Source organism: Dermacentor variabilis, chromosome 6 (genome assembly GCF_050947875.1).
Source record: "Dermacentor variabilis isolate Ectoservices chromosome 6, ASM5094787v1, whole genome shotgun sequence".
Classification (NCBI taxonomy): Eukaryota; Metazoa; Arthropoda; class Arachnida; order Ixodida; family Ixodidae; genus Dermacentor; species Dermacentor variabilis.
In genome coordinates this window covers 35,530,879-35,602,967 of record NC_134573.1, presented here as the reverse complement: position 1 = coordinate 35,602,967, position 72,089 = coordinate 35,530,879, and the positions used below count along the sequence as shown (strand labels likewise).

Below are 72,089 nucleotides of genomic sequence, written 5' to 3'. Positions count from 1 at the left end.
AGCTACACTATCGAAATTTGCGTATCTATGTGCCGCCAACTCTGGTGAGGATGGCACAGGACAGAAGTGTGATGAAAATCACACAGACACTGCTGTTCCATCACTGGTCACAGTGAGCAGTGACTTGTAGGGCAAGAGAGTCAACTGAAACGGAACATTATGGCATAGTGTCATGCTCCCATGTGACCACGTTCCATGTTATTTTGCATGATACAGCTCAACCTCCAGAAACGAGACTGCAACTTGTCTGTAAAAAGCTTTAAAAAAAATTATTCATAACACTATTAACACAGCAGTATCTTCTTTTTTTGTGGGTTCGAGGTTCCCGGGTGTCCATTAATGCAAAAATTGCGGAAAAAAAGAACATGTGTCGTACTTACACCTTTTTAACACGTACGAGGGGGACAGAACTTTTCTAGTCATGCATCTTCGTCATACTATCAAGTTTTTAAATGTCTTTTATAATTATTATTACCAGTTATATCTGAGTGCATTGTATGCATTTAGCAGGTGTAAAATCAGGTCAGTTGGATCAGATGCCTTATCTGCAAGAGAGCCCTATATTCAAGAAATTTGAATTAAAATAGATACATTAGAGACGCAGTCTTTCAGCACTTTATTGCGTGTGGTTTAAGCATTGCTCAATACTTTTGTGGATGGCAGTTTCAACTGGCACAGCACTGCGCTTTGTCACGGTCACGTGTCTTCAAAGCGGTGTTTAACATTTGTGTTGATCTGTTTGTGTATTCATAGAGCAAGTTTTTAATTTATTTTTTCCGCATTCTTGTGCTTGCACTAAGCTTGTATAAGGCAGTTACAAAATGGGCGTCACTATAACGAACTGTTCTGTTGAGCTTACACTTGCAAATAATAGTGTTCAGATGGCCGCACTTCTATGTGGTTGCACCGATAGCTTTGTGTATGTTCTCACGTTTGTATAAAGCTTATATAAGCTAGTTACAAAATGTATGCCACTAAGCATTGTGATATTCTTTAAAGAACTGCTTGGTTGGTTTTACACTTGTGAATTAGTATTGAGGCGGTGGTATTTCCATGTAGGCCCACTGCTAGCTTTCTGTGTGCTCACGTGTTTCTATTAAGCTTTTACAAGGGAGTTACAGCATGTACGTCACTAAGCGCTGTGATATTTTTAAAGAACTGCTTTGTTGGTTTTACACCGGTGAGTAATAGTACTCGGGTGGCACTAGTCATGTGTAGGTACACAGGGACCATTTGTATACATTATGCTCATGTAAAGGAGTTACAAAGTGTATGTCACTAATCACTGTGATATTTGTTGAACAATTGCTGTGATGGTTTTACACATGTGAATAATAGTGGTCAGGACACAGTACTTGCGATGTATAGTTGAATTTATACAGTGCCAAGACATGGGTTGTACACGCACCAAAAGAAATGTATGTCATTATATTGTTGTGATTATTACTGTTTGGATTTTATTAAACTCTAACAACATTTTTTTCTTGTATCTATTGAGGTATGGCAATTTGTCATGCAACCAAACTGAGGACCTGAACTTGTGCATACAAATAAACAGCTAATTTAAGAGTATACTGCTCATATTCTGCGAAACCAGTTTAACAAATCTTGTACTACAATGCTGGAAAAATGATAGAGCTAACAGGGATGTACAGAAAGAGTTTGCACTGGCTGAAGGAATGCCCCACACTGGAGTTGGTAATGTTGCGTTTATTGGAGTAGAACAGTAAGTGCACTTCTATTAAAAATGTGACAGTCAATGCAGAAACATAAGGCAGACGAGCAGATGTGGCACATTTTTTTCAGGGCCCTCCATTGCATTTCTAGTCTGCATTTCTAGTCTTCCTGTGCTCTTCGCATAAGCCCCTGTTCAGCCAAGGTTTTTACTCCATGACAGTTCTTCTACTGGGTTCGTAGCAATATTGAAGAAAAAAATGCAATGGTTTTCAAGAATTTTCGAGGCCCCGACACAGTAACTTCAAGGACCTCGTGCAATTTTTAATCGATTGGACAGGCAATAACTTGTTCAACAACATCGTTAACTTTAATGCAAACAAAAGAATACAAAACAAATCGCATTTCACTGATTTCAAACATTTGAAAGACTGCTAATTTGCCTTTCACCGCCCATCACTAAACGCACACGAGGAAGCATTTCAAGAAATCGCTCAAAGTTTTTCTGCAATAGCACAATTAACTACTTGCACCAGCAAAAATTGCAGTTTTTGAATACTGTTTGGTTTGAGAGTGAAGGGATGTCATCTGTTGCCTCAGCTCTTCACCACCAAATAAGCAATAGTCATTTGTAATTTCCTTTTATTGTGTCTGTAGCTCTCAATTTACTCATCACGGCTTTTCTTTGAATGCCTCAACTGTTGAGCTTCCTGCTTCTGCTCCTCCAAGTACATTTTTCGCCGCTTCCATGTGCCTAAAACTGGTATCTGCAGCTCCTTTGTAATTCCAACTTTAAGGATGTCGCTTTCCTTCTATTACCTCCACAGACAATTCTCTGTGACATGCGAAGAGTGTCACAGAAGGGAAAAAAAAACGCTTGGCAATGTCTGCTAAGTCTAGCCAAGTGTACAAATTTAAGGACTTTCCAGTACTTCTAAAAATTCCAGGGTTTTCAATGCCTTGAAAATGGCATTTTAGAAATAAAGGGTTTTCAAGGATCGCTACAAACCCTGGATTCTAGCACCTAAATAATTTTACAAGCTTATTTTGGCATGGAGTTCGGAAATTCATGCTTTTTAGCTAACGCTGCACTATCTCTGTACATAGAAGCCACGAGAGCGCAACCTTTTTGGAGTAAAGAAAAATACTGAAAGCTTTTAATACCACTCTTTTACTATGGAGCTTCGTATTGCCTAGTTAAGTTTACGAATGTGCCTGGTTTTCATGGGCGTTTCTTCGACATTTTCTGTGTGAAAGTAGATGACTAACCCCCGTATTCAGAAATGTATATTAATACAAAGCTTATGCTTGACTTTATATAAACGACGCCTGGTGCGAACGTCCCCCAGACGCTCACTGCCTTTCTTTTGGTGCGTTCACGACTTGCGTCATTTAGATCAAGCCAAGCATAGCTTCAAGTTATGATGCATTTCTGAATATGGGGGTAAGCGTGCGCAATTCCGGGCGACGCATTGTGCCATTGACACTGAGAGGAAACGGTGAAAACAAAGTTAACGCCCTATGCTCCTAAACTTTCGCGTACCTGTGGTGTGCGTGTATCGTGGCAGAACAAACAGCGCAAACACCAGGACGAAAAAAAGCATCAACCACACCAGCGCTTCGTGGTGTGGTCCATGTTATTGCGTCGTCCTTGTGTTGCGCTGTTTCTTCTAAAATGCTCAAGCAACTAGCCGGCAAGTCCATCCTGTGCATATATATTGAACACACGTATGAATGTAGATGGTCTTCGAAGCTTTTAGAACGAGCACTGCCACAGGATACGAGCAGTGCACGCGTCACAAGTGGACACATTAGTTATTTAAACATGCGTGCCAATGCATGTGACGCGGCTATTGGCATAAGCAGTCTCCAAATGCTGGAATGCATGCTCTTCAAAAGGCTAGCGATCCGCTGCTAATGCAGGACAACAGCTCACAGCGGACTGAACCAAACTCTAAACTAATGCACTTGAAAAGAACGCCTACACGGCAGCGTGAGGCACGTCGAAATGCCTGGTACTGGCGTCGCAGTTGACCACATACGAATGGAACTGGCGGAAAAAATAAACAGAAATGCTCACCAGTATACGCGCGACTTAAATTCACATACGTGGATGGTTGGCACGATACTTTGTATCCGCGTATTTTCGGAGAACATATAATGCATGGACTGGAAAAGCACTCGATCGTGAGCTGAACGGCACATTTGTTAGTTTCCTGGGTGAGCACAAGCCGTGAATAGTTCTCACGTCGTCGTCTACGTTGTATTCCTTCGTTAGTCGTAGCAGGGAATGGAAATGATGCAAACGCAAACGTATTCCAGTACACAACAGCACAGCACACTGCAGAGAAACTCCACCCACCGCAGCCGATTCCTCAAATACATTTGTTATGTATATAACCTCTAAAAGAACACGACTGAGCATGGTGGCTGTGTGGTGTAATGGTTAGGATGTGTGCTTTGAATTGTATAGATGCGAGTGTACGCGGGTTCGAATCCACGTGATGTATAGAGCAATGTGGTTCTCCATAAGTATGTGATTCCCTTGACTATTGTGTTCTAATTAGATTATGCGTCTCCTGATTGTGAAATGTGCGAAGATAATTGCGGATTTATTGTTAATTAGCTTTTTTTTTTTCTCCGCAGTGGTGTTTGGGACGCATAGGCCGATTCCGAGCAGTCACGCCTCATGGCAGGCAGCAAATAGCCAGGAAAAATGTCTAAAATCCTGCATAACATTGCTCACGCCTATTCTGAAGGCCGCTTGGAATTGGGCCACTGACTCTGAGGAGCCGCCTAGGGAACGGTGTATCAGCGACCCTAATTTGATCTGATTTCCTGCCTGCATGCGTGGCCAGGACTTCGCTAAGAGGGTATTGGGAAGAGTACTAGCACTCTGTTTGGGGGAGTAGAAGTACTCGGTCTGGTGGAGTGCCATTACCCCTGCGGTGAGAGTATTAGCACTCTGCGGAAGAGCACTAGCACTCCCTGTGGGAAGAGTATTATCACTCTGCAGAAGAGTACTAGCCATCCCTTGCGGTGGAGTAAGAAAACTGTCAACAGGAGTTGACCTACTCTCTCTCAAAGAGGGTCGATCTACTCTCGAAAAGAGAGTGAAATATGGGACAAGCCGCTACTCCCTCAAAGAGAGTGCCCGGAACTCTCTTTGTTTTTAGAGTGTTCGATTTGCAGATGACATTGTCCTGTTCAACAAGCCCGGGGCGAGTTAAAACAAATGATTAAGAGAGGGAGTATAAGAGTGTGGTGAAGAATAATATGCAGAAGACAAAGATAATTATCAAAAGCCCGGCAAGGGACAAGAGTTCGAGATCGCCAGCCAGTTTCTAGTCTGTGAAGGGTTACGTTTACCTCGGTCAATTACTCGCTGAGGACCCTGATGATGAGGAGTAAACTTACAGACGAATATGAATGGGTTAGAGCGCGTGCGGCAGACATTGTCAGATAATGACTGGAAGCTTACCATTATCATTGAAAAGAAGGGTATACAATCAATGCATTCTACCGGTGCTTACATATGGGGCAGTAACTTTGAGACTGACAAAGAACTTTCATTTATCTCCGAATTTTTTTTATGAATATCCGCCATATCACTGGAACTGAAAATCTGGCAGCTGACTCACCGTCGTGGATTCCAAGGTCTAACCTCCGCCTAGCAATACTCTCGCGATATGCACCAATTGCGGGAAAAAGGCTTATCGCTCCAGCTTGCGTAGACGCCTCTTCGCTACGCAACAACACTGGTCACGTGCGACAAATCGCAAGCAGACCCTCGCCCGTTCGTGCCCCTTCAGTTTGGGCGGCCAGTCTTCCATTCACTGCAGAGGCTAAGCCATCCCGACATCAGAGCGACATAGAGGCTTATCACAGTCCGCTTCACTTGGGCAGGGAGGAACAAAGTTGTTAGAAGCTGGGTAAAAATCTGCCAAATCTATCAAGCCTTGAAGGTGATCTGGCACACGCGTTTGGCGGTGCAGCCGTTATGATCACCACAGAACTGTTTCGAATACGTGCACTTAGAGCTGGTGGGGCCTCTTCCGCCCATCAAGGTTTCAGGTACCTCCTCACGTGTGTCGGCCGGTACTCAGCGTGGTCTGAGGCGACGCCTCAGTGGTGGAAGCATTTGTTACTACGTGGGTGTCGCGGTACGGTTGTCATTTGCGAATAAGTACTGACAAAGGCCGACAATACCAAAGCTTATTTTTTTCTGCCCTGTCGAGACTGGTCAGCACGCGCCTACATAACACCACGGCTTACCACACACAGAGGCACGACATGGTCGCGCGTCTCCAACGACAACTGAAGGTGCCATTGACCACCACACTCGACAGACAGCACTGGGGTGGAAATGCTACCCCTAGCACTTCTGGGACTGCGAACAACAATCAAGGATGACCTCGGAGTCGGCGCAGGCATGATGGTCTATGGATCAGCAATCCGCGTTGCAGGCCAGTTTTTCGGCACCCAGCAAGGCACTCCGCCAACGGCCGCGCAGCACTCAGAGAGGCTGCATTCCTGGCTCGGCAAGCTTTGACCTACATCCCCACGTATCGCTCGTGGGCGGCCAGTGTTTACTTTCCCGACAATAGACACTACCACGCATGTCTTTCTGCGGCGCGACTCCATCAAGCCACCGTTGACTCCTTCCTATGAAGGCTCGTTTATGTGCTTTCAGAGAAGGAAGGAAGGAAATCAACTTTATTCAGGTCCTGCAGGCCACGAGAGCTTTGGGCTCTCATGGAGTGGGCGTCTCCCACGACGGAACCGGGAGGTTGAGTTTCCTGGCGGCGTCGTGGACCTGCTGGACGGCCCAGAGTTGGGGAGCGAGTTCTTCGCTTCGGATTGCTTCTTCAAACTTGCGCTTGTCCTGTTCGTAGTTTACGTGAGCTTGCGAGCACGGCCAGAGGAAATAATATACGTTAAGGGATGTGTTGCAATTGGTGCAATGAGACTTGTCGTAGAGCTCAGGCATGTAATGGTGTAATCTGTTTTGAGTGGGGTATGTGTCTGTTTGTAGCATTCTGAGTGTAACCCCTTGAGCTCGAGTGAGCGTGCGGTGTGGCGTGCTATACTGTCTGCGTTGTAGATAGTAGTGTTTAGTGATTTCATTGTATGTAGTGGGCGCGTCCTTATTCTCCGAGTGGTTGGGTGAAGCCGCGCGGTCTGTAAGCGCGCGCGCAGCCTCGTGTGCCGCCTCGTTAAGGTTGGGGACGTCGCCGATCTTTGGTCCTAAGTGTGCCGGCAACCAGTATATGAAGTGGTTCTTAATCTCTTTCTTAGAAACAATTCTGAGAGCCTGTGCGCAGACCGTGCCCTTTTGGAAAGCTCTGATAGCGGCTATGGAGTCGCTGTAGATATGGGAAAGATTGTCGTCGGTGAGCGCAACAGCGATCGCAACCTGTTCGGCCTGTTCAGGCTTCCTTGCAATTACCGTGGCTGCATATCTTGTGGATCCACGGCCGTCCACAACCGCCACTGCGAAAGCTTTGTTTCCCGTGTATGCCGCCGCGTCCACAAAAGCTGAGCGTTCACGGTTCGCCAAGGCTTGGTTAAGAAGGAAGTGTCCTCTCGCTTGTCGTCTGCCCCTGTTGTTTTCGGGGTGTACGTTTCTGGGTATAGGGCGGACCATGATCTTGGCACGGATGTCCCGTGGGAGGTCCGCAAAGTCTTTTTCTATGTTTCCTTGTGCAAAGCCTAGCTTCTCTAGGATCGTGCGCCCCGGAGGCGTCGTCGAAAGCCTAGCAAGCTGGGCGCGCTGCTGGGCTTCGGCAATTTCTTCCAGGGTGTTGTGCATGCCCAGGTGGCCCAGCTTCTCGTTGCTGGTGCTGGTTGGAATGCCGAGGGCATGCTTGGTGACCTTTCTGATTTGGGCATTCAGTCTGTCTTTTTCAGATCGTGTCCAGTTGAGCGTTGCCGCAACGTATGCGAAGTGACAGGTGACGAACGCGTGTATGAGTTTGATGAGATTATGTTCCTTGAGGCCCCTGTGTCTATTGGCAATTCTCCTGATGAGCCCAATAGCGTTGTTGGTTTTGGTGATGAGCTTCTGAACCGTAGAGGCATTGACGTCTTTAGTCTCTAGGATCATACCCAGGACTCTGATTTTGTCGACGCACGGTATGGCGTGTCCCGAAGTGGTTCGTACGGTAATTTCTTTATTATAATCGAAGTCTGACGAGTATGGCCTGCGGCCCTTCTGCGTGGGTCTGCGTACGAGCAGCTCCGACTTGGTAGGCGAGCATCTGAGTTCTGTGGGAATTAGAAATTCTTCTATGTCGTTCACTGCTTCTTGCAAGATGTCCTGCACCATGCCCGGGGTTCCTTTGGACACCCACATGGTGATGTCATCTGCGTATATGGTATGCTCGAGCCCGTGGATCTGCCCTAGTTTCTCAGCAAGTCCCGCCATAGCAAGGTTGAAAAGCATAGGGGAGATGACCGAGCCTTGGGGAGTGCCCCTGCTCCCCAGCGAAAGAGTCTCCGTGTAGAGGTCGGCAAATCGGAGCGTAGCCGTCCTGTTACCGAAGAATGACTTGACGTACGAGTAGAACCTAGCTCCGAGGTTGAGTTTGGACATGGTGTCCACAATGTATTAGTGAGAGAGGTTGTCGAACGCTTTCTCTAGATCCAACCCAACAATGGCCTTGGCGTTTCTAATGGGGTCATCAATGATTTGGTGCTTGATTAAAATCATGGTGTCTTGAGTTGATAGACCGGGTCTAAATCCGATGAGGGTGTGTGGTAACAGTCCCTTGGTTTCGAGGAATCTGGAGATTCTGTTCTGAATGGCGTGTTCCGCCGCCTTACCCACGCACGACGTGAGTGATATGGGTCTGAGGTTCTCGACGCCCGACGGCTTGTTGGGCTTTGGAATGAGAACCGTGGTGGCGTTCTTCCATCCCGGTGGGACCCTGCCGGAAGCCCAAACCTGATTGATTTGATCCGCTAGGAACAGGACGGAGTCTTCCTCCAAGTTACGAAGGGCCTTGTTACTAACACCGTCCGGACCTGGGGCCGATGTGCCATTCAAGTTTTGAAGGACGGTCCTGATTTCTTCCAGGGTGAAGGGCTCATCGAGGTCGGGGTTGTCAGCTCCCGTGTACGGGGAACCGGATGCCTCGGCCTCGTTTTCGTGGCTGCTCGAGAGTGGCATGTATCTTTCGGCAAGTCTTGCCATAAATTCCTGCTCGTTGGAGTTTTTGAACCTTTAATATTGACGTACGCAGCAAAGAAGAGGCATTGCCGCGCGGCCGTGTGGAGGCCGCCTATCTTGAACATTAACGTTTCATTCCTTCCGCCGTTCACACCTAAGCCTCCGGCATTATAGGGGGGAGCCTTTCTAGCAACCGTCGGTCAATACACGCATCCCCCGCTTCTGGAAAATTCAGTTGCCTCGCCTGGCCTCCATGCGGGGGTCATTACCCCCTGATCTTTCTTGGAAGCGTGGTTGATGCCCACTGGGGCTTTACCACAGTCACTAGGCAAACCTATTTTTACCATGGAATAAAAACAGTCAGCTCTCCATTCTCAACGTGTCAAAACAGGTATTACTTGCCTCCGCTAAACCAAGCTCCTAACAAATTAATGGCTGCTGTCTGCATTACAGGTTTACAAAAACGCCAAATAGATAGTTGCCGATAAACCATCATATCTTGTGTGTAAAAAGAAGAAAAGCTGCTCAACGGGCCATAAAAACAAGTTAAGGGCCCATTACAAGAAAAGCATCACTTGTCGAAGCGTCAAAGATAATAAAGCGACATCACTTTACTGCGAAGTTAGTTAAAGGGCCGGCTACGAGCAAGCCTTATAGATTGTCTTGTAGCCATCCGCAGTGAAGCCCAAAACAAAACTTGCATTATTCATTTTGTGTCTGCATTCTTTCGACATTTGTGTCTTTATTGCATTCCTGATTGTTTTCGATTCTTTGGCTGCAGACGGAGAGCATTACATGATTTTAACAGCCGCTTATTGTGAATTATTTGGTTAGTTTTGAAAATACGGAAAGTTAGTTCCTTTTCGAATACGAATAGTCATCGTGTAATTCACTCGTATTCGAAACTTCAGATATTCGTCCATTCCTACATATAGCATTTTTGAGCGTTTCTAGTCCCATAAACAGATTCCGTGTGAAACACCCGTCAAAAGCAGTAAATATACTGTAACAAAAGTACTGGTGATTGTGATTATTTCCTAGACTATAAAGTATTCCTCACAGGAACGCTTTCGTATCATCGAGCTGCTAGATATCACAAGTATGCATTGATCAGAAAGCCTGTCGTATCGCAGCAGAAACTTTATTCGTGTATAAAGAGTGTCAAATGCACTCTTGGTTTCAACGGTATAGGCAGCACGCTTAAGCGTATAAGGATATCCTTTTCAGATTTTACTCACCACAATTCTGGTCGTTAATTTTTTGTTCAGTGTTATGGTCTGTTCGACGTAATTATTATCGGGTGTTATACTTAAAAGGAAGAGGTCTGGACACCGACAAAAAATGGTTTAAAATAGTTATTTACGTTTAGTTTCCCGACAATAGACACTACCACGCATGTGTTTCTGCGGCGCGACTCCATCAAGCCACCGTTGACTCCTTCCTATGAAGGCTCGTTTATGTGCTTTCAGAGAAAGCCTTTACGTAAATAACTATTTTTAACATTTTTGGTCGGTGTCCAGACCTCTTCCTTTTAAGTATGCATCATCCCGACCAGACGGGCTTCCGTCATACTTTCAACTTTATCGGGTGTTATCTGTTCAATTAGTGTTAAATAGGTATAGTACATTGTGTCCTAAATTTTCTAGATGTTCTGACCATCTTTCCCGTTAGAATTCTTCTAACATTCTCGGATCCTGCATCCCGCGTATACCTAGCATCAATTTTCGCAGCGGTTCAGTCAATGTACAAAATCAAAACACCGTTTTACTTTGTGTACACTGCCGTAAAAAATGAACTAGTTTGCAGGAAAAATGATTTCTTGTTTCCTAGATTTTGGCCAAATTTGCTGTAAACAATGTATTGTCACTTTGGCCGTTAAAACGAAATGCCATGTTGTAACATATTTATTGACGTTAGCCCGGCCGGTGGACGACGGGTTTAAATTTAAAAGCAGGACCTGTGGATGTATTTATTAAAGCATTCTCTGAAGGCACCCCTCGAAGAATAGATGAAAGATTAGAATTAATAAAAATATAACATATTACAGAGCATGTCATCCAGCATGCATATTTATTGACCAACTCAAACTACAAATATTTTATCCGCAGGCTATCTATTAACTAGATGCTTTACACGCGTCAGCATGACTACAGCAGATCATAATATTTTATGCCAGCAAGTAGAGAACTATCTTACATCCTTACATGACGCATGTTAATATGCGAAAATGTCGGCACCGAAGAAAGGTTTCTCTGCATGTGACTTCAAAAAAATTCAAGGCATTCCGCCCTGCGAAAGTTGATGGCCAGCAGCGCAGTAAACATCCTGGTACAAGATGTTTTCAATCACCCATAGGTCTTTTTGAAACCACATTCGCTCACACACACGATAACTGAAGCCAAACGGTTTGTACACTAAGTGCTGAAGGAATCGATCATCCGCACCACTGTAAGTATGACCGTGGTCCCTCTGTCGTTGTGCCACATTATCCGCTTCACAATCTGAGGGGCTCCCTGCTCGAGCCCGCAGCTTTCGGCAGTCTCCTCGGCACGCTCCTCGCTGGTTCGTGCCGTCGCCGCTCTAGCTCATGTCTGCGGTCCCAAAGTTAGGCCTAGTTAATTTCCTTTCCCTTTGTCCTCTCGTAACTTCAACGGTAGTCAAGGAGGGAAGGTGTTGAAGGTCCGAAGTCGGCGCCCCTCGATGATTCGAGTGCACGGTGGCAGCGGGAAGGAAGAGCCGTTGTCCGATGAAATGACGTTTTATTCAAACGGCGAAGCGTCTGTCCGGGTCCAAGCCCGAAGCTCCGCTCTCTTTTTCACACAACCAAACATGACTTTTTAAGCCCACAGTTGTACAAAGGATTCACAAACCAGCCAATCACACATGCGAGTCCACATCATTGTAACCAATAGCACAACCACCTTCGTGCCGCACACAGCATTGGTGGAAAGAGTGGCACTCTTTAGAACACGCCAGGGGATAGGATTTCTCAAACGCACGTGCCACCTCCCTCTCCCCTACGTTGGGCTGCGAGTATCGGCCCCTGATGTCTTCCCTCTTTTCACCTGCAAACGGCCGTCATGCAAGCTGCCGAGAATGTTCCGTGAAATCGCGGATTATTAACTGCATATCCGCCGGACAGCGGGCTAGCTTGCCAGTACTAAGAAATCTGTCTCCCGTGCAGCTGTGTGCCGGTTCGCTTGAAATACAAACACTGTAATTGGGACCCGATGGCAATAGCACATAAAAGCATTCCTCGGCCATAAGTGATAAAGCTACCGCCATTTTCACGGGAATCCTTAGCAGGCTCACAGGGATGGCAAACATCAAAGCGGCTGGGCAGCGTCACGTCGCCCAAATTCCGTGACGGGACATTCGGGGAGCGCGTGGGCATTAGCGGTGGCGGTGACCTCAAGCACCGTCCTTCTTTCATCTTCACGCTCGTCTCCCCGAACGCTCCCCTTCAGTTCGGCCCTTGTGCCCTTTTGCTCCGAGCGGGGGTGCCGTTCTAGTGCCTTTTCTACGGTGCAGCCACTAATCCGCTTTCTCTTCACGCGTGAGTGTTGCCCGCGTTCCCTCTTCACGGAACCCATATGCGTGCCTCATTTCCGGTTATTGGCAGATACAGCAGGTGTGGGCTCGTCCTACGCTTCGCTATAGTCGCCTAAACTGGGCCACAAAATAACAGCGAGGTCAAGTCCCTAATCTCAAACTGACTCCTCCCCCCTCAAGAGTGTTACTGGACACTCGAAGTCCACGTAACATGATAAAACATATAAAAAAACTTCCACAAAAATTAAATCAACGCTTCCGCATACACGACCAATCTCCATTTCATCAACAAAAGGATAACCTCGTGTAGTAATGGCGAAGAGGAACACATGACAATGCTTCCAATACAGTAGACCTCACACTCGCATCAGTAAACGAAAATTTCGCTATTCTACCTACGCAAAAACAATTATGACACACTCCGCGCTGCAATCAACATCAATAAGTTCGCGTAGGTTTGACTCCTCTAACACAAGGCACATGAACAGTACGGAGTCCCAATCGTCCTGTTGTATAGTGTCTCTCGCGGTCACCAGTCCGCACTGTGATTGTCCCAACACATGAGACCCACTCTGTGCACCCCGAGGTCCCCCAGAGCACACTCAATGGGAGCGACGGGATCGGTGTAAGCTATACCCTCAGCTAAATCGGTCGCACCAGCAAATGAGTGATTATTTGACACGCCACCAAAGACATTTCGACATTATAAACAAAAATATTCAGCTTTTAGAGTTATCTTAAAACTACACTTAACACTTGTCTTCGAACATGCGAAACCAAATCCTACACGGTGATTCGATATACACACTAATTCATGGCTAAAGATCAACTACTATACGCGCCTGAGTCAAACATAACAGCCTATTGACTCAACAAAAATATAACACATCCCGAATGTTCATCCGAGACGCGAAAGTGCATCAGCAGCCTTGTTCAGCCCTTTGATGTGAACAATTTCTATGTCGTACGTTTGGATCGCCAATGCCCAACGCTTCAGCCTAACACTGGAGGGAGCCGCGCAAGTCAGAGAAATCAGCGGATCATGGTCAGTCATTATTTCAATCTTTGTGTCAAATAACCATGTACCCAAAGAGTCTAGCGCCCACACAATTGCAAACGCCTCCCGTTCAATCGTGGACGACTTTTGTTGCGACGGGCTCAACTTCTTACTAAGAAATGCAACTGACCGCTCGATTTCACCTACTTTTTGGGAGAGGCAAGCGCCAACTACCATGTCCGATGCATCCGTGCCCAATCAAATAACTTTTGCCGGGAGTCTGGTGCTGTCAATCCAGGAATAGACGCGAGGGCGTTTTTAACTGAGTCGAACGCAACTTGCGCCTCCGAGTTCCACGGCACTTTGTTCGGAGCCCTTTTGTTTGTCAGCCTTGTCAGTGAAAAGACGAGTCTTGAATAGTTAGGCACATAGTCTCGATAGTAGTTGAGAAGCCCTAGAACACTCCTCAGTTCATGTTTTCTCTTAGGCGGTCCCTGCTGCTGGATAGCGCGTACATTATTAGGGTCTGGAGCATGTACATCTGATCCTACCACACTTGAAGCATATTTATGACCCCGTAACGAAGCTCGCTCAAGGCGGCCTCTGCGGTCACGGTAAACTTCCCGAAAAGGTGTCTGTGGCCTGTTCTTGGGCGTCATGGGCACCCTATCGGTTTTCAGCTTACGCGCATGAACCTGAATCCCATGACAACTCTGACAATGGCGCTTCACATCAGACGCCAATGATGGGCAAAAGAAGGCCCCTTTAATGCGCTTGTTTCTCTTTTTTCCTGAGAAGTGACTACCGCAAGGACTGTCGTGTGCTAACTCCAACACTGCGGCTCGGCGCGACTTTGGTACTGCTAACTGGGGACATTGTTTCCTATCTAATCGCTCCCTGTGATGAAGCAACGGACCATCGATAACCATGCCGTGCGACCGCTCTTTCACCTGGCGCCAAGCATCGCCCAGTGATTCTTCGTTCTGCTCTTTCGCGAAAGAACTTTCTGTGGCTGGCCGAACTTGCTCGCTGTCGCATATATTATCCGCCCCTACAGCATCTCGACTATCCGACTGCTGCTGTTCCTCCATTGAAGTGGGATTAGTACCTCGCGGCTCCAATGCTTGCGCGCCCTCTTCTTTCTCTCCTTCATCTCCTAACGAGGTGTTTGCCCCACCTTTAGTGTTAGTCGCCTGGCGCTCATTGCTCGATGGTTCCCCAAATGCGCGCTGCACCGCGTTAGCGTTACGGGTAGAGCACAGAGTCACCTGTTCTTGCTCTCTCATCGCAGAATGCTTTTCCAATCCAAATTCCTTTGCTTTAAAGTCTACGCACCAATCACATTCCTTCAGATCATTCTGTAGTTCTTGCCGGCAGCGACGAAGGCATTCGTAATCTCCCGGAGTGAGTAAAACTGCGGCGCTGGTCGTTAACTGATCAGTTACTGCGCAAAGCAATGGCACACGCGGAGTAGTGCTGCCCGATGAGCGCGAAAGAGCGAGAGGCACATACATCAAGTGCGCGGTGACACCCTGTCCAAAAGCACCAGTAAGCTTTATTCTGCTGCTGCTCTGACCCAAAATCTCAGCCGATACCTCATTCGCTGTTATAATCGTGATGTCTGCACCTGAATCACTGCGCGCGACGCAGGGTTTGTCTCCCACTAAAATCTCTATTCTCGGGTCACCCATCAGTTGGTTGTTTCCAAAATCGGTGTGCCGCGGTGGTGTGACAACGCTCGCAACTGATGCCTCATTCTGGGGAGCTACGCGCAAAACTTCTGCTTTCCTGGCAGTAGTCTTATGTGAAGAGTCACAATCTCTTTTAAAGTGACCGCGTTGTCCACACCCAAAACACACGTCAGAATTAGGGCTAAAGATCGGCCTAGCGGCTTGTTTAGCTTGCGGCCTATAATTATCATTTCCTGGTGCAGTACTGCGATAATTGCCTTGCCTGCTAATGTGCAGGCTTTCTTCGAAAGTTGCGGCTAACTCTGCTATGTCTTTGGCTTTGAGCCAGCCCTTTACTTCCTGCTGGGTGACCAGTGAGCGGAGATCACTCGGCATTAACTCCTTTAGTCTGTCAGCTATCAGCAATTCCTGCAGACTTGCAAACGACAGCACCTCTCTACTTCTGAGGTAGTACGTGAACATTGTCTCCAGGCGTGCCGCAACTTGGCTCCAAGACTCGTCTGCTTCCCTCTTGACTTCGAGAAACATTCTGCGGTATTCACTTGCAGTCATCCGCAGTTCTTTCAACACTTTAGATTTTAGGTCTGTGTAAGCAATTACACCAGCCTCCGATTGATTGGCAACGAATGTTCGCATCTTCTCATTTAAAAATGGTAATATGATAGTGCCCTGTATTTCTTCAGGTACACTTAATGCCGCAAGAAGAGCGTGCACGTTCTTGAACCAGGCGGGAATCATTGGCTCATTAGTGGGCATGGGGGCAAGGACTGCTTTCAACTCTTTCGCGTATCGTGCCATTTCGGGGTGCTGATTCCTGTTCTCCGGTTCCTCTGACGAGGCACGCGACGTCCTCATCTTTTCCAGCTCTAGCTTGAGCTTTAACGCCTCTATCTCTAGCATCAATTCGCCGGTGCGATGCGATTCATTCACACTATCACCTCCCATTGCGTTTCCATCTGAATCCGCCATCTCCCAGAGTGTGCCTGAACGCAAGTGCATTCAGTGAAAGGGACCTCGAAAGAGCACAAAATGAGCCTCACCTTGTCGTGATGCGTCGCCCGGTGCTGATGTCAGCTGCGTCAGTCTTGGCTCCCAGGCTCGTCGTGACGTAGTCCTTCGGTGCTCCCAGTGCTCCACCGGATCACCCCTGGCGTTGCCTTGCTCAGTCGCGTCGACGTTCCTTGCTGCCTTGCTCCTGATGCAGAACACAGCACCTCCTTTGTCGCTCAACGAAGTCCTTCGGGTCTGCCCTCGTTCCTTGACGCGTAGCAGCTCTCGTCCCGCTCAACTCCTGTCGAGCAAATGTCGTCTGGCAGGATCGTACGGGATGCCAGTACTGCTTCCCACAGCGTACCAGCAGGTCCAAGTGGCAGCGAGCGTCTAGTCAGCTTCACCGGACTTATGCACCTTCCTCGCTGCGGGCTGTCCGATCCTAGGGTCGACTGCGCCAGATAATTTCCTTTCCCTTTGTCCTCTCGTAACTTCAACCGTAGTCAAGGAGGGAAGTTGTTGACGGTCCGAAGTCGGCGCCCCTCGATGTTTCGAGTGCACGGTGGCAGCGCGAAGGAAGAGCCGTTGTCCGATGAAGTGACGTTTTATTCAAACGCCGAAGCGTCTGCCGGGTCCAAGCCCGAAGCTCCGCTCTCTTTTTCACACAACCAAACATGACTTTTTAAGCCCACAGTTGTACAAAGGATTCGCAAACCAGCCAATCACACATGCGAGTCCACATCATTGTAGCCAATAGCACAACCAGCTTCGTGCCGCACACAGCATTGGTGGAAAGAGTGGCACTCTTTAGAACACGCCAGGGGATAGGATTTCTCAAACACACGTGCCACCTCCCTCTCCCCTACGTTGGGCTGCGAGTATCGGCCCCTGATGTCTTCCCTCTTTTCACCTGCAAACGGCCGTCATGCAAGCTGCCGAGAATGTTCCGTGAAATCGCGGATTATTAACTGCATATCCGCCGGTCAGGCTAGCCTGCCAGTACTGAGAAATCTGTCTCCCGTGCAGCTGTGTGCCGGTTCGCTTGAAATACAAACACTATAATTGGGACCCGGTGGCAATAGCACATAAAAGCATTCCTCGGCCATAAGTGATAAAGCTACCGCCATTTTCACGGGAATCCTTAGCAGACTCACATGGATGGCAAACATCAAAGCGGCTGGGCAGTGTCGCGTCGCCCAAATTCCGTGACGGGACATTCGGGAAGCGCGTGGGCATTAGCGGTGGCGGTGACCTCAAGTACCCCCCTTCTTTCATCTTCACGCTCGTCTCCCCGAACGCTCCCCTTCAGTTCGGCCCTTGTGCCCTTTTGTTCCGAGCGGGGGTGCCGTTCTAGTGCCTTTTCTACGGTGCACACACTAATCCACTTTCTCTTCACGCGTGAGTGTTGCCCGCATTCCCTCTTCGTGGAACCCATATGCGTGCCTCATTTCTTGTTATTGGCAGATACAGCAGGTGTGGGCTCGTCCTACGCTTTGCTATAGTCGCCTAAACTGGGCCACAAATTAACAGCGAGGTCAAGTCCCTAATCTCAAACTGACTGGCCTCATGAGCCGGGTGTTCTTCGGCAGTACGCAATACACGGGGCCTCCCCATAGCAGCTCACGCAACATACCAACTGCCTATTCTGTTATTTGCGTAGGCGGGAAGAACCACGTGTCACAACCACCTGTCCCACCAAATGACCGACGCGCCGTGCTACGGACATTAGCGCTACCTTGGCACTGCCAAACCGAGCAGCCTTACGTTCAAACAAAGCCGCATTACGAGCCGCGTTTACATGAATGCGACAGTGTCGCATCGCATCGCATTTCTAGCGCATCACATTCATGTAAACAGCAGTAATGCGCTAGGAAGGCGCATAGCATTAATGCGCTAGGCGAGGGTAGATTTACGGGCGCGAGTCGACTCTCGCGGAGCATGTAAACGCAGGATCGTCGCATTAGGAATGATGGGAAGGAATTAGCCATCAACATGGCGGCGGTCCCGGCTGCCCGCTTCGAATTGAATTTGGCGTTGCTTTTGTAAAATGCACTTGGTTCGCAGCAAATGATTGTGTTAACGGCTTTTGCTTAGTCTCAGGTCGCTTCGACGACAGAGTATTATGGATACCCTTGTGGTGTTTTCGAGATCGCTCCTCTTTTCGAACACGAGCACATCGAAAATGGATTTCACCGCTGTTTCTGCGCACGCGCGAGGAGCAGTAGCTGCGAGAGAGAAATGTGGGGACTTTTAGTGCTCAAGATTTCTCATCGTTTAGGTACTACGGGGCAGAAAACCGTTTGCTCCGCTTGTCCCTAGCCGAGCTTGCAGCACAGAATCGACAGGATACGTGGCCGGCAAGACGGGAAAAGCCGCGTCCGAGGCGAGTTTGTTTCTATTTTGTTGCGACGGTAGCATATTAAATTTTATAGTCGCAAGGGGATACGTTTGGAAGTGAGGTGTCTTCTCCGATGACTTTAGTGGCAAAGCATTACGTCGTGCCGATGCATTGTTCATTAGTGTCGTTGATCAAGGTCAGCATACCACACACTTCAGGGGAATCGCGGGAACGGAAACAGTTTATGAATTAACTGCCGTGCCGATGCATTAGTTCTTAATGTAACTGAGAATACAGCACACTTGGAGGTTCGTGGGAATGGAAATTTTGTACTCTGTATGTGTAAGTATAAAACTTGCGTCGTCATGCAATCTGAGCCGTTGATCGTTGCGAGAGCTGTATAGCCACACTGGCAAAACACTACGCCCTGCGGATGAATACGGAAGAAATGTATGCAAAAGAAAAGTGGTCGTCATGCAATTTCATAGCAGTAGACCTTTGTGAAAGCTGTGCAGTAACACTGATATTGGCTAGTTAATAATCCCGGCTGTTACAATGTCTAGCTCATATACGGGGCGCTCTATGTGGGCGAAACAAGGGCTCAGATCACTACAACTGCATGCGAAATAGCTCTGAATGCCTGCCAGTACACTTGTTCGGCGTCTCTGTGGTCAGCCAATGACAAACGCATTGCACGAAACAGTGAGACTTTGTTTAATCCGCAATGATTGTGTGGCGAACAGGAGAGCAAAAGGTGAAAACAATGTTTTCATACAAGGCAAGTTATCCATGTAGTGGAGTTTCATTTATCGTTGGTGTAGTGTTGATGCACTTTCTGAAGTCCAACCTTTAATGCAACTTAGTTTTCATTGGTGCAAGTGCTTCTACTGGAAACATCCAAAATATGATTTAACAAATCAGGTTGCTGTCTTGTAGTTTTAGAAATTTTCCTCTGGTCTTAAGTCTTTTCTGAATCTGGAAGAGCTGGCTGATTGCACATTTCATCTCGAGATAGCTCGCACACTTCCAGCAGCACAGGTTAGCACACTTTGTTGAGTGCAGATGAGCACTGCAAATTCAATCATTTTGATGAGGCAGCGATCTAATGCCGCTCACTCTTGCCACAGCACTTTTTCAACTTGTACTGTACTTGTTTCTTCCACCTTCCATTTGCAGCACCAGGGCTAAGGCACAACAGCAATAACATTTCTAGCAGAAAATTCTTGCTCCTTGGCATCTGAGCTCCCCATTCATTTGCTACCTTCTTCAAATTTTTCTTTTCATGTGATGCTCTTGCCTTCACACACTGTCAGGCTTCTCCTTCATGCGTTTCTTTAATACTCCTTCTGTCTGCTTCTTGCTCGACATACCGTGCATGCCTTCAGTCATTTCCAATTGATCGATGCAGTCTTGTCCTTTTCTCTCCCTCCTCCAGAATTTGCAACTTTCGACAACCTAGCATTATTTTGCTTCTTTTTGTGATAGTGCCTGGCTATCTGTTGCTGATGCCACACATTCACTTTGCAATGGTTTATTAGACCACATACATAAATTAATAGCTGTATAAATCCTTGACCCTCCAGCACTTCCACAAAATTCATGCAGAAGTGGAAACAAAGATTACACTTAATTCTTCACCACACATTACTATGTCTGCATCAAAGCTTGATATTACCAACATGTGTGCAGTGTCGTTGCCCGTGCTTCCTGGACAGGAAAGCCAGTTGCTCCAGTTCACAAGGCTAGAACAACTGCGAAGTGATTGAGTTATCTGCTTGTGCTGCATTTTGTTGCCACAAGCTGTACAAGGTCTTGGCATGTGCTGCAGATAACCGCATCTTTTTGCTTGCTGCATTCCTCTGTGATGCATTGAACGTGTCTGCTTCCATTTACCCTGCTATTTTTACAGCGAAGCTGTATATGGCTAGGTTCTGACCACGACCAATAGTGCATACATCGACAGGGTGTGTAGAAAAAAGTTGCGTCGACAAAATTGAATCCACAGTAGCCTGCTGTGCGCCAGCAGTGCTCAGTGGCTCTGGAGTGGATGGCAGAATAATAAAACGTCATTGTGTACCCACCAATGTCTGTGCCTCGTTTTCTTGTGAAGTCGACATCGCTCTAGCGACGTTATCAGCAGTTTTACTTTGGTCCTGCTATGGCCAGGAAGCGTCTAGTCCATACTGAAGAAGAACGATGTGCATGTTAAGAGCACCGGTGTGAGCAACAGCGTGAAGGCAACGGGCAGCTGCTATAGCCAGACCCGTCTTGTCTGCAGATCCGTAATGTCGGATAGCTGCTCTGTGACTGATGAAAAACAGCGTGCCCGTGAGGATCACCTTTGCAAACAGAAGCGGGAGTGGGCACGAAAGCATCGGCGACCTATTGCAGTATATCATAGTGACCACAAAGCAATGGTTACCATGGTGACAAAGTAAATAGAATATCAAAGATAACGAAGTTGTGTGTATGTTTCTTTATTTAATCAATATAGCAATTAACCATATATAACTCAATATACTTGTCAACAAGTACAGCTTCAGCTGGTCTTCCATCTTCACATAGTGGAAGGGCTCTGAATTGTATTTTTTTTATCATCATCATCGTCATCAAACTTGTGCATTTTCTTTTTGTAATGCTACAGCCTGTTTCGTGCCATCACTGTTTTCTCTGCTTTCGCCTATTCTGCAGCAGTTGCTGCCATTGTCTCTTGCCTAGGTGTTGGTCCGCATGACATGCCAGAGATGCCATAGACAGTTTAATCACAGGGTGTTCAATGTAAGAGAAGGTCAAAATTACTGGTGTTTTTCATTTTTTAAGCAGGCTTTTTTGAACTTTTGTGTGATAAAACTCGCTTTGTTGATAAACAAGTGATTATCTTTGACAAGTTGTTTCCACTGACAACATTTTTTATGCGTCGAAAGTTCACACATTTGCCAACAAGGTGCACACACGACTCAAAGAACTTTGAAACTTTATAGGTCTTGCTTCATGCTTTGTCACTTGGTTTGACATTTCATTCCCATTTTTGATCTCATTAACCTGGCTGCTGTGCGGGAATACCGAACTTGCTACTTAGTACTCAGCACGAAACAATGCTTTAAGACCACTGTGTTGTCCACTTGCCTCACCATGCCACTGTGTGGTTTTGATCAGAATTTTCCATCATAAGTACACTGTTACAAAATTGCACATGACAAGTATGTTACCCTATATGCAAGCAATGCACTGTTTAAAGCCGGGCTAAATACTTCACCAAAAGAACTGGTTTCACCTCCAGTCCACTCTCTTTAGTCTGTTGTCTAAACATCCTGCCAAATACTGTCATTGTTGTTGTGTCCTGCCACAAATGTTCATTGTCAGTAAACCTTAATTGTTCTGTATGCTAGTGCAAGTAATATGCGTGAAAATGTACTATGGTGGTGTCCTGTCTTCTTAAATATGATGACCAATTTTCCTGGAAACCATAGTAGCCAGAAGAATGGCATTTAAAATGTGCATCACCAAGGTCCTGCAGAAGAGCAGAGCTCAGTGTTCGAGCCTTGACATCACTCCATAGAATACCTGCATATCATTTGTGCTCAATTAACCTTGCTGCAAGACTTTTTCCATGGGCAAGGCCTAGAATGTTGGTCAATTTTTGATGCTCTGACTTAGTTTGATGCGATTTTCTGTGACATTTTTCTCTATTCCTTTCTTGATTATTTTGGATAGTGGCCTTCTTAGGAGCTATTGCTTCATTAGATGTTTCCTAGGAAGGAAAATCTTGGATGCCTTTATACCACACTAGTGCGCATCATCTGTATGGAAACAAAGCGCTGCATGAGCAGGTCTGTCTGCGGCAGCTGCTGTGAATTGCGCCCACGCATCACCCATGTGCTGCTCTCGTGGTCTTCCAATTAGCAACGCAGTCGCGCCACACTTTGCTTTGTTTGTGAAGTGCCACACGAGACAGATTGTCCATGCTAGCCAATATATTGCAAAATGGAAACATGTATAGAGCTGCACTCAAATTTCGCATTAGGCAGTTGGCGAAATATATTGTAAAAATAACAATTATATAAATACCATGCAATGAAACCAATCAATATGTACTGAACCAAACTTGTCACCTAATCGCACTGCAGGGAACCCCTGATCATTCTAAGTTACACCAAAGGCTTGTCATATTTAAATAGTCTCTTGTGCACGCAGTGCATGAATGGGATATCATTGAAAAATATGTGAATGCCCTAAGGGAGTGTAATTAGGACTGGCACTTTTTTCACTTTAACTGTCAGTTCCCTATATGTTGCTTCGCTATAGGGAGGTTATGCTCTAATAGAAACAGTTGGAAGACGGTTCTGTGCACCATTGTCACTTCCATCTATATTTTGTTTTGCACTGTGCATTCGTTTCAGACCCATCAACTAGCCCAAATTAATTTACATATCTCATAAAAGCAAGTGCACTGCAGTTGGAGCTTTGGAAATAGGCCTGTGTTTAAAACAGATTCGAGTGGTCGGCACATGAAGTGGGCTCATTCATGTGAGTACCCATGTCAGTGCTGTATTGTCTTTTTTTGAAGAGGATTGATCGATTGTTCCTGCTTTAGATAAAAGTCTAGTGATCTAGAGAGCATAGTTTAAAAGGCTGATGAAAAAGGGAACACTTTTGGATTTTGCGTGCTAACTACTATCTTGTCAGCTGCTACAGTTTTTGTAAATATTCAGTAAATATATTTGGTGCATCTCTTTTCCTCTGTAACACTTTCATGGAGGTTGCGGACGCTTCCAGACGCAAGACTGATTTATGCAGCAGGCACTCAAGGCGAGAATGCTTTGGCTACGTTGCCATCTGCGTCCACAGTCATCCTGGCACAACCGCCATGGTATGTTGGCCACAGAAACGTCACGTGGGTTGACAATATGTGTAGGCTGCTGTGAACACAGTTGGCAGGTGGGCTTTGCTTGCCTTGTGTGGTTTAGATTCCAGCTTATGATCTTGAAAATCTCGCCTTGTGCTTCTACTGAAGCATTACAAGCAATGGTGTCTGTCCTTTGGCATCATTATCTAAAACTTTTCACCTGTGTTGCCATCTGTTTACAGCAATGTTTCTCTAACTTATCTTATGTTCAAGTGCCATTGTACGTTCATTCTGGTTCACACATTTGACCCATCCTGTCATGTCTCGGCACAAAATGTTACGGAACCTGTATCTGTGAAAATATAGGGTTTTCACACCATTTTCTCCTCTAACACAGGATACTGATGATGTTTAGAGCATCAGCAAATGTCGATAGCGTCTTGTTTCTGCGGAGAAATCGGCAAGGAAATGCTCTGTCCTGACAGATGCGTGTACCGTGATGGGGCCAATAACACCTGTGTGAATCAGGCCTTCGTGAGGAACATAGTTGTCACTTTACCTTTAGACCACTCTGGCTATGTCAAGAATTGCTGGATAAAACACACTTCTCTCTTTCAGAAAGAGATAATTGAAATGTTTTGGAGGTTGTCCTAATTTCCTGCCTCTGGCTTAAGCAGGTGTGCAAGATGCAAGCATTAGGTCCGTAGAATTGACTGCACCATTTGAAGGTGCACCACTGTAAATGTCTGGTTTGCCTGCAAGACTGAAACATGCTTTGTTAAGAGTCTTATGGCTTTGGTAAATATTACGTCTCAATGTCCAGAAATACGTCCCAAGATGTTCAACTTTAAAGGGGTACTTACATGATATTGTCGCAGGAAGAAAGCAGGCCCACGAGTGTAAAATAATCTATATTTACAACTGATGTTAATGGCGTTCAGGCAAGTGCCAGACTTCGTCTTCATCTAGTCTAATCCAACTTCTTCCTTCCCTTCACCGTAACGTCACCCTCCCAGCGGGGTAGCTCCGTCCCGGTGCAAGTTATAGAGCATCACTTAATGGGGGGACATAGGGCTTCAGCCTGGCGACGTGAACAACATCGCTGGTGACGTTGGAAGGCACTGAAGGCTGGCCGACTGGGGCGATCTCGTATGTCACGTTGGAAAGTTGGCGTAAGATCTGGTACGGACCAGAATAACGGCAAAGTAGTTTTTCCGACAAGCCGACGCGACGTGAAGGCGTCCAGAGAAGGACAAGGGAACCAGGTGAAAAATGAGTCTCGGTGCTGAAGGTCGTAGCGTCGCTTTTGAGAAGCTTGCGAGACTGTGACGCGATATTGGGCTACTTCTCGGGCCTGGGCGGCTAAGTCAATAGCATTGCGAGCGTAACCAGTGCTGGGTGATTGTACTGCGGAAGGTAGCAATATATCAAAGGGCAAGGTGGGGTCGCGGCCATACAACAGGTAAAATGGTGAAAATCCGGCAGTGTCGTGATGGGACGAGTTGTATGCAAAAGTGATGTATGGTAAAGCGACGTCCCAGTCGCAGTGATCGTCGGAAACGTACATGGCCAGCATTTCAGTTAGCTTGCGGTTGAGTCGCTTGGTGAGGCCGTTCGTTTGAGGGTGGTATGCGGTAGCACTCTGATGTTCTGTAGAACAGGAGCGGAGCAGATCGTTGACGACCTTCAATAGAAAGTAGCAGCCGCGATCCGTCAGCAACTGGTGAAGGGCGCCGTGGTGCAGGATGACGTCGTTTAGTAAGAAGTCGGCGACATCTGTAGCGCAGCTGGTTGGTAGCACTCGTGCGATGGCATATCTCGTGGCATAATCGTTGCTGCAGCAATCCATTTGTTTCCTTTGATGGAAATTGGAAAGGAGCCAAGGAGGTCTAGGCCCACCCAGTAGAAGGGCTCTGTAGGGATATCAATTGGTTGCAGCAAACCAGCGGGAGGCATAGCAGGCGTCTTTCGGTGCTGACACAGGTCGCAAGAAGCGACATAACGGCGCACAGAGCAATAAATGCCGGGCCAGAAGGAGCGTCGTGAAGTTGCTGGAGCAAGGCGAGTCGAAGGTGCTTGGGAACGACTAGGAGGAGCTCCGGGCCGTCTGGACGAACGCTGCGACGGTATAAAGTTCCATCGCGCAAGGTGAACATACGGAGGGACGGCTCATTGGGCGAGGAGCTTAGGCGTTCCATAAGTGTTCGAAGAACAGGATCTTTCCGCTGCTCGTTGCCAATATGGAGGAAGCCGGAGAGGGATAGTACACTGATGTCCGAGTCTGCATCAGTATCGTCCGGTTGATTTGCCATTGTGGCGGCTGGTAGATGACGTCCGCTGCGAAGTTCCGTGATTGTACCCAGCACCTCCACCAAAATGTTGCAGGAAGAAAGCAGGCCCACAAGTGTAAAATAATGTATGTTTACAACTGATGTTAATGGCATTCAGGCAACTGCCAGACTTCGTCTTCGTCTAGTCTAATCCAACTTCTTCCTTCCCTTCACCATAACAATATTTTTGACTATTCATTTCTTGCGTTAAATCAAGGTCCTAGACTTCTAAACTCTAGAAAAAATTGTGACAAGCTTCAGAGCGCAGTTAGTAATTTACTAACTTTTCTACAGCCAATTTCAGTGTCATTTCTTTTTATAAAGTGGAACCTCGATACGATTCTGCTTAATACATTTTTCGAAATGTTGTTTTTTTTCTTTTCCCGAAAATCCGATTTGGTTGGATAATATGTTGGATGATATGATTTTCCTATGAGACACTTTATTTTCCAGTTCCTGTGAAGATCGTATCAACGAGGTTCTACTGTATTTCAGTTTTTAATTTATTTCTCATTAACCCTTTATTGACATTTGTTGCCTACAGGCAACATACCAGAAGTATGTTTGTCTTGCCTAGTTTCATTGTTCAGTACCAAGATTCTGGCTAGGTGTCTTTGGCCAACACTGAATGAGAGGCAGCAACTGTCATTTGTTAGTTTAGAGCAGGAATACTCGACGAGGAAGAAGTTTGGCATGTGACTCACTGTCTTCTAAAAGTAAGGTCAGAGGATATAGGCCGATGCAAGATATCCAACTGCGGTGGTGTCACACATCTGAAGTAAAGCAAAAGAAATGTACACCTATGCTTCATATGTGATGAGAGCTGTCTATACAAATTGAAAACAAAGCCTCAGGTGGCTTGGGGTGAAGCCCACTTCCAGATTCCTGCCTGGGGCTATTGTATTAAATAATTACCCCTTCATATCAGTAAAATCATAAAACTTCCCACATATTTATTCATGAGGTGGAAATGTGCACATCAGCTGCTGTGAAATATAACCTCACCGAGCATTCGACCTCACTCAACCTCAAATTTGTCCATGAGGTTGCCATTGCCATAGCTAAAAAATTTTAACAGCCAACCAATGTTGCATCACTTTGGGAGGTTGAGATCAGCTTAGGTTGACTTCATTATGTCAGCCGTGTGAACCTTGTGAGGTTGGCCATCTTTGCATGGAAGTCTAATTCTATGGCCCCCTGTAGAATCCTGGGGTGCTATAACATAAAATGATTCGATACTTTTCTATTCCAATTCTGCAATCAGCCCACCACGATTGGTCAAAACTTTTTCAGGCCACTCCAAACTTCACCCGTCTGTCACGCGACGTCACGAAAACCGTGATGGCCCTCCATCTGATATACATGTACACACTGATAATGAATGATTAAACCACACAAAAGAAAAATAATTATTCCTGATTCAACGCCTTTTCACCATTAGCCCTCTGCTATTGGTTCAATGTTATTTGGCAACACCCACCTCGCCTGTCTGTCACGCGACCTCACAAAACAGCAAAAATTCACTGCATCAAAGTGACGTGTCCGCGAAAAAAAAATGCATTAATATGCCGAACAAAACTGAAAATTTTTCTGAATAGCCAGAGACTGCCCCGTTCTGAAAGGAACAGAATATGGCTGCCCGCCGATCGCTCAGGCCCTCGCTACTCGCACCTGCCGGTCAGCATGTATTTATTTGCACATGATAAACCTTTTTGCATGAGAGTAAAACGTTATCGAGCCCTTGCGGCATGTATACAGCATCACTCTGCCAACTCTTCCTTGCTGAGGATCCATTTTAGCGGCATACTTATCCTTCTGTTGCAAGCCGCCGCAATTTTCGACCAGCCACCGCAAGCTAAGTAAGGTGAAGCGGAGCAATCGGAGAAGCCAGCACCACCCTCTTCATGCGGTTATCTATTTTCACTGTGCTGGCTCAGCCCCATCGAAACCCTCTCCACTAGACCGTACTCCTCGCCTCTTGTCAGCCAATTAGATAAGAAAAACCGCTGAGTGTAGGCAATGTTATTGGTTTTGAAAGTGAACAAAGGTGACCTCCTATAAACGAGGAGAGTGTTTGATTGGGTTGTTCAGACCACGCTGCAGGTCACCGCCCAATGCTTGCACCGGTGGTTACGTAAATTTGATGTCAGGAGATTGGAATCAAAACAGTTTGAAATCATTTTATGTTATAGCGCCCCTGAATGTGCTTTACTTTAGGTGCGTTCGATTCGCCTGCACCGCCTGAACGAGTTCACGACGTGTTGCACCCAGCCATTTGTTCCAGTGGCGCCCGCTGAACCACTCCGTTCGTTTCAAAAGGTGCAGGGCTGGTTCATGATTTTGCTGCACCTACTCCGCTGTCGGTGCCGACTTGGTACAGGCATACAGGTGCGACGCAGCAGTGCAGCAGAAAATCCAGCACATGGGCGCAAGCGCCATTAAAAGCCCGCTTACGCACGTCTGATGTGTCTACAAGTGTGGTTTGTAGTTAGGCCCACAAGCTGATACTTGTAGTTCACGATCTTTCAAATGTACGCACTCTGTGCACATTAATCGGGCATAACATAACACCTGCACCGCATCTGCACCTTGCCATTCGTTTCGAGTGTTGCGCTGTGCCTGCACCGCAGAAACAAGCTGCACAATTTCTGAACTTCTTGTGAACCTCCGTTGACTGGTTCACAGTTGTGCAGATGAATTGAACAGACCTTTTAAGTGCTTCCACATGAAGTTCTTATTTGCCCTTACGTTGCTTGGTGGCCTGATGGCTGCTTTGATTCAATTGATTCAAATGTTAGATTCAACATTGAAAAAAATTCAAGGATATGAATGCTCATGAAGGCCAAAATTCAGTGACATACAAATGCATTAATTCTGCACATAAACAAAATATTGTCAAATTTCCTTCTTCCTAGCTGCATTCAGTTAAGCATGCTACTAAGTTGGAATTGCTGGAAAAGTGTAAAAAAAAAGGCAATTCTCTTTTATAGTGTAGACTGATAACTGGCCTTACGGCCAGAATTGACGTGCTTACCTTGAGGAGGATGCTTTAGTTCAGTGCCAACTCTAATCTCTTTATTCAAATACATGTAAAATGCAGAAATGCTTTTGAGACAACTACTCGAATAATTTCAATGAAATTTGTTGCATTTGAGAGAAAAAGTTAAATTTTAGTCATTCTAGGCTGCATAATCTTGATTTAGGACCTTCAATATTTAGGAAAAATTGCTGAGAGTCAGTAAGCTTAAAAAATATAAGCACAAAGTTTACAATGTCATAGCTTTTGTATCAAGTTGTAAACTTCATATGGAAGTCCTTTTAATTTCACAATTTTCAAAATTTCCTGCCACAAAACATTGCCCCCTAAAACAGTGGCTACATTTCAGCGTTTTTTTTTTTTAAACAGAACCAACCTCATCGAATTCTGTTGCTGGCTTCAGAGAAAAACTATTTCTCTTTTCGCATGTATTCAGATAGGAGCTCCCGAGATAAAACTGCCTCCAAGTCAGGTAAACCATTGTATTCAAGGACATAAGGAGGAGGAGGAGAAGAAAAAACATTTATTACAGAAAAGAAAGGAAAAGCAGGTGTCTTTCTGCTTGTGTGGGAGGCGCCTTTGGTCCAGGACTCCTGCGGCTCTTGCTGTCTCCCGGGCTCGCCACACCTGGTGTAACAAGAATTGTGTTCTCATCTGAATTACTGGAGTATACTTTTTCCTTTGTCATAGGTGGAAAAGTAATCAGCAACGTTCTCACACCTATACTGTCCTTATTGGTATGTAGTGTGACTAAATTCTGCTTCTGCATTAGTTGTGTTGATAGCATGCTTGTTCCAAATTCTTATTTGTTCCTTTTGCTAATTTTCATTTTGTTCACAGAACTTTCCAAAAGGGGAACGTATCCAATAAAATAAAGCACTAATTTACTTTCATGCTGAAGATTCATAACTCTTACAAATTGATGTGGTTTCTACCTGGTGATCTTCACTGCACTAAAGAGTTATGAGCTAGGTCCCAGCAACATCATGAGCAAGCAACACCATCTTCTCTCATCTCTTAGAGAAAAAGAAAATTCCTTATAACTTTACTTCACTCTGCAAAATGCTTAAAGCATAAAAATATCACTCGTTTTTTTTATTTTTACATATTATATTACACAAGCGCATATTAAACAATGAACAGTACTCCTCATTGTCTTCTCCCATCCAGTCATCCCTGGCCCAAGACTATGCAACTGCCAGGTCAGCAAGCCAAATTAAAGAAAGTGTACCACACATGAAATAGGACGCTGAAAAACTTAGATAAATTGTGTTGTAGTTTAACGTAACCCCCCTCCTCCTCCTACATGACAAAAACTTGTTTGCATGTCAAGGTAGCATCAGAAAATACTAAATTTCTTTTCTGATTGAAATTAAAGCTGGAAAGTATTCTATCAAGTGCAGAGGGCACAAGAGCATTAGCAAATAGCGTAGCTTTCAAGATTTTTCACACAGTGCCTATAGGTTGCCTTGATGCTGCCTCCAATCTCCCTTGTACTGAAGCATGCATACACATTATACCTCCATTGATACCGAAGTCCCACTCAAAAGTCTCTGGCCACCGCAAATCATCCCGCACGTACCGCTGACAAGGTGTACATCTTTGGAGAATTTATTTCTGATTCAAACATCTGATGGGCCACAAAACTATAAATTTCGATATGTCACCAATAACCAAAACACAAATTAATATTCCTGCTTGCAGGGACACAAACTGATTGCTGTTACTGAACAGCGCTCCGTGGCATTCAAGTGAAGAATGATCTTGATCGTCACTTATATGAATAATCATTCGGTTGTATGGCTGGGATTCCTAGGTCATGTGAATTGCAGTGGAGCTGCTTAGTGTAGTGACTGACTTGGGGCTGCTCAATATTTTTTTTTTTTTGATGCCACTCTAATGTCCGCCAAATAAAAGAAAATGTTTCTTTCTACATTGTGTCTTATCATTGCTTTGCAATTTGCAAGCACAGTACAGCAAAAAGGGGCCTTGCCTTACAATGGTTGTATTTGAAATAGGCAATAGCTATTTATTTCGGCATACATGCTGCAGTTTGTGCTCTGCAGGTCTCCAAGCATGAGTGCCTGCTTCCGAGAAGACGACAGCTGTAAGAAACAAATGACTCTGCGTCACACAACTACAAAAACATGAAATTGCCTGCTTTATGATAAATACAAAAAAATGACAACTCGGGCAGACTGGCAGAGCAGTCATCAATAATAAAACAAGACATTGCACAGTTTATTTGCCTGAGAAATGAGGTCTGCACATCAAGCTTAGCAGTTCTCTGCAGCTTGCTCGCCTTATACAATCAGTCCACATTGTTAGCTCAACAGATCCGTTTGATGGATTTCACAGTTCTCTTTAACAATCTGCCTGTCCCTCACTTCACCAAATCTGTTGTTGCTGTGAACACCACTGAAATTACAGTGGAATCTCATTGATAAGTGTCCAGGCAATCGTAGCTGCCATTCGTTTTAACATCTAATTCAACAAACCAGTTGGGCAAGGACCTAAAAACCAGCAATTTGGAACCATCAAGTTACAGTGCACAGGGCTGGGCAAACACTTTGAAATTGGGTTCTAACAGCACAGAAGGTTAGCACTACCCGCCATGGTTGCTCAGTGGCTATGGTGTTAAGCTGCTGAGCACGAGGTAGTGGGATCGAATCCCGGCCACGGCAGCCGCATTTCGATGGGGCCGAAATGCGAAAACACCCGTGTACTTAGATTTAGGTGCACGTTAAAGAACCCCAAGTTTCCAAAGTCCTCCACAACAGCATGCCTCATAATCAGACAGTGGTTTTGGCACGTAATACCCTACAATTTAATTTTAAGGTTTGCACTACCTTTCCAAATGCAGGCAGATTTAGGTGAACAATCACATTTAAGGTGGAGCTTATGTGCTGCTGATCTATGGTGTAAAAACACACATTTTGCTTTAAGTTGGCCTTGTTAATCAAAGAAATATATGTGCCATAGAATCTTGACTGTGGGTAATATTAGTGATAGCCACATTAGACAACTGCACCCGTCCTACTGGAGAGCTTCTTTGCATTCTCATGGGAGGAACTTTTGAAGTTCAACCATGTTATAGTTCTGTACAGCGAGGGCAATTTCATCTCAAGGCCAATGAACCAGGAACGCAAAACATTTCTCTATGGAGTGAACAGCGTACCCTACTTTTTTAAACTTACTAAGCTGATTGAGCATATTTTTTCTGTCCATATCGCCAACAGCAATCTGCCAGTATCCAGAACGAAGATCAATAGAAGAGAAATAGCTGGAATTGTGGAGGCAGTGAAGGGCATCGTCTATATTTGGGAGCGGGTAGACGTCCTTCTTAGTAATTTTGTTCAGATGACGGTAGTCCACACAGAAGCGCCACGTGCTGTACTTCTTAACCAAAACCACAGGTGACGCCCAGGGACTCGAAGAATGCTTAATGATGTTTTTATCTAGCATTTTGTTCACTTCACTTAGAATTACTCGGCGTTCCGATGCAAAAACTTCATATGGTCATCGGTGAATAGGCGTAGCATCGCCAGTAGAAATCCAATGCTGGACCGCGAGCGTCTGGCCTAAAGGGCGATCGTTTGAAGTAAAAGATATCTCGGTAGGACGATAATACTTTGCAAAGGCTGTCAGCCTGCACAGAGAACAGGTCCACCGCAACCATTTTCTTTATGTTGGTATCGGTGCCCGAGGCTGGTGCGAGGGGCATGCTAAGCTCAGAAGAACCATCGCTTGATAAAGCTGCTACGTGATGGTCGCCGAGACAATCAACGTTGACGAGGCAAATACCTTGCAGTAGGATTTGCTTTCCCAATCCAAAGTTAAAGATAGGCATGCGAGTATGGTTAGCAGTAACAGTCAGAATGCTGTGAGGCACGGTGACGTCATACTGTAGTGGAATGTTGGGCAGGCGAGTGACGAGGTACTCGCCATCAGGAACAGGTGGACAACACAACAGTTCAGTATAGGCTGTTGACTTCGGTGGCAGGCGAATAAAGCAGGAGGGGCGTAAGCGGCACTGGGGTGCGTTAGAAGGTTCTATGAGAATCGGCACCTCAAGGCAAAGGGTACTGGCAGAGCAGTCAATAAGAGCAGAATGCGCAGAGAGAAAATCGAGTCCGAGAATTAGGTCATGGGGCAATGAGCAATCACGGCGAAGAGGACAGGAGTGTGGTGGCCGGCAACGCTGACACATGCCGTACATATGCTGATGATAGGCACAGTACCGCCATCCGCAACGCGACCAATGCGTGCTGACGCTGGGGTGAAGTGCTTTTTCAGTCGTCTTCGGAAGGCAGCACTTATAATATAATAGAAAGATGTGCTCCTGCATCGATGAGTGCAGTGACAGATGTAATGGTTGGAGTCAGGCATGAAATAGATGGTAGCTGGCCCATGCGGTCATCAAACTTACCCACGCTGAGGACGTTGTTGAAGGGAGAGACTTGTTCTCATCAAGAACGAGAAATCTGGGATTTATTTACAGTATCTGCATGAGAATGTTACACTTCATCAGTCTAACATGACTGAAAAAGGAATGCACCCTGAAGAGCCGCCAACAGATCCTTAAATACACTGTCCTCCGGAAATCCCTAGGTGACGGAACACAGCAGTTCACCGCCGACCAATTCGGAGCGTCCAAAGTCATCATAACCAACCCGACTTTGAGGGGGAGGGTTTACGCACTCACTTCTGCACAGGTTGCACTGACCACACCGAGGTGAGAGGGTTTTCGCAGACACTGTGCTTGACCCGAGCAGGCGCCTCTTTATCCCAGAGTTGACCCTGCAGTCAGTGGCCGCCGCATCTATCTGTTGACTGACGCGTGAGACGGGTTCTAAGCTGCATGAGACGGCACCACAAAATATCTTCCAGGAGCTCCCCTGCTCCAAGCAGACCTTCACAGTGTACACGCTAACAATACTTGCTCCGCCCACTGTGTCTAGCCATCTCGGCGCCCTTCCGTTGGGGACGCGGCGCATTGTCCTCCTTACAAAACCAGTCGCCGCCACAGCCATGGTGGCGCCGATGGGCTGGGGACTGATGTCTGGTCGTCCTTTCAAAGCTAGTCGTCACAGCAGACCTGGTGGCGCCTTTCCGTCAGTCCCTTCCTCAAAGATCGCCAGCCCCCGCTGGTCGAACGTAACACAGAATACCTGTCAATGCCAAGAAAGTTTTGGTTCGTAGGTAACATGAGCAGAGAATTTGAGGGCAGGGTCGACAACACAGCTTCAGCTCCAGAAGCTGTAGTGCCTAGTTTTTTGGCTGCATCCAGGAGGCGATAGGCGGCGAGGAGAAGTGACGGGCCTGGGGCGAACGAGACTGATGGCGTTGAGGTGAGGGCGAGTGGCTGTAGCGAAGGTTCGGAGGTGGAGCATCAGTGGCAGTGGGTTCTAGACGGGTGGCATAGGGAACAGTAGGTCCAAAGGTGCAGGAATAAGCGCAGGTGTATGTCCGAGGAGGTGTATGTCCATTGGTTGCGGCAGTGACGAGCGATGTGGTCGATGCGACAGCAGTGGAAGCAGATCAGCTTGTCATCAGGGGTACGCCATTTGGATGGGTTGCGATATGTGGCAGAAAAGGAGTGCCGGGGACGAGGAGGGCCGCTAGAGAACGGGGGAACGCTGGGTTGAGTCGTTAAACACACAGAGTTCAGACCCATGTTCTCAAATTCCTGTCTGACGACGGCCTGAATCCTGGCAATTGTGGTTGCTGGCGGGTCGAGAGGTGTCGCGGAGAAGGCTGGCCAACAGGTGGCCTCGAGCTGGCGGCGAACAATACGGGTTAGGTCATCACAGGTGGTCGTCTGATGTGGTCGACCCTCACATGTCGACTTAGCAGCAGTGTTGGGTAGCTGCGTGATGTGGTGTGTGATACGGCGGCTCTTAGCTTATTCAAGGCGACGGCATTCATTTATCATGGCGCCGATAGGAAAGACGTTGCCGAAAACAAAAAATTGAAAGCATCGTCGGCGATGCCTTTTAGCCACCTTTTCTGCTTCAGGCATAGTATCGTGGGCTTTGTGGCAAGAGCCAAGACGCCTAGGATGTATCAAACGTATGGCTCTGTAGATGTCTGGACACAAGGCGCAAGAGCCTTTCTCGCGACAACCTTGCGCCTGAAGGGGTCACTGAACAGTTCTCGTAGCTTTACTTTGAAACTGTCCCAGCTAATTATCTCGTCATGTGTTTGGAGTCACACGCGTGGGGTGCCACCGAGATAAACGATTACATCAGCAAGCATAATTGTTGGATTCCACCTGTTATTAGCACTGGCGCATTCATAGAGCTTGAGCCATTCATAAACGTCCTGTCCCTCCAGGCCACAGAAGAGACCAGGGTCACGATGTTGGGCAACCATGACAATAAGAGCAGTTGGACAAGCTGAAGCCGTTGCAGATGCGGTCTCGTCACCGGGAGGTATGGTGACAAGCTCGATATGCCGACCACTTCGGAGTGCCGTGACGAGGACGGGGATCGCTAACCTCCACCAGAATGTTGCACAGACACAGACGAAATACAGAGATGAAAGAGGCTATTTACATGCTATTTACACTGGAGCCAGACAGGCAGGCCAACACTCGCTCATGCCATGAGCCCAGACACACTTGATCTCTTCCTCGCAGCGGCTCGTCTCTTGAGCATCTCTCGATGAGATCGTAATAATATGAATGTCTGTACTGCATAGTGTGGTGTGTAGTGCATGACATGGTACGGTAGATGGAGAGAGACAAGAAGCAGACGAGAACGAATGTGCACGCAGAGGCGAATTCTGTACTGGATGGAAGACAACGTTGAAGAGCGTCCGGCACGTGAGCATGCAGCACTAGAAGAAAAAAATAAAAGGAAAAGGCATCCAATCAGAAGAAAACACGGAGCTTCCACGGGCCAATCAGGAAAGGACAAATCGACCAGAGCGGCAGAAAAGCGAGGTGCGCTGGCAGAAGAAGGGAGAGTTCCGGGAAGCGACGCCAAGAGAACGTCGGCCACCGGACCGGGAGTTCAAGACCGGCCGGCAGGTTCCGGACCCGAGCCACCAGGACTTCACCCAACCGGGACCTCCTGCCAACCCGTTCCTGGGCTTCGCCACTCTACCCGATCATGAACTGCTGCTCGAAACCGGCGAGTTTCTGCGCCCATGGGCAGAACGAGAGCAGTCGGGCTATGGGCCTGAGTTCTACGCCCAGCTGCCTGGCCAGAACGCCACCACCATCTGCCGCCGCCCGCCTTTCCTCTTCAAACTGGAGCCACTACACTCTGGTCGCCTATTCATCTATCGATCCCATCGACATTGCGGTGACACATTACATTTTTTTGTTTTCCAAATCCCCTTCACTAATGAGAAACTTCGCAGCATCCCCCCTTCAAGTATTTATTGAAGAAAACTTTCAATCAAGAATTCATTCATGCTGATGCAATTATGCAATGAATTACAGAACTTCATTCAACTTGCTTGAACAATGAATAAAGAAATTAAATGGAAACCATTAGTCGGTTGGACTACACCTTAACGTGCAACATAATTGGTGAATGTATATCCATAATTTATTTCCTTCCATGTCCAGTTAATGTACAGTCCCAGTTAATTTCATTGCTCTCAGAAATTGTCTAATTTTTTTTTGTGCTTGCATTACTATGACCACAGCTAAAGTAATGCAAGGCGGCAAATTATTCACTGCTGCCAAAAACCTAAATTTTTTTTTTGCCACTTGTCGGCAGCAACGCAAGTGGAAAACTGCTTAGCAAGATATGTATCTAGCAAATACATATGCAGTTGGCATCTTCATAACAACAGAGGTGGATCATGCTACACTGAGGCTCAAGGGCTAACTGGACAAACCTAGCTGAGCTAGACAAGGGTGGACCAGTGCATGGCACTGGCTCGGGTTAGGCCAGGGAAAAGTGTCCATGCAGTGCTCTACTTTTATGCACTGTTTTCAAGTACTGAAATTTTATCCTTAAAAATTTCTTGGTCATGCTAGCATACTATGCTCTTCTATGTCCATCACAGTTGCCTCTCATTTTCACAACTACCTAAGCTTTATAGCTCAAAATAGCTGTAAAAATAAGGTATACTGAAGCATACACTAATGTTTTGTTTATGTGTTCCTGTCGTATGTTGAAAGGCAACGTTTTGGTTGCAAGGCGACTTTCAGTTGTGTTTTTCCTCGGTACCATGACAATGACGTATTGTCAAAAATGCATTCAACAAGAGAGATAGCAGTTGATGCCACAACGTCACGCTTACCTTTTAAGTAGCCGGAACACATTTTTACACAAAATGAATTCGCCCAAGGCGCACGATCACCAGGTCACTACAGATGTTGGTAATTAAAGCACTATTTATTTCACACAACTGTGGCACCTTCCTTGCAACTGTTGCATCTTCCTTTCCTTAAATTCTTTTCTTTTTCACACGGAAGGGGTGGTTTGCATAAAATTAAAATATCCGGATACACAAAAATACGGAGCAGTAAAGAAAGGTAAAAAAGCGGCAGATGAGCAATATTGTTACGTGCGAAGGAGACCGTTTTTAACCCTTACGGATGAAGGGGACCGTTTACTTTAGGTCGCGATCGACGGTGAGCGCAAGAGCGGCCAGCTGGTTAATCAACTCAGCGTCATTCTCTTCTTCCTTCCTCCACTCGGGACCACAAGCACGTTCACTGGTCTTCGTTTTCTTCATGCGTAACATTCCCCTCGTCACAGACGAAGCCCGCCGGGTGAGTTAATCCATTTGCCTGGACGTGAACAATTTCAAGCGGGCGACATGGACCACTTGTGTCTTGGCAGCTCTTCTACCACTCGCCGTGAGGCGAGCTATGTTATACGTTACTTCCGTGAGTCTGTTAAGAATAACAAATGGTCCATCGTAGGTGGCCAAAAGCTTTTGGCATAACCCGCGTTTCCGTACTGGAGTCCACAGCCAAACTAAATCACCAGGGCGATAGGTTACCGGACGGTGGCGAATGTCGTAGCGTTCTTTTGATCTGTCCTGCGATGCCAAAGTGCGCAAACGAGCAATACGACGAGCTTCTTCGGCAAGGCAGAGAGTCTCGGCGACAGTGGGATTTTCATGACTACAGAAAGGGAAAACAGTGTCGATTGTGTACCGGGGTGGCCGTGCGTACAGCAGGAAGAAAGGGCTATAGCCGGTAGTCTCGTGCTTGGCGGTGTTGAACGCGTACGTGATAAAAGGCAGTACGTCATCCCAGTTCTTGTGGTCGGATGAAACATACATGGATAGCATGTTTACAATTGTGCGGTTGGTGCGCTCCGTAAGCCCATTCGTTTGTGGATGGTATGGTGTCGAGTGACGCAAGTGGGATCCACACAAACGAAGCAGCTCCTCTACGACGTCCGCTGTGAATTGTCGTCCACGGTCGCTGATGATCAGGCGAGGCGGACCATGTCGCAGGATCACATACTGCAGCAGGAATGTTGAAACGTCAGTGGCAGTTGCGGAGGGCACGGCCGCCGTCTCGCAGTAGCGCGTGAGGTAGTCGACGCAAACAACTATCCAACGATTTCCCTTGGCTGATTTTGGAAATGGACCTACGAAGTCAATGCCCACTTGTTGGAAAGGCGTGCTTGGAGGCGGGATCGGCTGCAGGAGACCAGCTGGAGCAGTAGATGGCCGTTTGTGGCGCTGACACTGCAAGCAACTGGCCACATACGTCTCAACAGACTGTCGCATTCCAGGCCAATAAAAGCGCTCCTGAATCCGGTAGAGCGTCCTCGCCGAACCTAAATGGCCAGACGTAGGGTCATCGTGCATAGCACTCAGAATCGCTGTGCGAAGGCTCTCCGGTACCACTAGGAGGAAACGTGCGCCAGTGCTGGAAAAGTTCTTCTTATACAGGAGTCCATCACGTACACAGAAATGGTTTGCTGTCGTCGAGGCGAAGAGCGGTGTTAATTTATCGTCTTTTCGCTGTTCGGCTTTGAAGCAGTCGAAGTCTGGAAAACGCTGCGACACAGAAGCCACGAGGTGATCGAAGTCGTCGGCGTCACAGTCCGTGATGCTAAGTGGCATACGCGAGAGGCAGTCCGCGTCAGCGTGTCGTCGACCGCTCTTATAAGATACGGTGAAGCTGTATTCTTGCAGTCGGAGCGCCCAGCGTGCAAGACGGCCACAAGGGTCACGAAGATTCACAAGCCAACACAATGAGTGGTGGTCGGTGACCACTGTAAAGGGGCGTCCATACAGGTAAGAACGAAACCGCTGAACCGCAAATATTACCGCGAGGCATTCTTGTTCCGTGACAGTGTAATTCTGCTCGGGCCTACTTAATGAGCGGCTTGCATATGCGATCACGTGTTCGCGGTCACCGTAGCGTTGAACTAGGACGGCACCAATACCTATGCCACTGGCATCCGTATGGAGTTCCGTCGGAGCTGAAGGACTGAAGTGTTGAAGAACCGGTCGTGACGTCAGCAGAAACTTCAACTGACGAAAAGAAGAGTCGCACTCCGGAGTCCACTCAAAGGGGGTGTCCTTTCGTAGCAGGCATGTCAGCGGATACGCGACGTCGGCGAATTTAGGAATAAATCGGCGGAAATAGGAACAAAGCCCCAGAAAACTACGGAGCTCCTTGACAGAGCGCGGTGCACTGAACGCTTCAACGGCTGCTGTTTTCTGGGGATCAGGGCGGATGCCATCCTTGTCGACAAGGTGCCCAAGCACAAGAGTTTGGCGTTCACCGAAGTGGCATTTCTTAGAGTTTAAAACTAGACCAGCGTTTCTGATGCAGTTCAGGACAATATCCAGGCGCGAGTTGTGTTCACTGAAGGTGCGGCCAAAGATGACGACGTCGTCGAGGTAGCACATGCAGATGTTCCACTTCAAGCCGCGCAGAACAGTGTCCATAAATCTCTCGAAAGTTGCCGGAGCGTTGCACAATCCAAATGGCATCACATTAAATTCGAAGAGGCCGTCAGGGGTTACAAAGGCAGTCTTCTCCTTGTCGTCAGGATGCATCGGAATTTGCCAATAGCCAGATCGTAAATCTACTGAGGAAAAGTAAGAGGCGGAATGAAGGCAGTCTATTGCGTCATCAATCCGTGGAAGTGGGTACACGTCCTTTTTTGTTATAGCATTCAAACGGCGATAGTCGACGCAAAATCTCCAAGATCCATCTTTTTTTTTAACAAGAATCACTGGAGCTGCCCACGGACTCGCTGACTCTTGTATGACTCCCTTTTTCATCATTTCGTGCACTTGTTCGTTGATAATCTGGCGCTCTGATGGTGAAACACGATATGGCTTTTGTCTAATCGGATTTGCCGAACCCGTGTTGATGGTATGGCGCGTTCGAGACGCAGGGATCGCAGGCATTTTGTCTTCCTGCGCAAAGTCGAATACTGAAACGTGCTTGGAAAGCACACGCACTAACTTTCGGCGTTCACTCGTGCTGAGCGATTTATTTACCATCGACATAAGGGCTGTTTCCGAACTGTGGCCATCCGGTTCTTCCGGCACATCTGTAAGTTCAGCCACTGATAAGGACGCGTGTTCCCTGGCGAAGGCTAATTTCATGCCGTCTGGGAGTATAACGGGCTCCTTAGAACAGTTTACTGTCCATAAGCCAGTGCGTCCGCCTTTGATTGACACCACACAATGCGGCACCAACACATTCTTCTTCAGACAGTTAAAGTGCATCGGTTCTACGGTAGCTTCGAAGCTGTCGGAATCGGCGCCGCAACAGACAACGGGAACGCAAACGGTAGATGACGCAGGTATGACCGTATCACCACAAACACACAGTGTAGTTTCGCGATCTACAGGGTTCTCCAGGAGTCCTGATGGAATCGCACCACTTATGAATACTTTCCCTGTGCGGCAGTCGACAGTGGCACCACACTCCCGCAAGAAGTCCATGCCGAGAATAACATCATGGGTCGACCGAGGAATAATTACAAACTCTGTCGTAATAACATGGCCTCCCAAAAACACGTCAGCACTACACACCCCAATAGGTCGCAACGGCTCGCCACTCACTCCACAGAACTTTGAACCTTCGTCCCACTTAAACAAAACCTTTCGTCCTAACACGTGTTTAAAAGAGACACTCATAACAGAAATTGTTGCGCCTGTGTCCACCAGAGCCATCACAGGGACATTATCTACAAGAACGCGCACTTTGTTTTTCAGCATCAACACAGGAGGTATTTCTGTCAGTAGCATGTCTCCAGCGACCTCACCTCCATCGGCCGCGCTAGCTAGTTTTCCGGTGACGAAGGGGACGTGGTGCGATGCCGCGGTGAGGGAGAACGGGGAGCACGACGTTGCGGTGGGGGTGTCAAACTCCTGTCAGATGCCGGGGAGCGATTCCGGGAGCTGCTGAGCCAATACTCGTCGCCAGATGATACGTGTGGTGGCCACGGGGCACCGTGTGACCGTTCGGAGGGCCGAGAAAACTCTGAGGGCTGGCCATACCACGTGGTCATACGCTGGTTGCAAAACCGCGATATATGACCCGGGACACCGCAGGAATAACACACCGGGAGAGGTCGAAACCTTGGTTGTTCGTCAATGAAGCGGATATTATCATTTTCCCGCGTGTAGTGGGTTGGTTCGTGGCGTGTGTCACGACGATACATCGGGCGTCGAGTAGGCGTGCGTTGAGCGCGTTGGTCATAGCGCGGAGTCGGAGGGCGTGTTGTCATCCTCGACTGTGGGGCTGCGCTGTACTCTACGGCCGCTGCGATAACCATCGGCTGCCAAGGGGCCGAATGTGGCGTCGTCATAGCCTCACGTGACGTGTACACGCCATGGTGGTCAGCAGTTGAATGAAACTCCTCGCGGCGGGAAAGTTCCTCGCGGACAATCTGTCGGATGGTGGAAGGAAGGTCGAGGCAAGGACTCGTGTCAACACTGGCAACCGTCGTAACGTTTGCCAATCGACCAAACTTTGGCGCAATCCGACGCATCTTGAGCGTTTCAAAAGTTCTGCAGTGCCGAATGACGTCAGACACAGAACTGAGGCTCTCCTTTCCAATTAGAAAATTATACACATCCTCAGCCACTCCTTTCAGCAAATGTCCAACTTTATCTTCTTCCGACATGCGAGCACTGACCACCTTGCACAGCTTTAATACTTCTTCGATATATGTTGTGCATGTCTCACCTGGTAGCTGCGCCCGTTGAGACAGTGTCTGCTCCGCACGCTTCTTTTTGGCGACTGAGTCCCCAAAACACGCCTTTAGCTCGTCAACAAAATGTTCCCACGTCGTAAGCGCATCCTCGTGGTTCTCGTACCACACGAGGGCGGTATCGGTCAGGGAGAACACCACATTGGTGAGCTGAGCGGTAGCATCCCACCCGTTGGACTTGCTCACTCGTTTGTAGTGGACGAGCCACTCGTCGGCATCTTCCCCCGCTTTGCCTCCGAAGGTGGGTGGAACTCGGTAGTATGGCAGTGGACTGCTAGGCGCTGCCCTAGGAGCGGCTCCTTCTTCTGGCATGTCGAAGACGATCACGGCTGATGGCGGGAGGCCGGCAAGTCGACGGCTTCGACGAAGCTGTGGCAGTGACGGTTCCGTTGTTGTCAGCGATACCCCGCACCTCCACCACTTTGTTACGTGCGAAGGAGACCGTTTTTAACCCTTACGGATGAAGGGGACCGTTTACTTTAGGTCGCGATCGACGGTGAGCGCAAGAGCGGCCAGCTGGTTAATCAACTCAGCGTCGTTCTCTTCTTCCTTGCTCCACTCGGGACCACAAGCACGTTCACTGGTCTTCGTTTTCTTCATGCGTAACAATATTCTCGCTCCAACGTAGTGACAAATGAGCTGCTGCAAATGCTTCTTAACAGTCATGCTTTAACGGTGCGAGTGGTGCCTGCATTATGTTTAGAAAAAATTTACGATGCACTAGCGATGTTTTGCTTCGTTTAACATGCGAAAGGTAAACAGCGCGACTCCGCTGTTATACTCTGCGTCGTCGCAAACTAATGAAAGGCGTCAAAACGCATATACAGCGCGTAAATGGATAAAGTAAGGCTATCAAAAGCTCACTTTAAATGCAAATCGGAGCGTCGAACCTATGCGTCTTGTTGGAAAGACGAAGCGAGTGCTCTTCAAAACGCAATAAACAATGGCCACATATCGATTTATCAATAAAGACCGTTATAAAACGCTTCTGTGTACTGGCGGTGCAAAAAATAGAAACTGTTTGAAGAATTTAAACCATTAAAACTGGGACTGAATCCTTCAATGACACGGACGTCCTGCAACAAACCAATGGAATAACTTCCGAGCACGGAAAACAAGATTAACGCTTACAAAAAAAAAGATGGCTTTCCTAGTTTCTGTTTCGGTTTCTGATGCATGAAGCGCCACCTGCTTCCTGCAAAAAGTGCCATGGCAGCTTCCTGTTTACTTTTCGAAGTTGGCGTAACTAACGCAGCTGAGTCTCGAAGCTTTCGTGTGCGCATAACGCAATGTCATTAAATAGATGCTGTGTGTATTTGTGGAGCCTCTAGAAAGTCCTGCATCGATACGTGTGTGTCTTTGTATACGCGCCATCTCTGGAGGTAAGCAAACCCTCTCAGCCAGCTTGCGCCGACCTTCGCTGCAAGGGCAATATTTGTAATTTAACTACATGCTTTATCGGTATACAGCTGCATCTGACTGCCACTTTCTTATTGGCCTGATGAAAAGTGGTATTGAAACCACTACATGGGTAATACCGTAACCGTAATCTCTACCGTAATCTACCGCAATCTTCACCTGCGTTTTCGTTTCCTTCAGTTCTAGTTCGATTTCAAAACAAGATCCCATTTGTTGGTACTCATCGTTCATTATATGCTTGGCAATTTGGCCTCGCCCGATTTGTCCAGAACAATATATATATATCATCGCCTTATAACAGACACGTCGGTATCGGAGAAGCTCGCAGGTGGGTGTGCCGTTTTCACTGCCTAAAGTGCGTATGAACGACGTAGATAATGACATCTAGTGATTCATAAATAACTTGGAGTAAAGAAATGCTGTGTTGCTGCGAAATTTTAGTAAAAACAAAGCAAAGATACGCCTGAAATGTTTTTCAGAGAAATATTTGTGCACATACTTGGGGACGTCTTCTGACTCCACACTTATCTGAAATACTATACTCCACACTTATCTGAAATGCGAACATATTTGTTATTCAATATTCAATAGGTCAGTTTCGTCAAATATCCATATTTAAATCTATCCAGAAATATCAGAATATGAAAACACCTACTACATATAGGCCTTGAGTGGAGCAGTATGGCCTTAAATTCGTGTAACCAATGCTACTTACAGGGAACAAGAGGTGAGTCTGGGGTTTTATGTGCAAAAACCACGACATGATTATGAGACGCACCATAGTGGGGGACTCCAGATCAATTTTGACCACCTGGAATTCTTCAATGTGCACTCAATGCATGGTAAACAGGTGTTCTTGCATTTCTTCCCCGTGGAAATGCAGCTGCTGCAGTCGGAATTTGATTCTGCGCCCTTGGGATTAGCAGCACACAATGCCAAAGGCATTATGAGGGGTTTTGAAACTCAAGAGGTGGAAAAGAAACCGCGGCAAGCTTTAGAAGAGATGTTTTTTAGATTGTTTGACACATGTAATGCCAGTCACAACCAGGCCTCTGGTCAACTGATAAGTTTGTAAATGAGAGTGACTGAAAGGTGATAGTGTCTGCCGCACCAAGATGACATCAGGAACATGTTCACATTGTCCAAATGATAATTTTTACAGCCTCAATTGAGAAAAATCCGTTGGCTGCCTAAAGGCGAGGCATCCTTACTGCGCGACTAGAAATTACTAAGCAAAGCAAAAAAGTACCTGCTGTATATGTCCGCTCAGGAACTGCAGTTCCCTTTGAGAATGGTCACCACATGCACCTGACTTTCTCCCTAAAGATTCCAGTATGTGTAATTATTGACAGAAAGGAAGATTTGATAACTTTTAATTGCGTGTTCTCCAATTGAATACAAGTCAAATGGTCAACAGCTATTTGATTTACATTTGACATTTTGAACATTCGCACAGCACAAATATGTACTCCAGCCATACTCGAGAAGAATACCATCAGTGAAACACCTGACGAGTAGGGAAAAAAAAGCTTCGTTTTCAGGGCTCTGAAATTATTTTGCGTTTTGTGCAAGTGCACCGTCAGTAGCGTACCTACTGGTGATCATCAAGGGTTCAGCATTTAATATATCTGCTCCTACCAACACTAACAATACGAGATATTCCTCTAACAATTCTTTCCTTCCTCAAATAAACACTAAATTAAACCACCCCATATTAAAGCCTGCCGCACAACATTAACATTCAAGAGAGATAAGAAGAAATATTTACTATCGACAGTACTGGCTACAGACTCATTACTATGAACATATATTATATACAAATTTATTTTACCACTTTCAGTGCTTCTGTATTTGCCTAATGTATCGCTTTTATTCTCTATATCCCATTGTCTTTATTCTTTCCTTCCTTATATTTAGAAATTTTAAGCTTTTTGTCACACAGTATATATTTCACTTGTACTTTGCATATTGTAAGCACATTTTTTGTTTCTAATTATATCGTACATTAACCTTGTGTTCTTTGATATGTGTCATCCCTATGTTTCCATAACGTGCCAATTACTACATTTTTATTTATTCATACACAGCATCTATTTCATTTGCTTGTATTTGTAAGCACCTTCCTTGTATTTGATTACTCGCTTTATTAACTTCATGTATTCTGATGTGATCACTGCTATGTTGCCATAATGTATTAATTACTATATTGTTAAACTACTAATAGGTCCCACTGACAGTTTTTGTAACTCCGGGACCTCCTTCGGTACTAATGATGAATGATGAAATAAAATTTAGGTATTCTGCATCAATTGTGTAATTATTAGGTATTAAACATCACCATTGCTGGATGTCATAGCGGCACCACTCCCCAGGTTTTGAGCCACCTCTAGTAGAACGAACAAGTGATCTTTTTTCATGAAGTGGATTGGCTTCCCACATGACATCATTAAGAATACACAAAGCAAGCCTCCTCATTTAGCTTATTTTTAGTAGGATATGAAGGCATAGTAACTGATGTACCTGTAAAAGTAAACACACTAATGTAAGACATGTAGATGTTTCTTGAGTCCAATGGTAGACTTGCCTGAGATAGCAGATTGTCTACCACTGTTATCTACACACATACTATCGACTAAAAAAGTTTACGGACCACGGGATCTCAGAAAACGCTAAATATCCGAGCAGCCTTTAAAAGTAGCCAGTAAAACCGTACATCACAATGTTCGCATATACTAGTAGAGGCTGGAAATGGGAATACCAGGCTTCGTTTTGAGGCTGCGGAGATATTCAGCTTTTTGTGAGATCCCTTTATTCGTTAACTTTTTGGGTCGATAGTACATTTGTATGTGTGTGGTAGGGAAGGTATGAATTAGAGAGTTTCTCCAAAAAAGCAGGGCTTTGCTATAGATGTGACAGGCTGTAGATGTGCAGGCAAAGAGTGAAAAAGAATGCAATGTTTAATAATAGCACAGTGACGACAGCAAGCAAAGCAAAGTAGCAGAGGGGTACATGTGGTGGCAGAAACTTGCACTGTACCTATTGCACTTATATTCTTGTACTGCAGGTGAGTGCAGAGAGTAAGTTACCGCGACTGCACACTGTACAAAACATAAGCGCTCTATGTAAACTTCGTTTTGAGGCCATCATCACCACAATAACAAAAAAAAAGCTGCATCTCTAAGTCATACGGGAACACACTGGGTTCAAGTAAACTGCAAGTAGCCAACACTACTGTCACTGTACAATGTCGTGTCCAATGAGGCAGGACATAGCCAAGGCCACATAGAATAAAAGTGACATTGGAGAGGAAAGGCTTTAGAGGAGGGTGACATGAAGCTTTTTTTTGAGTAACCATTCGAGGAGAGATACTGTGTACGTGTAGGTAACACACCAATAAAATAGTTTCAGGGACCCTTTGGGTGATGAGGTTAACATTTAGTCATTTTTTCTTTATGCACCCACAAGGTTCTGTTACATATGTACAGTTTTTCCGTGAACATTTTTTTTTCCTTATCAATTTGTGTTGTACCTGTTTTTTCACCAACAAGCTTCCAGTTGTGAATAGGTGCTTGTGTGTGTTCCTTACTTTCCTTGTATGATTTTGTTCTGTTTTCTTTAACTTCAGTCTTTCTTCAGCGGCAATGCTGATGTCATTGTTATTGATTTCTAGTGCTTTAAGCTAATATGGCCAGTCCTACACAATAGACAAAGAGTGAAAGAAATGCGCAAGATATGCATGCTGGGATGTGAAGTGATTGCTTACGATGGGGCAGGGTGGACATCTTAGGGAATGATGGCTGGAACAATGTAATAATTGTTTTCTTTTTCACACTTTCTCATTGGTCTCAGCAGCATTCTGCTTACGTTATCATCAGCAGGTCTACCAGTAAATGATAAACAAATTCTGACATTATACCAGCTAATAACTGCCTTGCTCAGGATGGACAACTGAGCTATTTCATGATAGGAGTGTTTGAAAACTTGCATCAATACTGACTGAACGAAATGCTATTTTGCTTCAGCTACCTAGAAAGAACTAGCATTAGTGGGGTTGATCTCTTGATATGTCTTATGGTAAATGAATGGAGGTGCATTTGCCCATTTAGAATGAGAATAGTGGAAATTAATGGGACATTGAAAGACACTTCAACATTCCGACGGTTGTTACAATTATGAAGGGCATGACAGTTCCCGTAGCATTACTGTTCTGCTTACCATTTAAAGGTTACCAGCTTACTGCTGTGGTTTGGACATTAAACTCTACATTCGACCTCACATTTGGCATTCTTGTTGCACCTGCCTTGAACCCCACCCTTTCCATGCATATGAGGTGTGTTGGAAAAGAAACCGAACTTTTGCTATAACAGCTTTGCTGCTTATGGTACAACATCTTAAGTGCTGTCCCCTTCAAAATAGTCCCCTCTACTGGCAATGCACTCTTCCCATCTTTTCTTCCATTTTTGGAAAGCCTCCTGGAATGCAATTTCTGGAATGGCATGCAGGTCTCTTCTCGCATTGTCCTGAATCTCCTCTACGATTTGGAAAGGGTCTAGGTCCGGAGAATATGGTGGGTGGGGCACAAAAGAAGTGTGGTGTTTCGCTAAGTAGCTGCGGACAAGGAGCGACATGTGAGCCAGGGCATTGTCATGATGCAACATTCAAGCCTGATTTTCCCACAATTCAGGCCTCTTACTGCACACAGAATCTCTCAAATATGCTAGGGTTCCCTGGCAAACTTTGTTTACCATCTAACCATGTGGCACAAATTCCTGATGGGCAATGCCTTTGCAGTAAAAAAACACAACCAACATCACCTTCATTTTTGACCGACTCATGCATGCTTTTTTTGGACGAGGAGAACCTTTGGCCACCCACTGCGACGACTGCACTTTCGTTTCAACATTGTAGGCATAAACCCATGTCTCATCGGCTGTTATGATGTTCTTAAGAAAGTTTTCATCGTCAGTGGCAGTGGCAAGCATTTCCTGGCTGATTTCAACACGGGTCTGCTTCTGTGCACCAGACAACAAATGTGGCACAAATTTTGCACTGACACGACGCATCCCTAGTTTGTCACTCAAAATTTCATGACATGATCCTACGCTGATACCCACTTCATCAGCGACTTCTCGAACAGTCAAACAACGATTTCCACAAATCACAGTTCGAACTCTCTCAATGTGGTCATCATCTGTGGATGTGGAAGGTTGTCCAGGCTTGGGATCGTCACCGACCAACATTCTTCCCTCTTCAAAACGCTTGAACCAACCATAGCACTGCGTGCGACTCGCATAGTCCTCCCCGTATGCTTGGCTAAGCAACTGAAAAGTCTCTGTGAAAGTTTTCCCAAGTTTGTAGCAGAACTTCACACACACACACTGTTCTTCCAATTTCTTCATTGTCACTTTGGCACCAATCCGAAGAGCAGCTTGTTCATGTGCTCACTTCAGCGGCTGTAGCTCGCCAACTACGGTCAGAGCGAAACACGGCAATGGCAGTTTGTTGTCTAAACCTGCCACTACATGCGCTCAGTAGCCGCAGCGCGCTCCCTCTGCTGATTGGCACACTATTTCAAAAGTTCGGTTTCTTTTTGAACCCACCTCGTATATATTACTGCACACACACACACACACACACAAAAAAAAAAACATTGAGTCATAAGTGAGCACTGTGTCTGTCCCCTTTCCTTTTCCAATCAGTTGACACTGTTTTCGTTCTAAATACCTTCTAGGAACTAGGCCCTCAAGAAACTGTCTTGCAAGTGCCCTATATTATCTGTGTTGTACAATTCAGTTTGTCAGTCCACCTAAATTTAGCACTGTTTATAAATTCTGCTTAAGTGCTTCAAGATTTTATGATTCTGTACACTTCTACAGGTCAACATCACCACATATTTCATGTAGGTAAAAGTTACTATGCAGAAAATGCTCGTTTTATTTGAAGACCAAGCAGCTTAAGTGATAATGCATGTCCTGACTAGGTAAAGTTAATGAAAAGTGACCAAACATATTTTTCAAAGAAAGGCTATGTATATGTACTACAGGCAATACAAACCTCTATTTGCATGCCGCTGCTATAGGTCCCATGACCAGTGTGACTTGCTTTCTGTAAGCAGTACAGGCTGTACAGAGCTGTCAAGTCAGCTAGTCTTTAGCCTATCCAGCTTGCTTTCCTGGTGCTTTCATGCATACAAACCAGAAGGCCGCCTTCTACAGTATTATGCTGAAGATTATAAACGGTTGCCTGACACTGTGCCTTGCAATGTTCACAGGCATTCGGCTTACCAGGAGACATCATTTGTGTTGGCAACAGTAGGTGAGAGGTAAATAAAAAATAAAGTACACATTAATTTAAAAGCCTTCATCTTCACTACATTGTGCAACATGAGGATGCCTTTCCAAAGGAATGTAGCCAATGCCATCTGCAAGCACATTGCTCACCAGCTGGAGTGGCTTCATTTCGACACTGGTGACACGCAAAGACATCGTTGTGCTTGAAGTGAGGTGCATGTAAAGCACCACAATCCAATAAAACTGCTCATATTTTATACATGTACTGCGTTTTTGCTCCCACTTTGATGTTGACATGATGAGCCTGAATGCCATCAGCCATCCCATACAAAAACTGTCCCAACTTTCATTCAAATGACTCAACCTGACTGTGATAGGCAGGCAATTTTCTTGTTTGGATATGCTGTTCAGTTTGTGCATGTTATAGTGCAGGCATACCACCAATTGAGTTAAGCATTGTGAAAATCAAGTACACTACATTGCCTACTTAAGCACATGAACATTTCAGCAACAAAATCTTTTTCTGCTCATGCAGTGACCTACAGCTACAAAGGAAGACACAAAGACAGTGCACACGTGTAGGTAATATCAAGCTTTGATGCAGACATAGTAAGCTGTGCTGAGGAATGAAGTGTAATCTGTGTTTCCACTTCTGCATGAATTTTGTGGAAGTGCTAGAGAGTCAAGGTTTTGTACAGCTACTAATTTATGTATGTGGTCTAATAAACCATTGCAAAGTGAATGTGTGGCATCAGCAACAGATAGCCAGGCACTATCACAAAAAGAAGCAAAATAATGCTAGGTTGTCGAAAGTTGCAGGTTCTGGAGGAGAGAGACAAAAGAACAAGACTGCATCGATCAATTGGACATGACTGAAGGCATGCACGGTATGTCGAGCAAGAAGCAGACAGAAGGAGTATTAAAGAAACGCATGAAGGAGAAGCCTGACAGTGTGTGAAGGCAAGAGCATCACATGAAAAGAAAAATTTGAAGAAAGTAGCAAATGAATGGGGAGCTCAGATGCCAAGGAGCAAGAATTTTCTGCTAGAAATGTTATTGCTGTTGTGCCTTAGCCCTGGTGCTGCAAATGGAAGGTGGAAGAAACAAGTACAGTACAAGTTGAAAAAGTGCTGTGGCAAGAGTGAGTGGCATTAGATCGGTGCCTCATCAAAATGACTGAATTTGCAGTGCTCATCTGCACTCAACAAAGTGTGCTAACCTGTGCTGCTGGAAGTGTGCGAGCTATCTCGAGATGAAATGTGCAATCAGCCAGCTCTTCCAGATTCAGAAAAGACTTAAGACCAGAGGAAAATTTCTAAAACTACAAGGCAGCAACCTGATTTGTTAAATCATATTTTGGATGTTTCCAGTAGAAGCACTTGCACCAACGAAAACTAAGTTGCATTAAAGGTTGGACTTCAGAAAGTGCATCAACACTACACCAACGATAAATGCAATTCCACTACATGGATAACTTGCCTTGTATGAAAACATTGTTTTCACCTTTTGCTCTCCTGTTCGCCACACAATCATTGCGGATTAAACAGTCTCACTGTTTCGTGCAATGCGTTTGTCATTGGCTGACCACAGAGACGCCGAACAAGTGTACTGGCAGGCATTCAGAGCTATTTCGCATGCAGTTGTAGTGATCTGAGCCCTTGTTTCGCCCACATAGAGCGCCCCGTATATGAGCTAGACATTGTAACAGCCGGGATTATTAACTAGCCAATATCAGTGTTACTGCACAGCTTTCACAAAGGTCTACTGCTATGAAATTGCATGACGACCACTTTTCTTTTGCATACATTTCTTCCGTATTCATCCGCAGGGCGGAGTGTTTTGCCAGTGTGGCTATACAGCTCTCGCAACGATCTGGCTCAGATTGCGTGACGACGCAAGTTTTATACTTACACATACAGAGTACAAGATTTCCATTCCCACGAACCTCCAAGTGTGCTGTATTCTCAGTTACATTAAGAACTAATTCATCGGCACGGCAGTTAATTCATAAACTGTTTCCGTTCCCGCGATTCCCCTGAAGTGTGTGGTATTCTGACCTTGATCAACGACACTAATGAACAATGCATCGGCACGACGTAATGCTTTGCCACTAAAGTCATCCGAGAAGACACCTCACTTCCAAACGTATCCCCTTGCGACTATAAAATTTAATATGCTACCGTCGCAACAAAATAGAAACAAACTCACCTCGGTCGCGGCTTTTTCCGCCTTGCCGGCCACGCATCCTGTCGATTCTGTGCTGCAAGCTCGGCTAGGGACAAACGGAGCAAACGGTTTTCTTCCCTGTAGTACCTAAACGACGAGAAATCTTGAGCACCAAAAGTCCCCACATTTCTCTCTCGCAGCTACTGCTCCTCGCGCGTGCGCAGAAACAGCGGTGAAATCCATTTTCGATGTGCTCGTTTTTCGAACGAGTCGAATCTAACGAAAGAAACATTCGAGATGTCAGCGCTACCTATCGCTAGAGTCGGAAAATAGCCGCAACGACGTCATATAGCCTCTGAGATCCAAAGATCTCGCTGGCAAACTAAAGCTGCAAGACACGTGCGCGGCTTTGCATCCGCTACACTATAGCGTATAGCGTACGCTATAAGTTGCGTACGCTAAACTAAAACTTTCTATTTCTCGGCACTCAACCACCAACGTGCACTCGGCCTACTACCGGAAACCAGTTACACCGGAAGTCGGTTGCACTTCCCTTCTACGACACCATGTGGCGCTACATTCTCGCGAGAGTTAAGGCGCTACATGTAAACGGCGTCGCATGAACGGAGGAACGGAGGAAGCCTAAAAACAGTGAAGAAGAAACTAGGAATAGGCAAGAATCAGATGTGTGCGTTAAGAGACAAAGCCGGCAATATCGTTACTAATATGGATGAGATAGTTCAAGTGGCTGAGGAGTTCTATAGAGATTTATACAGTACCAGTGGCACCCACGACGATAGTGGAAGAGAGATTAGCCTATAGGAATTCGAAATCCCACAGGTAACGCCAGAAGAAGTAAAGAAAGCCTTAGGAGCTATGCAAAGGGGGAAGGCAGCTGGGGAGGATCAGGTAACAGCAGATTTGTTGAAGGATGGTGGTCAGATTGTTCTAGAGAAACTGGCCACCCTGTATACGCAATGCCTCATAACCTCGAGCGTACCGGAATCTTGGAAGAACGCTAACATAATCCTAATCCATAAGAAAGGGGACGCCAAAGACTTGAAAAATTATAGACCGATCAGCTTACTGTCCGTTGCCTACAAAGTATTTACTAAGGTAATCGCAAATAGAATCAGGAACACCTTAGACTTCTGTCAACCAAAGGACCAGGCAGGATTCCGTAAAGGCTACTCAACAATAGACCATATTCACACTATCAATCAAGTGATAGAGAAATGTGCAGAATATAACCAACCGTTATATATAGCTTTCATTGATTACGAGAAAGCGTTTGATTCAGTCGAAACCTCAGCAGTCATGGAGGCATTACGGAATCAGGGTGTAGATGAGCCATATGTAAAGATACTGGAAGATATCTATAGCGGCTCCACAGCCACCGTAGTCCTCCACAAAGAAAGCAACAAAATCCCTATAAAGAAAGGCGTCAGACAGGGAGATACGATATCTCCAATGCTATTCACAGCATGTTTACAGGAGGTATTCAGAGGCCTGGAGTGGGAAGAATTGGGGATAAAAGTTGATGGAGAATACCTTAGCAACTTGCGATTCGCTGATGATATTGCCTTGCTTAGTAACTCAGGAGACCAATTGCAATGCATGCTCACTGACCTGGAGAGGCAAAGCAGAAGGGTGGGTCTGAAAATTAATCTGCAGAAAACTAAAGTAATGTTTAACAGGCTCGGAAGAGAACAGCAGTTTACGATAGGTAGCGAAGCACTGGAAGGGGTAAGGGACTACATCTACTTAGGGCAGGTAGTGACCACGGATCCGGATCATGAGACTGAAATAACCAGAAGAATAAGAATGGGCTGGGGTGCGTTTGGCAGGCATTCTCAAATCATGAACAGCAGGATGCCACTATCCCTCAAAAGGAAAGTGTATAACAGCTGTGTGTTACCAGTACTCACATATGGGGCAGAAACCTGGAGACTTACGAAAAGGGTTCTGCTGAAATTGAGGACGACGCAACGAGCTATGGAAAGAAGAATGATGGGTGTGACATTAAGGGATAAGAAAAGAGCAGATTGGGTGAGGCAACAAACGCGGGTAAACGACATCTTAGTTGAAATCAAGAAAAAGAAATGGGCATGGGCCGGACATGTAATGAGGAGGGAAGATAACCGATGGTCACTAAGGGTTGCGGACTGGATTCCAAGGGAAGGGATGCGTAGCAGGGGGCGGCAGAAAGTTAGGTGGGCGGATGACATTAAGACGTTTGCAGGGAGAACATGGCCACAATTAGTACATGACCGGGGTAGTTGGAGAAGTATGGGAGAGGCCTTTGCCCTGCAGTGGGCGTAACTAGGCTGATGATGATGATGATGTAAACGGCGTCGCATCGCTTTTCCCAAATGCGCTTGGAAATGCGATGTGCCACTGTCGCATTCATGTAAACGGGGCTACGTTCACGCTTCCCAACTTCTCGAACGCTCGCAACCACTATTAAAACCATCTGGAACCACAGACTGTCGCCCACTGCGCAACTGAATGTGAAATGTCTGTCCAGAAAGTCCATCTGGAAGTTCGCATAAGCACCCTTGTGCTCGTCCAAGGGGCGGCACCTGCGTAGCTTCGCCACATTCTCCGCTTCGCGGCACTCGTCTTACCCTTGAGGTCGACGCTTTGCGGGCAGCCTTTCGGGCACGATCTCCACTGCTATTCACCGCCAGTTCCTTAGCTTTCGTCTTGCTGAGCCAGGTGTCGGCACATGGCTTACTGATCTGCTCCACCTGCTCATAGAGGGCGGCGTTATGTAGTACTGGGCGGCTCCTTAGCTTTCCCCTCGCTACGCGAAGTTTCAGCACATGGCTTACGGGTTTAATTTGGCTTCTCATACAGGACGCGGTAGTTTCTAGTCACGTACATTGAAAAATCTATGGGAGGGTAGACATATACAGCTCCAATGTAGAAGATACCGGGAGCGATATTTTGTAAGGATTGATTTCTTTTTTATTTGACATATTTCCCATCAACACTGGCTGCTGGTCGTTGACCTCTATAAACGAAGACTGGGCCTCGTTTGAGCCTACGAGAAAGAGGCTAAGTAGGATGAAGAATTTGAAAAAGTGGCGGTTTTCCGCACGATGCTAAGCACTTACGCGATAGCCACTAAGATACTATGTGCTGTAAGTCGTGAGAAAAGCACGAAAAACATGGATGGAAACAATAAAACAGGCCACATGTCCGTTCGTCCACGTTCTCGCGCTGTTCGTACGCCCTCTAAGATGAACAAACTTGCATAGCGCAGCGGCTTTTTGCATCTTGTTAAGCCATAATTCTATTTCTTCTGCGGAATCGCTTAAAATAACCGTCATGGCATGGGCGCGAAAAATTTTATTTTTTACGTAGGGGGAGGGGGGTGGCGGCAGAATCCATTTCACGATGAGTGTGGACCTTAATGCGATTAGACATTAACCAACGTAGCAACCCACCGTACTTCATCGCCAAAGCGCGTCGTGTAGGAGTCGCGTACCGCAGCCGCGCTTCTCTCCAGTAAGCCCCTCTGAATACGCTACGCCATCCAGTGGCACCGGCGCTAAATTCGCGTGAAATTCATAGCGTGGCATCGGTCACGCCCGCGCGTGCGAGCCGTGTACTCCAGGCGGGCTTCTCTCTCGCGCTCCCCACTGGGTACGCTGCGCCATCTAGCGGCGTGCACGCGAAGCACACGCGGAGCATGCGCGATCCGCAGCACGCCGGTGCCTGCGAAGCACGCCGGTGCCGGTGCCTGAAAATTGCTCCCTCCATTGCACGCGCTCTCGTAGCGAAGTGCGCTATCGCGTAGGGCTGCTGTACTTTAGGAACTGATGGAACTCGGTATCGATTCGCCAATATGGTAATACTTTAAAAGGAACTTCTTTTAAGGGTGAGCACATACGCATTCTGGGGAATTCAGCACGAATTGATACATAGGTGTAGTGGTCAATCTTGCTTTCTATTTGGGGCACCGACCAAGCGGCGCATACCAATTGATTTGGTTCAATTTTGGCGCCAAGGAGGTTACACACATGCCACAAAGTTGGTCAATATTTCACAGAATGAAAATCGCATTATAATAACAATAAAACTATTTAGCTATGCTTCTAGTCCGAGTCGCCATTGTTTGGGGGTTAGGTGGCGTTCTCTAATGATTTCCTGGAGCACCGGAGACATATGATTCTTCCCCCTCCTTCACACCTAGCCTTTCACTTCTTGTCACATACATCTTTTATGTTCTTTAACCTCGGCGCTGCTTTATAGATAAGCAGCAGCCCACAAATTCAACTATTGGCTTCGGCGTTTATTCCAAACGTCAGCCAGGGTAGCGTAAGGTCGCAATATTCCTTACACAGCATCCTCGGTGTGGCTGGCAGGTACAATATTCCACTCACCGTCTGTGGTTCCGGATTTTCAATCCTAGCAAGGCATTGACTTAGTTCTAGTTGTTAATAAAGTTCTACAGTGGATTCTGGGTGTAATAAACAAGAGCTCGAGCATGGCTCTTGCCGCTTGTCCCCAAAAGAGGATAGATGCCTCGGCGCAGCGGTTCGCGCTTGTGTTTGGCAAGGTCTGTGCGGCTGCTCTGCGATCGACACGATTATGACTGTTCCAACGGCTTCCCGATAACTGCCAATAAACCCCGTAGCACTTTGTAGAGCTGATGAGGTCCCTGCAACCTCGTCCTGGAACTGTGGAGCCGCATTCTTCCCGCCGCTACTGCCACCACCATGCCAGACGACGCCGGTGAGCGAGCCACTTCGTCAACTGGTCCAGCCACCAGCGGTGCCGTTCGTCAGTGTGATCTAGTGGTTTTCACTGGCACCGCCAACAGTGAAGTCGGCGACTGGCTTCCGTCCTATGAACGGGTGAGTAACCATAAGAAATGGGACAATTCGACCAAGCTCACCAAGTTATTTTTTACCCAGCGGATGTCGCTAACCTATGGTTCCTCAACCACGAGGAACCCTTTGCGACACATTGAATTTAAGACTGCCTTTGTGGAGGCATTTCGCTGACCTGCCGTGAGAGAGCTTCGCGCCGAACGACGCCTCGGCCAACGCGCGCAACAACCAGGCTAGAATTTCCTCAGCTATATTGAGGACGTCGTCGATATCTGAAACCGTGTAAGCCGAATTATGACTGAGGAATATAAAGTAGATCCTCAAGAGCGTTGAAGATGACGCTTTCCAGATGCTCGTGGCCAAGAATGCTGTTCAGGCCGTTATAAGTTTGTTCAGTGCACACTTCTGCCGCTTTCATTTGCCGTTTTCGACGTAGCCTCTGGTGCTACAACGACGCTAGCCCGCAATCCCTTTGCCTACCCATTCACTATCTTTAGTGGCGAGTCCCTCGATCGTGTCCATGTCATTCAACGTTCCTTAGTCACTGCTTCCTCTTATGCTGTCCCACTCGCCGCCATTACGTCACCTTCCGACTGCCCGCCAGTTGCCGCCGACGCCTTTAATTCTTGCGTTGATGCCAGCCTTTCCAAAGAACTCCGCGTGAAGCTTCTGTCTTGACTTGTCCACTTCCGTACTTCCTTCGATGACACCACACAGACCTTGGGCCCTACTGACACTGTCACACACAGTCACAACTTCCGCTACGGCAACGCCAGTATCGTGTTTCAGCAGCAGAACGGCATCTTATCAACGACCAGGTGGAGGACATGCTTGAACGTGGCGTCATTCAGCCGTCCCATAGTCTTTGGTCCTCCGCAGTTGTGCTCGTGCGAAAGAAAGACGGCTCTATACGATTTTGTGTTGATTGCTGTCGTCTCAGGAAATTTACGCAGAAGGATGTCTGTCACACACCACGTATTGACGATGCACTTCATCGCTTGCAGTGTTTTGAATAGTTTTTGTTTTGGTGCAAACCTGGCAATCCAACATATGTTGTCGACTACGTGAGTAGCACACTCACAAAGGCCGAGGCCATGTATTCTTTCACTAAATAGTGTGTGGTCGCCATGTGGGCTCTCACGATGTTCCGACCCTACCCCTATAGCCGTCCTTTCTACGTTACCACGGACCACCACGCTCTGTGCTCATTGTCGTACCTAAAAAACTCCTCCGGCCGCCTTGGCTGCTGGGCACTTCGGCAGCAAGAGCACGACATAAAAGTGGTACACAGATCTGGCCGGATGCACACTGACGTGGGTGCCCTTCCTCGGTGTCCGCTACTACTTGATGCTTCGTCGGTCTTGGTGCTATACTTGGATTTTTATGTCGTCGGAGCAGCCGAAGAATTCATGGATTGTTAGCATCATTAACATCTTGTCCACCCCATCTGCCACCTTCCCATGCGCTCCTCCGTCAAGCCGCTCATTTGGCAATGCTCGAAAACCCACTTTACCGCCGGAACTGTACGCATGATGGTCGAAAGAGGCTCCCGGTCTTACTGCTTCAAGTGCGTTCGGACGTCTATGCTGCTTTTCTCGCCGACCCACAGAGGGCTCATGCCGGCGCATCGAAGACATATACATGGTTGCGCCAGCACTTTTACAGGCGTGGAATGTACACCTTTGTGTGCAAGTACATTCGTGGTTGCACCGCTTGCCAGCGACGCCAGCCATCTCCTCGGTGTTCGACCGCAGCACTCCAATGTCTACTATGTCCAGAGCATCCATTGGACGGCGTCGGCATTCATCTTTCCGGTCCACTCCCGTCCACCACCTCTGCGAACAGATGGATCATTGTTTGCGTCGACCACATCATCCGCTTTTCCTGTTTTCCAAACAGCAGCCTTTCCTGCCACTACAGCACGTGAGGCTGTTTTATTTGTTCCACGCAATTTCGGGCTTCGACACGCTGAGCCGCATAAGCTCCCCAAAGACAGAGGGCGTGTGTTTCTGTCTGAAATCTTCGAAGCCGTCCTTATCATTTCACCGCACGTCAACGGCGCACTACCAACACACTAAAGGGTTAACTGAGCACTTGAGCCGCACCCTTGCCGAAATACTGACTATGTACGTCGCGTGCAACCATTCCAACTGAGACATGGTTCTCCCTTTCGTAACGTATGCTTATAACACCGCTAGGCGAGCAACCATGTGGTTGTCACCATGCTTTCTGTTATGTGTATGTTATGTTTCTGTGTACGAATGAGAACCATCGGGCACTTTCGACACTGTGCTACCATACCAACCCGACGGCTACTAATGCCGGCCCATTTCAGAACTCGCCAAGTACGCAGAAGAGCGCCGCCAACTTGCTCGCATTTTACCAAGAGAAGATCAAGCAGACCAACAGAATAGACACGACAACGGCTTAACCACAACATTCCGTGCCGGCTCCCTCGTTTGGCTGTGGATTCCACCCCACGTTCCGAGTCTTTCATCCAACCTTCTGGTTCAATATCATGGGCCCTACCGCATCTTCGGCCCTACCTCGCCAGTCAACTACGTGATCTAGCCTATCACGCCGTCTAACGACATGCGCCGTTGCGGTGGTGACACCGCACACGTCGGCCGTCTGAAACCCTACTGCGATCCCGCTATTGAAGCTTCGTCAAAAATCGCCAGGACGGCTTTTTTTCTCTCCCGGGTCCATTGTAATGAAGTGCTCGACCATCGCTCCTGCCGCTGGTCCTCCGAAGACGACGGACGCCTCTGCGCAGCAGTTCGCCCTTGTGCTTCGCTGGGTTTGCTCGGCTGCTCTGCGCTCGACCCGACGTGACTGTGCCAGCGGCTTCCCCATAATCGCGAATAAAGCCGGTAGCACGGGACGCAAGTTACATTAGCGGACAGCGAAACTACTAGAGCTTTGAGTGTATCGCTGTAAAATAACGGTTCCGGTGGAGCCCGCACTCACATGCACTGTCTGAAGTCATTGAAATGGGCATTGCGTTGTTCTGTACAAACTAGCGACAAATAGCGTGAAGCTGTAGAACTAACTTTAATGTGTCACGAACACCACTCGTGAAACATCCCAGCTGGCCGGCTTTTACATGCATTTCCCATAGGCTGCGCAAAAACCATGCTCTGCGGTGTTCGCATATGAACGACTGCAGATAGTATCTTAAATGTTACTGTCAAAGCAACAGCTCGACCACTTTCTGACTGCTCCTGGTAACAGGGAGCTTTAGATGCAGTATACCTTATCGACCCTGCGTACTTCAAAACGCCCCGCCCTGCTTGCGTTCTTTGCCCTCTCTCTCTCTCTCTCTCTCTCTCTCTCTCTATATATATATATATATATATATATATATATATATATATATATATATATATATATATATATATATATATATAGCGCTGCAGCGGTGGCGTAGAGGTAGAACACCCGCCTCGCGTGCAAGAGGTCCGTGGTTCGGATCCCGGTGACCAGAACCGGTAACTCCCTCACCAGAGCAGGATTGGCCACCCTGGTGCACACTTGGCCACAACCTCCTATATGAACACAACAATCAAACCCCGGCCCTCAGTCCCCAGCAGCTGCGAAGCAACTGACCACGGCGGCGGTCAGACCTGCGACGCAGCAGAGGGTGCTAAGAATCACTCGCTCCGGACAGGCCGCCACTGGAATATGAACCTGGCAACGTTTAACGCTAGACTCGCTAAGGCGAGTCTAGCAGTGCTATTGGAGGAATTAGAGGGCAGTAAATGGGATATAATAGGGCTCAATGAAGTTAGCAGGCCGAAAGAAGCCTATACAGTGCTAAAAAGTGGGCACGTCCTGTGCTACCGGAGCTTAGCGGAGCGAAGAGAACTAGGAGTCGGATTCCTGATTAATAAGAATATAGCTGGTAACATACAGCAATTCTATAGCATTAACGAGAGGGTTGCAGGTCTTGTTGTGAAACTTCATAAAAGGTACAAAATGAAGGCTGTACAGGTCTACGCCCCCACATCCAGTCATGATGACCAAGAAGTCGAAAGCTTCTATAAAGACGTTGAATCGGCGATGGGTAGAGTGAAAATTAAATACACTATATTAATGGGTGACTTTAATGCCAAGGTAGGCAAGAAGCAGGCTGGAGACAAGGCAGTTGGGGAATATGGCATAGGCACTAGGAATAGCAGGGGAGAGTTATTAGTAGAGTTTGCGGAACAGAATAATATGAGGATAATGAATACCTTCTTCCGCAAGCGGAACAGCCGAAAGTGGACCTGGAGGAGCCCGAACGGCGAGACTAGAAATGAAATAGGCCTCATACTCTGCTCTAACCCTGGCATCATACAAGATGTGGACGTGCTCGGCAAGGTGCGCTGCAGTGACCACAGGATGGTAAGAACTCGAATTAGCCTAGACCTGAGGACGGAACGGAAGAAACTCGTACATAAGAAGCCGATTAATGACTTAGCGGTAAGAGGGAAAAAAGAGGAATTCCAGATCAAGCTACAGAACAGGTATTCCGCTTTAACTCCGGAAGAGGACCTTAGTGTTGAAGCAATGAACGACAATCTTGTGGGCATCATTAAGGAGTGTGCAATGGAAGTTGGTGGTAACTCTGTTAGGCAGGATACCAGCAAACTATCGCAGGTGACGAAAGATCTGATCAAGAAACGCCAATGTATGAAAGCATCTAACCCTACAGCTAGAATAGAACTGGCAGAACTTTCGAAGTTCATCAACAAGCGTAAGACAGCTGACATAAGGAAGTATAATATGGATAGAATTGAACATGCTCTCAGGAACGGAGGAAGCCTAAAAACAGTGAAGAAGAAACTAGGAATTGTGAAGAATCAGATGTATGCGTTAAGAGACAAAGCCGGCACTATCATTACTAATATGGATGAGATAGTTCAAGTGGCTGAGGATTTCTATAGAGATTTATACAGTACCAGTGGCACCGTCGACGGTAATGGAAGAGAAATTAGTCCTGAGGAATTCGAAATCCCAAAGGTAACGCCGGAAGAAGTAAAGAAAGCCTTGGGAGATATGCAAAGGGGGAAGGCAGCTGGGGAGGATCAGGTAACAACAGATTTGTTAAAGGATGGTGGACAGATTGTTCTAGAGAAACTGGCCACCCTGTATACGCAATGACTCATGACCTCGAGCGTACCGGATCTTGGAAGAACGCTAACATAATCCTAATCCATAAGAAAGGGGACGCCAAAGATTTGAAAAATTATAGACCGATCAGCTTACTGTCCGTTGCCTACAAACTATTTACTAAGGTAATCGCTAATAGAGTCAGGAACACCTTAGACTTCTGTCAAGCAAAGGACCAGGCAGGATTCCGTAAAGGCTACTCAACAATAGATCATATTCACACTATCAATCAGGTGATAGAGAAATGTGCGGAATATAACCAACCCTTATATATAGCTTTCATTGATTACGAGAAAGCGTTTGATTCTCTCGAAACCTCAGCAGTCATAGAGGCATTACGGAATCAGGGTGTAGACGAGCGGTATGTAAAAATACTGAAAGATATCTATAGCGGCTCCACAGCCACCGTAGTCCTCCATAAAGCAAGCAACAAAATCCCAATAAAGAAAGGCGTCAGGCAGGGAGATACGATATCTCCAATGCTATTCACAGCGTGTTTACAGGAGGTATTCAGAGACCTGGATTTGGAAGAATTGGGGATAAAAGTTAATGGAGAATACCTTAATAACTTGCGATTCGCTGATGATATTGCCTTGCTTAGTAACTCAGGGGACCAATTGCAATGCATGCTCACTGACCTGGAGAGGCAAAGCAGAAGAGCGGGTCTAAAAATTAATCTGCAGAAAACTAAAGTAATGCTTAACAGTCTCGGAAGAGAACAGCAATTAACAATAGGCAGCGAGGCACTGGAACTCGTAAGGGAATACGTCTACTTAGGGTAGGTAGTGACGGCGGATCCGGATCATGAGACGGAAATAATAAGAAGAATAAGAATGGGCTGGGGTGCGTTTGGCACGCATTCTCAGATCATGAACAGCAGGTTGCCATTATCCCTCAAGAGAAAAGTATATAATAGCTGTGTGTTACCAGTACATACCTACGGGGCAGAAACCTGGAGGCTTACGAAAAGGGTTCCACTCAAATTGAGGACGACGCAACGAGCTATGTAAAGAAGAATGATAGGTGTAACGTTAAGGGATAAGAAAAGAGCAGATTGGGTGAGGGAACAAACGCGAGTTAATGACATCTTAGTTGAAATCAAGAAAAAGAAATGGGCATGGGCAGGACATGTAATGAGGAGGGAAGATAACCGATGGTCATTAAGGGTTACGGACTGGATCCCAAGGGAAGGGAAGCGTAGCAGGGGGCGGCAGAAAGTTAGGTGGGCGGATGAGATTAAGAAGTTTGCAAGCATGGCATCGAGAGAAGAAGTTTGCAGGCAACCCCATCGAGAACATTTGGGCAATGTTGAAGAAGACTCTTGCCTCACGGCGCCTGTGTGGTGGCACAGCGGATCAGCTTTGGCATGCCGTGAAGGAAGAGTGGGAAGCACTACGCGGACGTCCGGAGCTAGTGGCCGCGCTCTATGACTCGATGCCAAGGCGAGTAGGCCAAGTCATCGCAGTCGACGGCGAATTTTCATCCCATTGAGGACCTCTTCAACGCATGGAACCCCAATTTTTATTTTCTTCCGTGAATAAACTTTCACGAGCGACTTGTCTTTCCGATTAGTCTTTCCAATCATCTCTTTCTGATGGTACTTTTATAAGGAAAGTTTCATAACGGACTGTGTATTGTAGTAGCGAATTAAAGCAGTGTGAAGAGGCGCACTACTATACTTAATAAACCCACTGCTGGAGACAATGCCGGAAAAGTAATATCGACAGAGAACACGCGCCGGCAGTAAAGCTTGGCACCTGCAAGCGTGCGTCACCGTAGCCGCCGCTGCGGCTGCTTTCGTTGTGTTGTCTAAAATCGAACAGCGGTGGACGCCAGCGAAATGCACTCATATGAGAGGTATGGTGAATATAAGCAAAACAACATTAAGAACGAGTCTTCGTTCCTTCTCAGTGGCTCGGTTGGACGCCCCGCGGCCGTCCTCTACTGTTCGACAGCGCCATGTGCTAAACTACCGGCGATGCACAGTCCCCTTCGTCGCGACCGTCAGCAGCAGAGCAACCGAACGGCGCACTAGAAATTTATCAAGCGTGACAAGGATCCGTAAGAGAGAGAGGGCGAAGTCTGGCGTCACTCGGGGCACTCTCGCCGTCAGCGCGCGGAGCGAGATAGCAGCGCCCCGGTGCGGCCCGGCAGCCACTCCGGCCAGCGGTGCCGTGGTCCGTTTACTTTTTTGGCCGATAGTACACATGTTCACTCATTGTTTCTGGAAAACCTTTCAGCATCCCTTTAATCACACAGTCAGACACAAGCTAGCAACTAGCTTTCTGCAGTAAGCGAGCAGCCACTACTGATCCCACTTACATTATTGTACCATATCGTCCAGCAACCCCTTGGGGGTTTTTTTTGTTTTGTTTTTTTCAGGATGGGCGGGGGGGTCGTTAACTCCTGCGTCACAACATGTTAGCGGAGGTGCCATTCACGTTGGCGTCTAATGTGCCCTACAGTATGTTTGACCAGACTTCACGCATAGATTTGAGTCGTTTACTCTCGCGCACGAAGAAAGAAAATACCACCTCAAGTTCAACTTGTTGGGACATTGCTGCCCTTTTGTGGCCTTTGACACTCGCTGGCAGTGCAGCCTTAAAGATAACCAAGATAAGCGGGGATTAAAATTTTCTTTGTGTGCCTAAAATTGAATAAAAATGCACAGAAAAGAAAGAATGATACCTTGTCTCTTGAATTTCAAAGACTTTTCGGCAATGCCGAAACTTTTGACGCTACCTCTACCGGGAAAAGACAATTTAACGATGAATAACGCTACTTTATCATTCTGGTTTACAGGACGCCTATGTAGCAGCGGAGCTCCAGATAAGCGGCAGCAACGTTCTTCAGAAACAGGCAAGTCACGGCGGTACGAAGTTCAAAAAGAAACAATTTTAAATTGTGTTGTCAAGAATCCAATGATATCTCTCAAAAGAAAAGTATTGATCGAGGTGTTAAGCGAGAGCAATATTTTGCAAGAATTTTGCAGCTGATTTGGTGAGAAGAGCGAAAATGTAAAAAACATAATACGAGCTATCTGTCCATCAAATAGGAGCAGCTTTCTCAAGCCCAATATTTGTATTTATATTTGACAAGAAAGGGATGCTCCAACTTCTTTTAGGCATGAAATAAAAAGAAGGTTCGTTAGCTAAAAAAAAATTATAGTCAGAGACTGGATGATTAGACACTGAAAATTCCTGTTTAGGCACCTATAAAAGGTGACATGCACTGCCATTTAGGGCATATGCAGGGCGTTTCTTTCTAGCTGCACCAGACTTCTAAAATTAGATAAATATAAATCACGGTAAAGTTATGTCTACTAATCGAGTGTATGGATTGGCAGCCTCTAGAATAGAACAATTTCCGAAATTGCATTAGCAATTGGCGAAGTTACGGTAATTAACTTTCTAATTATCAATGGCGTCTTCTTCGGTGGCTACAGCAAATGAGTACTCTAGGACCAGTCCTCGGCACTACCTATCCCAAGGATCAAATTTTGAATAGCAGAGTCGACACAGACGCTCTTTTTTTTTTCAGACAATTTTAGTTTCAGGGAGCCTGCAAAAGCCAATTGTTCTCGTAGCCCCTCATGAACTCCACTATTCAAAATTTGATTGTTGGGATAGGTAGTGTGGAAGACAGCCCCCAAAGTAGTTAATTTTCTGTAGCCACGTATTGTAAATAATCAGAAAGTTAATTGCCGTAACTTCGCTAATTACGCACCCAATAGCGGAAAGTGCTCTCTATCTAGAAGCTGCCAATTCGTACACTCCAATGGTAAACCTAACGTTACCGCGATTTATGTTCTTCTAATTTAAGATATTTGGTGCAGGTAAAGAAAAATACACCGTTTATAAGTGACAATTACAGTCCTTTAGGCCCATGTACACGCCGAAATAATAAGAACTTCTCCTGTGCATCTAAGCATTAATTATGATTTTCTATGGAACACAGCTCATTAAACGCCGTTTTTGGGGGGAAATTCATTTTTGTTTTACTTTTGAACATAACAGTATGAGGCAGTTTGCGAAGGTTACCAGCTTCATCTGAAATACCGCAGGAAAAGTCATAAAACTGGCCAACGAGTACCATCCGCAGGTTTTTGTGTTTCATGTGCCTCTTTGCACTGAGTACTAGTTGGTATCAGGAAAAATAACACTCGACATTCAGTGAAGTTGGCCACGCATGCATAAACTTGGAAGCCTTCGATGATCCAATGTCCTCGGGAAGTGCAGATGTTTTGCCGGTACGAAACTTTGACAGTTCTTTCAGTGCCTAAAACACAGAACTTTGTGCTAGACAGATTGAAGTTTCGAACTGTGTCAGCAACATCCCCATTGAGGACGGTGGCGAACCTTTCCTGAACGGCCAAAATGGGCCCACACTAAGGTTCAGAGTTGCACTGAAGTATTCATGTTTCTAGATGACGTTGGCTACAAACGTGATGTGAGCGTACAAGTAAAGTAAGCCACTTTCAAGTGTGCCAGCGCCTGCAGAAGCTTGAGCCCTACTCGAAGGAATGCTCTGGTCGGCCGCAACGTCGGTAATAACAGCGGTTCCACCGGCAAAGTGTTCGTTCTTATTTTCGGCTGCCTCAAGCCAAGCTCCCTAGCCCGCTGTAAAACTATAAACAGGGGGATAGCAAAAAATACGGAATATAGGCACCAACACCAAAATAGGCATTTATAAGCATGATTAAGGAATACTAAAATATTTGTGGACCCATAGTCTGTGTAATACCGGTATGCCAAATTGGCACGGCAAGGACGCATGGAAAAAATAGGCATTCTCCTTAATGTTGCGGTCTCTAATGAAAACATTTACATGGGCCTACTGCAGCCTGCAGGTTTATATGAACTGTATTCAGAGCTTCTCGAATATAGTCGATGCCCATGCAATTTATTGTGAACCCTATTCTACAGCAATGCGAATAAGCGCAAGAATTGATCGTAATTTCAAGAGAGCACTTTAGAGCGCGGCCCTATTCAGGCGCCCGTCCTTTAGGAAAGCGTCCGTGTGGTGCCTCGTAGCAAAGCGAAGAAACACAGCGAATGATGTAAGCGAACGCAGAGCGCAGAGGAAGATGCCGATAGCGAGGAAAGCGCGAGGAGAAAAGCAGTGGAGGAGGTTATTAGCCCCGACAGGGGCGCTGCAAGCGCCGCTTGCGTGACGCAGGCCACGGACTCGGGCCTGTCGTCAGCTGCAGTTCGGGCGGCGTCCGGGCGCCTTCTGCAGTGTCTTCATTTGTTCGCTCTCGTTCCCTCTGCTTGCATACTTCTGGCGGTCATCACAAATATATTTTGATGACGTCTTTGTTCACAAAAATTTTTTCAAGGAGCTCATTTCTTAGACGACGATACAGTTCTCACAGATAATGGTACAGTACCAGCCGAAAGTGCGCACTGCGGGTTTTTCATGCGCGCATCGTCAACCGCAAAAGCAGCATATAAGAATCTAGTTATGATACCATACCTGCCGCGGTGCAACAACTATGTCACAAACGCGGGCTTTATAGGTTTTCTACAACATTTACCTTGATTTTAATCCGCTACAACAGGTTTGCTCATGACGAGTAGTTCACGGTATAATATCAAATTTTTGCATTTCTTCACAGAAGCGCTCGGCAGTAACAGGAAAATTTAACTTACATTAGAATTTAGATTCTACCAGCACTTGCTTCTCTAACTGCTTCGTGAAATTAGGTGGTCCTTCGCGTGTTTATTTTAGGTTGCGGTAATTTGAAGTACAGCTAACTGAGGCTCAAAGCCGTTTGCAGAATATGAAAAGGAATGTACCAATGTATACTCCATTTTCCGTGCTTCACGTTCAACTCACTTGAGCAATTTACTGGTGCTTGTTGCTTGAGGAATGTACATGACGAGTCTGTTTGGCATATTGACACAGGCTGCTCAGCCTAAATTTTTTAGTGACATGTGCATTTTGGACCGTACGGCTGCAGCCAGAAAGAAGCCGAAGCGTCAATCATTACTAGTATGGGACTCGTTGAAGATAGCATAATTCCCCGGTGGAGAGTAGAAAATCAACTGAAATATGTAAGACTTGTTGTGTCTTCCTTATGGTGGTTTGCGAGGTTCTCTTTTATGTACTGACGAAGCGAATAGTTCTCCGTTTGTATAATTAAACAACGCTGGATCGAGACATGGTATAAGGCAGAAGGTGCTTGAATTTTCCTTTTCAAGGCAGCCTAAACTGCGCTGCAGTACATCGAGTATGCGTTAGGCATTGCGATTGGCGCTGTAAAAAGCTGTTTCATGGTTTGAATTCGAGGTTGTAGTGAACTGACGAGTTTCGCGAACAATGCGTGCCTTGCCCTAACAGTTGGCTGCTACCGTTGCGTGAAGGGTGTGCCATATAGTCGATAAAGGCTACTGAAGGCCACCATGAAACATTTCATCGCTTGCATTTGATTGACTCTCGATCTTAACTACGAAACTGTTCTTTCATGTGATTGCTACTACGGTATTTGTGAATTAACTATGTAAATACCTTACATGACGCACCGTCATGTTAGCAGCCATCAACAATTCGTTTTATAGAGGCCTGTTTCAAAGAGCGGTGAAAGTAGCAGCAAACTTTTTCATTAGAAATGCGCGCTTAGCTCTTTCTTTTACGCATTAATAAAGAGGCCACAATTGGCTAGAACAACTTACTAAAGTAGTAAGAATCATGATGACAGCTTCGCTGGGCAGTGCCTTCTAACACAGGTAACATTTTGACACTAATCACCAAGATTTTTCTTCCGTGCAAAATGCAGTGTCTCTCATAGCTAACTACTAAAGGAATCTTAAGTGTTTAGCGAAGCACCATACACAACTTCGCGTGTTGAAATTGTAGACATTCTCTTTATGCAAAATTTACGCACAGACACGGCGCATATATGAGTTGTAAAACCAGTAGACCCCTTTAGCGCTACATAGCTTGCGATATCCAAGCCGCATATTTTCTTCGCAGACGCGTTAGGCGAAACTATTGTTCAGGCATGGCAGCAGAGAGAAGCCGACATATCCTTCAACAAGTATGGCTCGAGCCACCCATATTCCAAGCATACACAATGGGAACGAGTGCGCACGGCAGCCGAGCGAGCCGGAGCGAGCGGTGTCCGGGCCGTGAGGTCACTCGCAAGAGGGCGCCACTCCAAGTTCTCGACAAGTTCTCGCCACTCCAAGATATCTGCTCAGCAGTCAATTTAGGCGCCCCTGGACTCCTTGAAGCCCTTTGGTTCAGCGAGAGCAGAGGGAAAGTAAACATGTCAGCAATAGAGATTAGTAAGAGGCGATTGGAAGATTGGTGGGAGAAAAGTAGGGAAACGACAAGAAACGGAGTCGTACAAGAACCAAGTTTAGATTAGGCGGTCAATCGTGCGTATTTTTTATTCTTTTTCTTTTTTTACCTAGATAGGACATTAGACAGTATAATAGCAAGAGCTTGGCGCAACCAACCACCCCGTTCCAAAAGGGAAGCTCATAACATCCATCCATTCATCCAGCTAGCCACTGATGGCGTAAGCATAAGAAAAGTGTAGTCCGGCACAATACGGGCTTTTGCGGCAACGATGGCCATGAGTTGGCGACAGAGTTGCGTGCCTCTTGTACGTAAACAAAGCGCTGCATGAGCAGAGGCCTGTCTACGGCGGCTGCGGTGAATCGCAACCCACGCGTTACCCACGTGCCGGCTCTCGAGATTTCCCAATTAGAGAGGCAGTCGCGCCACATCTCGCTCCGTTTGCATCGTGCCGCACGAGACAGATTGTCCACGCCAGCCAATATATCGCGAAATTCAAACACGTATACAGTTGCACTACGATTTCGCGTTTCGAGTATTGTAATCGTCGGCGAATCTTTTTCTCAAACACTTCGACTGAGTTTATGATAAGTCAGCCGCGTAAATTTTGGAACAATTTGTATAAATCAGACAGCCTTGTAAATAACATGGAAATTCCCGGTGATATCGTTGGAGACCCGCGCACTATTGCAAATGCTGTTGACACTTCCAGTCAGTTTTTTTAGACGCAGGGAGCCTACACATCTGCCGCTGACACCCGATGAATCCCAGATGCTAGAGGTTTCGATATCGGCATCTGACATTGTTAGCCTGCTTCTACAACTTAACATTAAAAAAGCAACTCACAGTGCCCGGCCATATCTCTGTTACTTTTCTTGAACTTTAAACGGGTCAGCTATTGTCTTTCCTGCAGTAAACATTCGCCTTATCACTGGTAAAAGTGGTGCTTCCTGGTGATTGACTAGGTGCGAAATTGATACCTGTCCATAAAACTCAAAACAAATTGCTGATAGAGACTTCAGACATATACGTTGCTAAGCAAATGCTGCAAGTTAATGGAGCTCATCATAAATAAGGCATTCATGAATTACGTAGGTGATAACAACTTGCTTAACCTAAACAAGCACGGTTTCCGCTGGTGATCACGACGCAGCATTTATATATTACGCATTACCTTGCTAAAACTGTAATTCTTGACTATAGACAGATGCGATGTTTATAGATTTTTTTAAGGCATTCGATTGTCTCCTAGACTCATTATTTATAAAAAAAAAGTAAACTTTTTCACAGCAATTTCAGAAGCGTTTCTGGATTGCGGCTAATCTTTCTAATTCCACGCAGTATGTTAGTTTTAGTATTGTTGAATCATAACGTGTCTAAGTGTTCCCTTCCGTTCCACAGGGATCTGTGCTCTGACAAACATTCTTTCTTATGTATGTTAATGACGTTTATTCTTGCATGGAACTAGGACTAACATTGAGGTTGCATGCAGATGGCTGTGCAATTGCACCCTGACTAATAAAGCAAAAGGCCAAGCAAAGCTTCAAATATTCAAAGAAAATATTGACAACTAGTGCAATAAATATGACATGCGATATAATACCAATAAAACGATGTGCATTAAGATAACTCAAAGAAGGCACCAGTGCATTTTGAATACAAGCTGTTTACTACTGACATGAATCGTGTGAACAGATTAAAATTTTGCAGATCGCGTCCACGCACTCGTTAAAGGGGAATGTCTACATCAATAAAACTTGTGCTCGAGCATTCACGCAACTAATTTCTTAAGGGGAAAGCTGGATAGTGCTTCCCCGACGTGAAACCAACAACAAACTAAATCGGACTATCTTACTGGATTCGGCAATAGCTTGGAACCCCACCAAGATTACATGCCTGAAGTACTAGAAAAAGTTCATAATGAGGCACTTAGATATGTTCTTTCGAAGTATGCAAGACAGTAAAGTTTTACAGCATGCCGTATGCAAGCACATCTGGCAACTCTGGCTAGCCGGCGAAAGGTTACTGGCCTAAAGTTTAGTTTTCTTCTTTTTCATCAGTTCTAAGTGTAAATAAGGACAAATACCTGAAATCTCCGAACCACCGCACTAGCGGTACTAATGGCGGAAATGCATGCACCCACTCCTCCCACATGGTAATGCATTTTTCTATTCATTTTTGTCGTCAGCCATCGAAAAGTGTAATGGTTTGCCAAATGACGTCAATGCTGAGTCTGTGAATTAATTTATATCACTTTTAGAATTGTTTTATTTAATTTTTAAAAACAGTGCGATAACGACCTGGGGACGAAGAGAACGAGCGAATGCTCATAAGCGCTAACTCCAAACTGAGGGTTTGTTTGAAAAGTAACTTCACAGATATATATATATATATATATATATATATATATATATATATATATATATATATATATATATATATATATATATATATATATAACCGAACTCTCCACATTCTTCGTATTTCGCGCAGTTTGTATATTTGTGCATATATATATATATATATATATATATATATATATATATATATATATATATATATATTCACAAATATACAAACTGCGCGAAATACGAAGAATGTGGAGAGTTCGGTTCTCACCTGCGGCAAGTAGTTTTTTCCCCCACTTTAATTTCCATTAATTTATGGTTTCTTTATTTTCATTTATTAGGCAAAAGTAATTTCCCCTATGCTGTCCTTGGTGTCAGTATTCGTCCGCTTCTTATGATATGACTACATATATATGCATACTCGAACACGTAATCACAATCAAAATGTCGCGTTGCGAAGTTGCTAACACAGCCCAAACCAGGAAGAACAGAACAGCTAAAAGCAAGCAAAACCTCTCACTCGTTTTTGAGAAACCAAAGTATACATTATGAGCGCGCACGACTCTCTACGCTTTCTAAATATGCCAATTCTTTCTGAAGCATGGCAACTAGGACCTTCCTAACGCAATTACTCTTGGCAATGAATGCGGTCTCAATTAGCTCCTCTGTGTGATCACTCACTTGTGTCGAGACGACCGCCGTTTCGTGAAAAATCCGAACGCAACCACATTGATTACATGGCAGTGTAAGAAAGCCTTTCCTACCCTGATG

General features: G+C 46.2%; 1 protein-coding gene and 1 long non-coding RNA gene across 12 annotated transcripts; one reads left to right on the top strand and one right to left on the bottom strand.

Moving 5' to 3' along the window:
• The first annotated feature begins 22,345 nt into the window (after positions 1–22,345).
• On the top strand, positions 22,346–29,519 carry LOC142584731 (uncharacterized). Of its 2 annotated transcripts, XR_012828919.1 has the most exons (3): positions 22,346–22,940; positions 23,173–23,283; positions 29,063–29,519. It is a non-coding gene; the product is annotated as an uncharacterized LOC142584731 (long non-coding RNA). The 2 variants fall into 2 exon arrangements; XR_012828918.1 differs by having other exon boundaries at positions 22,346–23,283.
• On the bottom strand, positions 28,556–51,847 carry LOC142584729 (uncharacterized). 10 transcript variants are annotated; one of them, XM_075694957.1, is made up of 5 exons: positions 51,713–51,847; positions 46,978–47,011; positions 44,464–44,534; positions 30,670–30,731; positions 28,556–29,253 (listed from the first exon to the last, which is right to left on the bottom strand). In XM_075694957.1, the coding sequence occupies exons 2-5, from the start codon at positions 46,994–46,996 to the stop codon at positions 29,037–29,039; spliced, it is 369 nt and encodes a 122-aa protein (XP_075551072.1). In that variant the 5' UTR covers positions 46,997–47,011; positions 51,713–51,847; the 3' UTR covers positions 28,556–29,036. The 10 variants fall into 10 exon arrangements, 2 of the variants coding, with proteins under 2 accessions (XP_075551072.1, XP_075551071.1); XM_075694956.1 differs by lacking the exon at positions 51,713–51,847 and having other exon boundaries at positions 46,978–47,546; XR_012828914.1 differs by lacking the exon at positions 44,464–44,534 and having other exon boundaries at positions 29,132–29,253; positions 30,620–30,731; positions 51,713–51,727.
• Between the last annotated feature and the right edge of the window lie 20,242 nt (positions 51,848–72,089).

Excerpts from the sequence above, each read along its gene's own strand:
- LOC142584729 (XM_075694957.1), bottom strand. Across the intron at positions 30,732-44,463 it reads TGAGCGGACATATACAGCAG|CTGTCGTCTTCTCGGAAGCA; the intron begins GTACTTTTTTGC and ends TGTTTCTTACAG. Across the intron at positions 29,254-30,669 it reads CAGAGCACAAACTGCAGCAT|GTGTGGCGAGCCCGGGAGAC; the intron begins GTATGCCGAAAT and ends TTGTTACACCAG.